The sequence below is a fragment of the Ammospiza caudacuta genome, chromosome 5 (genome assembly GCF_027887145.1).
Source record: "Ammospiza caudacuta isolate bAmmCau1 chromosome 5, bAmmCau1.pri, whole genome shotgun sequence".
Lineage (NCBI taxonomy): Eukaryota > Metazoa > Chordata > Aves > Passeriformes > Passerellidae > Ammospiza > Ammospiza caudacuta.
Genome location: NC_080597.1, coordinates 36,178,679 through 36,245,250, shown reverse-complemented (window position 1 = coordinate 36,245,250; position 66,572 = coordinate 36,178,679). Strand labels below are relative to the sequence as shown.

General features: G+C 36.9%; 1 long non-coding RNA gene across 1 annotated transcript; it reads left to right on the top strand.

Annotated features, from left to right (window-relative positions):
• The first annotated feature begins 18,228 nt into the window (after positions 1 to 18,228).
• On the top strand, positions 18,229 to 44,775 carry LOC131558370 (uncharacterized). The gene is made up of 3 exons (XR_009274803.1): positions 18,229 to 18,340; positions 44,075 to 44,255; positions 44,642 to 44,775. It is a non-coding gene; the product is annotated as an uncharacterized LOC131558370 (long non-coding RNA).
• The last annotated feature ends 21,797 nt before the right edge of the window (positions 44,776 to 66,572 follow it).

The window sequence follows — 66,572 nt, the reverse complement described above, 5'->3', positions numbered from 1 at the left end:
CATAAGGAAAAGGCATTTAATATTTTTACATCTAATTTTCTTTTAAATGTTGGGTTGTTTCTTTCTTTCTTTCTTTGGTTGGTGTTGGGGTTTTTTTGTTGTTTTTAGGGGGGTTGGGGTTGTTTTTTTGTGCATCTAGCAACTGTTACTACAGGTTTGCTTTGTATGCAGAAGTTTGGGGTATAAAGGTGGACTCTTGATTGGAGACTGGCCTCAGTATGCAGAAGGGCTATGTTCTAAGGCAATCTTCTCATACCCTCTGCCTGCGAATATTCCATTGAGAGAAATAGGGATTTAGTTTAGTTCTTTATCAGGACAAAAGCTGTTAGGAGTCAGGAATTCCCCTAACACTGGACCTATTCACATTACATCTGAATTCTTGCACCATCTTTCATACTGCTTTATCTCATCTTTATTGGAAATGACAAGTTTGGGGTTGTTTCTTTTATTTAATTCTCTCCTGTTTTCAGAAAGAAGATCTTGTTTGTGTGGATATTTTTTTTTTCTAGCCAGAATGACCTATTTTGTAAAGGAAAGGGAAAATATCTAAAAAATTAGATATTTTTTAAATATCTAATTGAAAACTATAAGAATTTTGCTTTTTAAATGTCTCTGAGTTCTAACCTACAACAAAGTGCTTAATTATTCTGCTTTGTACTCAGACCCCAGATTTGTCTCCTACATGAAAAGAATCTTGATTAGATTTTTCCCCAATCTGGGATAAATGAGGCTAGTTATGGGAAAAAATGTTTCCTCCTCCTCCTCCTGTCACTTCTATTCCAGAGTAGTTTCTTTTGGTTTTTTGTTCTGTACTATGACTCTGGTGAAGAAAAATTGTTTTGCTTTAATTTTCTTTTCAGAAAAATGTCTGTTTAAATCAATGCTTGTAAGTTATATCATAATGTAGGAGACATATTCAATTAATCTAGGAAAAAAACGGATTCAATTTGTGAAGAAGATCTTGCCTTCTTCTGTAATTATAGAAAAACATATGAATCAGAGAGAGAGATGGATAGGATATGGGCAGCCATAATCACTGACCACATTTTATTAAGCTTAGCATCAATAGGAAATGTTAAAGGTAATACAAGGATAATAATGATAATAGGGCAAATAAGTCTCAGGCAAAAGCAGCTCTCATTAATCTATTGAGTAAGTTTTACTTCCAAAATATAATTGGAGTGTAATTCAAAAGGAATATGTTGAAAAAACCCATGGGAGTAAGGAAGAGGGGAAATTATGCATGTATATTATATATATATATATATATGCAATATTTGTATGCACCTACATGTACTATTACATATTGGTATATAATTCTGTCTACTAAAGATTATATATTATATAATTTTAAATGTACTTAAAAGTTTTCTGGCTGTTTTACCACATTCATACATTTTAATGAATTTCTTAGGAGAGGCTATGCTTGCCTGTATGTTATTTTTCATAGCTTTGTATCCTTTTCTGTGTCCTTTTTTTTAAGGCATAAAGCACATTTGATCAGATCCTGTGGGGTAGGTGGTTGAAATTTTCAGAAAGATTTGTATTGGCCACATGGATAAGCTATTGTATGACTGAAGTAGGAAATCTAGTGTGACTGAAGAAATTTTTGCAGTGTACTCACCCCATCCTAATTGATTGTGCCCATGCCTTGTTTCCACAGTAAATGAAAGGAATGTAACACTAGGCTTAAGGTGGAAGTTTCCAATCAACTGATGCATTACAGATTCATAGGCTGCCTTTTTCTCACAATAAGGGAGTGAGAGCCAAAACAGTTTTGGTTATAGTGATGTCCTGAGTTTTTTTGCTTTCATGTTTTCCAGATTCTGTGCTGCATATAGTATATAACACTGAACTTCATAGAGTGTTAACAAGTTCTCTTTACAGTTTAGTTAGACAAAACAATCCTTTTCCAGCCCAAGAACCAAGGACAGCATTGCAGCTTCAGGCCCAAGAAATGTAAACAACAGCAAATTGAGGAGAGCAATCTGGGAGGATGGGACTTCAACAGTGTTGTCAGCCTGCCATATCACTCAAATTAGTAAGCAAATAAACTACAAAAAATGTTGTCCTAATATTTCAGTAGATGTGTTGTGCAAGATATTACTTTGATTAAGTGGAATTTTGTATAATGAATGTGGAGTTGTCATTGTATTCCCTATTAAAATAGTATTTCCAGAAAGATTTTTTAAGTCATTATCACAGCTATTCTCACAGATGTTTTTACTATGTAAACACATTGAAAACATTCAAAATTGAAGCTTCTACTTACAATTTGGTTGCTCTTTTATTCCTCTTGATTAATTAAGTTTGGAAATAATGCTATCCAAATAGAAGGACTCCTTTCATAATAGAAATTTTTTCATACATTTTCGGGTAACCTGTGTAAGTACCTTGCACAGAGAGATAAGTGAAATCAGATGTGGAAGAAAACTGTGTGGGATCTAGAACAAGAGGACTTGAAAGAAAAGGAGATCCTGGGGTTAAATCTTCTCTTTCATAACTCTCACAGGCTTATAAACTGTTCTGCTCGTAAACCATAGTGTTTGTTTGGATTTTTTAATCTCTATTGAATTAAATACATGAAAAAACACATTAACTCCAAAGAAATTTGTGTGGGTTTAGTATACTCTGACTATGCAGGTACCTGAGTATTAGAGTTAGCAATGAATTAATTTAACTTTGATGTAAAATCCTGTTATTAAAGATTAAATTTGTCATGAGATTTTAAAAATATAAGTAATGTGGTGGAGGGAATATAATTTTGAAAGACTAATCACAAATACTGTAGACCTGTACTTCAGGATGGGGGATCCTTGATGACAGCAATATTTTAAAAGGAGAAGCCTTTAACAATAATACATACATTTTTCTGTGTATTAGAAGTTACATATCAGAAGTCAAACCTAACAGACTGAGAATATGAGAAATAGTTTTCAAAGTGACCTGAAAGATGAATGCTGAAAATCTGTTGGTTAATAATTTGTTGCAGTTAGCCTGTTAATAATTAATGCTGCTAATAGTAGGCATTTAACAGTATGCAAAATGTTAAACTCCTCAGAGTATCTCAATAATCCCTATGTTTATTTGACATTACTGGAGATTTAGCTTTTATTTTACATTTACATTTTACATTTATTTACATTTTACATGTAGACGTCAGCACTTCTGCTTGCATACCAGACCATTTCTAGTAGGTCTGTAAGATCTCATGCTGTTGGAATAAACTCTAGGCTTTTTTTTTTTTTTGAGTGATCAGAAGAAAACAGTGAAGATGTGACCTTTGGTTTTCTTTCTTTTTGCATTTTTATACGACTAAAATAAAAATTATTATCTTTTAAGGTCAAAAATATATTAAAAATTAGTATGAAATACTGCCCTCTATGAAAATTTTGGTGGAATATTTTCCAGTACACTTCTCCTTGAAATGCTGGGTAGTGAACTGAATGAAGTCCATATTATTTATATATTCTGAGCAGAAATGGATTCCATGCACTTATTGTGCATGTAACTTGCATTGAACACTTCAAAACTTGTACAAAAAATGAAGTTGTTTTGACTTTTGCTTCAATGAATTTTCAGAGATAAAACTTCTCAACTCACAATGGAACTAAGGATCAAATAATTAAATTCCAAAGAAATCTCTGTGGTGTCAGCTACCACTGGTCTTTCTTTCTTGGTGATAGTGATGTATGTTTCTATCTCGCAGGACAGATGCTATGCATGTATTCTAAAGTCCGGTTTTAAAATACTCTGTTTCAAACCCAGGACACCAACATCATTACTGGACCACTGCCATCATAAAAGAGCTGGCGGATAAACTTAGGAAAGAATCATTTAGGAAAAGCAGTAAATAATAATAAATAATCTAAATTGTAATAAATACTCCCATTTACAAGATATATTTGTATATAAATTGTTTAGTCATTACTCCCATGCTTTAGAAAATTTATTATTAAAACAGGAGTTAATAATATCAAGGGTCATAGGAAAATCATTTATGCTATTCCTAAGAGTCATATTTGAGTGGTTCAACAGTATAATGGGTAATAAATATTCTTAAGTAAATCATCGTTTAAAAAGGAAATTTATAGAGCTTCATTGTGTATTGCTCAAATGAACTTTTGAGGATTCAATAAATTCTGGGCAATGTTGACACAGCAGTCTCTTTGGGATAGGGAAAATCTGCCAGGATGTTTGGTGGATGAGCAGCAGGTTGAGAAAAGCTGCATTGCTGGAAGCAGAGTGGCCACCAATCTTGTAATGACCTGGTAATTGACCTTGTGAGCAATCTTGTAAATGACTTTGTGAATTGGGTCTTCTTAAGGAGATTTGCTAATTCTCTTAGCAGTGAGATAGCCAAGAACATAGGGGGAGAGTCAGAGCCAAAATCTTCCAATTTACTGGAAAGTACTTTCAAAAAGTAAACAAATTCTGTCAAAGCAGAATCCTAGTCTTCAGGGGCATTGTATGTTTACTAGAAATACCATGTGTGAATATTTTTTGCCTTCTCTGAGAGATAGCCCTTAGTTACAAACCTGAATGCTGAAGGTACTTAGACTGAAGTGTAGTTTGAAGGCACAGGTGCTTCTCAGTGCACAAAGGTTCTTGGTGAAGGCACACAGGTTCTCGCTGCTGTGCAGTAAAACATCCATGACTGAAGTATTTTACATGATATCTTGGTAATGTCCAGCCCACCTTCTGCTTGCAAATGAAAATACTTGCTGTCCTTTTAAAAGGTTCATTAATTTGGATTACATTCTACCTTCTTCTTCTAAAGCCTGTTAGTCTGAAAAATCCCAAAAGCAGTAAGTTGAGTTACACTGAATTGGGCCATTGGCAAGGTTTACCTAGTAGTCAGTATTAAGTATGCTATGAATATATATATAAAAGTACAGTCATGTGACCCAAATCTGGGAAAAAAATTAAAAAATAAAAGAAGTAAAAAAATATCAACTGTGTAGCTAGTAAGGATTAAGAAATATTTGGGAAATATTTCCATTTCAGAAGCTAGGGTTAAATAGATAAACAAATTCCTGTCTGTGAATGTAGGTAACAAACTAATGCATCACTTCTCTTGTTCTGTTTATGATGTTTTGATTTCAGTAGTCATAAGAAATTATGGCCCAGTTTCTTCTGAAATAAACCCATAATACCCTGAAATGCTATGTAAGTACTGACTCAAAGACCATGGCACTTACCAGTATTTGATTATCTCTCCAAATCAATGCTATTATATTTATTTACAAGTATTTAAATGTAAAACTTTGTGTAATGCAAGCCTGATAGCTCTTTTATGTGAAAACTGGTGGTTGATGTGCAAATATAGGGAGATACTTAGGTACTCTAATTAATTATCACTAAGAAAAAGATAAAGAAAGACTTACATTTTTTTACAATAAAATATATTTATTTCTTGGTCCAAAGAAAAATTTTATTAGTATTACCTCCCAAAAGAATTACAAGAACACCAATGAAACAAATATAGCTAGAACATTAATATTAAGGATAATTTAACAAAACAAAACAACAAAAAAAAACCAATGAAGTAGAGGATTTTGCATTAAGAAAACTGGAGTCAAGAATACACAAAAGCTTATTCTGATTACAGTTTTGAAAACTGAAAAACATTGAAGGCTATTAGCTGTGTACAACTAAGTCGAGAAGCCTCCTCCATCTTTGGTGTGACCTTAGAGAAATATGAATAATTAATCTGGGTTTGCTTCCTGATTTCCAGTTTTCTCTACTGCACAATTTTTTCTCATGTGCTCTTTCAGCACTGGAATCAGTCATTGTTAGCAAACTATAAACAATAGCAAAACAACAGAAAGGAAGAAAGAAGCCATGGTACAGTACCAAAAATAAACATTTAGTTTAATGGAGCATCTGGAACATACTAAATTTACTGAGGCTTACTTATTAGTGATACAATGTTCAGCTTCGTGTTGTTACAGAAATACTAATTTTAATTTTTCTATCAATAATTGTTAAACAAGCCTGCAGTTAGCTTTTAATGCTCAAACCTTTCAATTGCTGCCCTTAGGTACGACCTGCTATGGGTTATGGAGAAATAAACTTTGCTCTTTTCTCTTTTGTAGGAGATCAGATTAATTATTGTTCTAACGTCTTGAAACTGTAATATCTGTTGATCTCTTTGAATTGTAAAATCAGAAATTATCATAGAAGCGATAACTCAGAATTCAGGAAGTTTTTTTCTATTTTCCAATTTTATTGCATTTATTTAGATTGTTTCATTTTTTTAAATTATTTTTATGAGTAAGGTAGCTACTTTTAAGAGGTGTGTGTAGCTTACTTGTCTTTGTGCTGCCTCTCTTAAGTCAGAGTAGGTGAGGAGCGTAAACTCCCTGATCTGCTCCAAGTAGTTCCAACTCCCAAACTATTTTCAGGAAATATTTGGATGGCCTGCCTTTTCTTTTCCTGTAGGCCATGTATTGGTCCTAATTTGGGAGACAAAATTACCTGGTGCTTATCAGCAAAAAATCTCTTTTTGCAGCACTTTCTGATAAGTGACTGATGAGGCAGACCTGAGAAGAAGCTGTAGCCATGGATCGCATGTAGTGATGACATTTGTAAGAGAGAACCTGGCTCATACTCCACTTTTACAGGAAACACTCAGAGCATGACTGAATTTGTTTTGATTCATCTCCCAACAGATGTGAAAGTTTTGCAGATGAAGTTCTTTTCTTTTTTTGATAAATATTTATATTTTGAGTCACTTTAGGCCATGTATTTCTACCCTCTTTCAGTAGAAATTCAGAAATTATAGAACTTCTGTTTAATTCTTCAAAAGATTTTGTTATATGAATTTGAAAAATGTCCATATTTGGCTGTTCTTATCCTATCTCAGCTTCTGGATAGAGTAACCTTTCTTTTAACTAACTATAATTTAATAATTTTTTTAATGAGAATCCTGTGTCTTAGTTGAGCAAATAGATGATTTTGTTTTCAGATCTTGCTTTTTCTACCAATTCTGCATGTGGTATATTTAATTTAATTCTACTTCTGTCTTAAATGTCCTAGTCTGTTTTAATTTCTAGAAGTACTTTTCAGTATCTTTAAACTTTTATTTATTTTAATGTATTTGGGTTTTGGGCTCTGAACAAACTAAGTATACCAAACATCAGAGGTCATCCATCTGGATTTCTGTTCTGTTCTCTGTGTTCTGTACAGCTTTAATTGTGTACAGTTTTTAAACTTTTGCAACATATATTGGGCCTATTGATTATTATTGACTGAAGCCAATAATTTCTACTTCAAATAGACAGTGGTTTGATAGACTTTTGAGATAAGGTGACCTTGCTGCACAGTCCATTAAATCAAACTCTGTCGTTTATATTGATGCTAAACAGAATCAGAATGTAGTATTTACATTTATTACAAAGGATTTCCTAATGTTCTGTTGGCAGAGTTTGTGCTCTGACTGAAATATGGATCAGAAGTTCTAACTGAAAACCCTTAAGTTTATACCAATAGCAGTAATTATGCATTTCATCCACTTACTTTTTGTGATTTGTATGTACTTCAAATCTGTCTTATTGATCTAAAAAGTGCAGGTAGATGCCATGTACTGTATACCTAGTCCTGCAAGAAATCTAAATTGCCTGAGTTTTCCTGGCAGCATTTCATTGTGCTCTTAACCACGATAAATATTTTTTGCAAGATGATTATTTTTCTAGGGAAACAAAGTACTTCCTCTGCAAAATCTAAATTAATGATGTGAGTCCAGCAGGCATAATTTTCCGATATCAGAAGATAATATTCAAAATAAAAATAGATGAAATAAGTTGATGAGTTCAGTGTTCCACATTCATCTGGGATGAAGGAGGCAAAAAAAAATTCTCAGTCAAGTATCAAACAATATTAAATATTGTGCAGATACTAGTTCAAGATCCTCACTTTGATGGCATATTCCAAGGAGTGTGTCTGTGTACAAGGGATAAAGAGGAGGAAATATCCAATTTCCTCCAGTCTTAGAGCCAGTACAGAGCCAGGTTCTTTTGATGGCTTGCTCTGCTCTAGTGCTATGGCCAACATGAGGACATCCTCACTTCAGCTAGATTTGAATCTGTCAAAGCCTTTTCCCCTTTCACCAACCAACCTAAATTTTAGCCCTGGCATATTTAAAACACTAAGGCCTGCAAGCTGAGGGAATAGATAGAATAGGAAAAGAAAATCTGTATTTCTTGCATTGTGTGTCCTGTGTGAAAGTATTAGTTGAATCATGGTGATTCAGCTGGTCAGTACATTCACTTACCATAAACCAGACCAGTGCTTGCTTCTAGGAAATGCTTCAGTATTTCACCATAAGCAATCAGTGGAAAGGGGATTGGAAATCACCTTTCACAATCAGCTCTCAATAGGGGGTCCATTAATGCAGCGCATTACCAAATTGTGTCAAGACTCTTAAGTTAGTTTCAAGGAAATTTTAAAGAAAAGCAGTATTACAAAACTACCCAAATCCTCTAAATTTTATATTCTAAAGGAATCAGAAATTTATCTGCTTCTTAGAAAGGTCATTAAAGAGTGCTTAATTTACTGAACAATTAATTAGGCCTGAATTAAAAAAAAAAAAAAAGAATAATAATCTGCTATATAGTTCTAATGAGAGCTACTTCCTATAGGCCACAGAAGGTGCAGAAAACCCTCACTAACTAAGCATAAACTGGGACAGGATGGCACTGTGGCTGCATAACGAACAATATTTCAGATTTATAATTTTGTTCACTAAGAAAATGTGGGAACCTCAGTACTTCCAGCAGACTGTAGTGGGCTTGCACACAACGACCTCCCAGAGATGAGCAGATTGACAACAGAGCTGAGACTGCTTTGCATTACATGTTAATTATGCAGTTTGATGATCGTTCCTTATTCTTAGAAAATAAAAGATAAATTTTGCTTTTCCATGCTTTGAAATAAAAATGGAGTTTGTATTTCTGACCTTAAGCACTGTACTGTATTAAATACAATGACACAATTTCCTATTTTAGGGTCCTGCATTTTATTTCTCCTTTTATTTTCTATCTATTTTATCTTATTCTTGCCTACTGCTCTTCTCTGTAAACACTGATGACTTGATGTGTTGGAAAAAGAAGAGATCATGTGAAATATAATGGATTTAATCAAAATTGTATCTTGTTAAAAAATCTTATGCTGTAAATTAAGAAGACATTTAAAAAATAGAATATGTGTTTTTCTGAACAGTATTCTGAATTCATTTAAAATGTTAGGACTGCTTATCACATAAACTCCATTCTCCTGAACACAGAGAAGATATATGACTTTTTGAGAAAAGCTGCACTCTGACACACTCATTTATTGACAAAAGAAAAATCAGAGGTAGCTGTGCAGATGAGAGGAAGCACAAGACTTTAAATTACCTTTTCACATTCAAGTTCTGGCTTAATGAATATTATGACAACAGAGTAAATGGAAATAAGATGGGAAGAGATGTGAGAAAATATTCTTGTCAAGATTTTCACTAATTATTACCAAAAGGAAATAATTTGAAAATCCTTTAAAAACCCATTCCTGCTCTACTTATTATTAGTTCATTTTTTAAGGAAAGACATTAATTGCTGTTTATGGCACGGCTAAATTCTTGTCTCTTGCACTCAGAGGTCTTTATTAGGCTTTTTAGTAAAACATGCACTTTCCTTTATAATAGCAAAAGTTTCTGCATGAAGACATATTACAGTTCTTTTGTTTGTTTGTATGTTTTCCAGGAAAAGAAAAATTAAGACTTTGTTTCAAAAAAACAAGACTTAAGAATTAATGAAACAATATGGTTCTATGAAATTAATAATTTGTAAACTTAAAGATTCATCACTGTTTTTCATGTAGGTGTTTCTGTGAAAGATTTTAGAGGTTTAGATGGATGAAGATGCACTGCCATGACTGAGTCAAAGGCAGAGTGCATTAGCCCTGCTAATGAGAGCTTTATCTCCTTCAAAATATTTGACTTTTAAATGACCTTTGCCTAAGAATTACAATTTGATCCTCTTCTTAGAAAACCTTAATGAGGTTAAATTAAATTAATATTAAATTAAATTAATATTTAATTAAATAAATGTCAATTTAATACTTGCATTAACCTGTATTATTTGTTGTACTGGTTTTTAATTTGGTTACTGGGTCAGTCTTTAAACAAAATTAAGTCTCTGTTTCACTCAGAAAAAAACCAAACAAACAAAACGAAACTTAATATGACAGCCAGGTTTTTAGAGTAGTTTTAGTAGTAAGTAGTGGAACTACAATTAGTGATCAGTAGGTCAAGGCAGGTAATTCTCCTCTTCTCTGCTCTTATGCATCCCTGCCTGGAACAGTGTGTCCAGCTCTGGGGCCTGCAGCATAAGGAGGGCATGGACCTGCTCAGGCAGGTGCAAAGCAGGGCCATGGAGCTGGTCAAGGGTTGGAGCACCTCTCCTGTGCAGGCAGGCTGTCCAGGTTTAGAGCAAATTTGGGGAAGAATCCCCCAAAGGAGCTCCGGTGGGAAAAGCAGATCCAATTGGCCCCTCCCCACAACTGGTCCAGGAGGAAAAAATACCTCCTTGGAGAAAGGTGGAAAAAAAAACTGTTTATTAAACAATAAAACCAAAACAATATCAAACAATGAGACCCCTTGCCACTCCAAAAGAGAAGACAAACTGAGAAAGTCCCTCCCTGGGCTGCAGTTCAGCTCACTCAGTCTCTGGTGAGTCCCTCCGGTGCTGGAATTGTCGCAGGCCAGGCCTGGCCCGGTGGGCCTCAGGTCCAGCTGCCGGTGCTCCCCTGGGTGTTCAGTCCAGAGCAGGTTTCAAGAGGTCCAAAGAAAAGAGAAAAAAACCACAGTCCAGGGAACTTCTTTGCCTCAGCTAACTAACACTAACTAAAAAGCAAAAGAAGAGCTCTGTCCCGCTGTCGGTCCACAGACAACACAGTCAGGAGCAGGAATGTGGAGGAGTGGAGTACAGTGTCTGAAAGCAAGCTGCGCGTTTCTTCTCTCCCCCCCTTCACTCTCTGGAACACTCTTAAAGGTGGAAAACTTATTATTCAACATAAACAGAATGAGACGATTTGGGATAAAAGCATCATATAGTCAACCCAGGACACAGGCCAAGAGAGTTGGGGTTCCTCAGTCTGGAGAAGCCGTGGGTGCTTCGTTCTCTGCAGCATTCAAGGCCAGGTTGGATGGGGCTTTGAGTAACCTGGTCTGGTGGAAGGTGTCCCTGCCCATGACAGAGGGGCTGGAAATAGATTATATTCAAGGTCTTTTTCAATCCAAGTCATTCTAGGATTCTGTGAATCTTTGAGTGTTACTGTTTTTTTTATGGGAAGCTGGTATGAGAAGTGGATGGTAGATCTGATATGTTTTGAACATAAGAAGCAATGTGCAGGTGAGATGTGTCAAAGCATTTAAATCTTCTAGTCTAAAGTGTATCAGACAGGTGTCATTTGAGAAGCGGTCAAAGCCTGCAGTTCGCCTGAATGAGGCAAAATTTGGTGGCTAAACTTTGCTGTCCAGTGTTTCTTTTTGAGTTTTAGAATCAACAGTTGTCTAAATTTCACTTCAAGAAAAGTAATTTTTCTCTCAGTATTCTGTGCTAAGAAAGGACATACAACTACAAGCTGCCGTGTTTGTAACCTGTCAAGTCATCAAGTCACACAGACCATTTAATGATTCATCATTCTTTGATTACATCAAATATAACACTAATTTTCTTTCACATATTTGTCCAGAAGCTGTGTTAGCATGCTGTAAACAGGAAAGGACATCTTTTTAGAGAATGGAGAATAGACTAATTGTAGAAATTGAAGCATTTCTAATGGTTTCCCCTTTAAAGAAAAAATTTCTATTTATGGGATAACTGAAAAACAAGTGTAGCTCTCATGTGAAAATTAATCCAAATAATTGAGATGGTAGGATTTCTCTTTTGAAATTACATGCAAATATTCCATGGCTACATAACTTATGAAGAGGCAGTTACACAGGCAAGTATATATATGTGAATATATTTCTTAGGAGTAATAGCAGACCAACAGGCAAATTAAAAATATCTGAATTAAATGCAGGTTTTGTTATTTCCAGAAGTTAATTAAAATCTTGGCAAGAATTTTTTCTTTGATGTCCTATATATTATTGTTGTTCTTTAAAAATGGATACTTTTGATAAACTTCCTAGAATTGTGTGATATCTTTAAAGACGCAGTTAGTGTAGTCAGTACCTTGTCCTCTGTTCTAAAAGTTAACATTGCCTTTGTTCTTTCAACACAAAACACGTCCCTATTGTCACTTCCAATTTCAATTTAAGCTGGTCAGAGAATTAAAACAGTTTGAATTCTGGGGCAAGTAGACCTTTCATGTCTAACTGCATCAAAGAGGTGTCTTTACCTTATATTTCATCAACCTATGTGCAGCTTCACTCATATATCATCATTAGGTTGCAAAGAGATGCTCTTAAAATTTAGGAAACACGGAATAAATTTGCCTTTGCAATATTATGTCAATGCCGGTTTTGTACCTTGCAGTTTTAATTCTATCTTTAGCCTTTAAGATGTGCTTACAATTAACTTTACAAATACTTCTTTACCTTTTCCATAATCATTCACTCAGGCAAAAAAAAGATGGAGCTGAAACAGAAGGTGCAATAGAAGATAATTGACTGAGAATTTGTCTGGGGTGTTTGAGTTAATTCACACACATTTCATACTTTAACCATATACTTAACTCTTATTTTAAAACATGTTCAATTTCTAAAGAGCTTAAGGCTAAGCAAGAACTAATTCAGCATATGGATGTGTATATATATATATATATATATATGTATATATATGTATATATTTTTATATATATATATTATAATTCTCTTGAGTAAAAGCTTTTAAGCTTTTCCCCTAGGGAAGTATAATCTAGTTATAGAGAAAATACTTATGTGTATATATTTGTGTGTGTATGAATGTTTGTGAACTGTGAAAATAGATACAGAAACTTTTTTAAGAACAAAGAAGGAATAATTTATATGAATCATGGCATACTGAGACTTAAATATCAACACTGATTTTACTGGAGGTTGTAAGAGATGTCCAGCAGATCATGGCTGGCCAGCTGAAAAAGGCAGCTTTATTTTTGACTGTCATGTAACCCTGACTCAGTTCTCAAAGTTTTAGTTAATTCAGTAGAAGACACTAATGATTTGAGTATGCTAGATTTGGCAAAACCAAGGAGTACTCACCAAGGCTTATGGAAGACAAAATTATGACTTGCATCTGACTGAGTACAAATACATTCAAGGTAGGACCCTCAGTTTGTGAATTAACAGGCCATACCCCAGCTGAGATTTGAAGTGGCTGGACATGCAAGTGCTGGATCATGCCAAAATGTATTGGCTTTATGTGACAAGGTTGTGATGGTGAAGGAGCTGCAAGGGTGGCATCTGTGAGAAGATGTCAGAAGCTCCCACACTAGACAGAGCCAGATTCAGCCAGCTGTCCAAAGCTGATCCTGTCAGTGATGCAGGGAACATCTTCATGATAGTGTTCCAAAGAGGGAGTAAAAGCACACTGCACAACAGCAGATGAGAGAAAGAAGTAAAATGTTTGAGAGAAACAGCCCTGCAGACAGCGAAGTCACTGCGGATGGAGGAGGAGGAGGAGGTGCTCCGGGTGCCTGCAGAGATTCCTGTGGTGAGGCAGCTGCAGCCCATGGAGATCCACTGTGGAGTAGATATTCATCCACCACACCTTTATATAGACAATCTCTCCCAGAGAGTCTTAGTTTCTCCTGTTTTTGTTTTTTTTTGGCAGCTGGCACTGTAGACAAATTTAGAGGGGAGGATTGCTGCAAGACTTGGAACTAACTCCTAAAATAAAAAAAATGAATGAGTACAGCAGCTTGAGTTATTGGTATATTTAAAGATTAAAACAATAGAAGCTGAAATATGCACATTCCTCCTGAAGGAACATGTGAAATATGTACATTGGTGAATAACACATTTAAAGAGATATATTGTAGTACAAAGAAAAATAGCTGCTGGCTCCCATTGGACTGGCCAAGCAGCAAGGTCTATGCTATTGTCAGAAGGATATCCTCACTGTGGGTTCAGGGGTTCAGGACAATTAAGTAGTTAAAAAATGTCTCCCAGAGAACAGAGAAACCCTTAATAAAGACAAAAGGGAGCTGAAAGGAATTTAGACAGAACATGTACTCATAGATCACAGCATAGCCGAGATCACCACCAATGTGTCTGCCTTTACTGGTGAGGAAAGTGTCCATGAAACAGGTTATCCTTGAAAATTTTTATTCAGTTTTGTTACTTAACCTGGTGTCTTGCAAATGCTGTTGAGCAATGTTTCTCCACAGACATGCAGTGAAGATAAAAGACTGAAAAAATTAAATTTTCAAAGGTTCAAATTCCCAATATGACAGAACTATGAAATTTAGTTCCCCACCAGTACTTGCAAAGAATTAGGAGCTAATGTAGAGATTTAGGAATTTTGAGCACTAATAGCAATTGAAACTGTAATTCATCCTAAGGTATTTAATTTTGTATTTTGAAACCTCCACTGAAATGCTTCTATCTGTGCTGAACAAGATGGCCTTTGAGAAAATGGAAAAGGACAGGCATGATTATGCTTCTTTATTTATTGTTTATTAGGATTTGGTCATATTACACCTACTTTAAGTACCTCCAAATATATATATATATATATATATATTAAATTGTTTTGAACAGATGACTCAATGCACATGAGAAAGTTTCATGTCTTTAACTAAGTCTGTATGAATCAGATTATAAACCAATGTTGTTTAAAACTGGATAGAAAATAAATGCATGTCACAGACACAATCTCTAAAAACTTGCAAAAATGCAATTAAACAAAGTACAAAGGTAATTTTTACAGCAGCATGTTGGATAATGGAGGTGGACACTCCATAGCCTTGTGGGAATGGGGCCTACAGCCACGTGATAAGCTGTGAGATATGTGGTGATAGGACTGCCATGGACATGGTGGCCTGAGGGGTTACCAGGTGGAGGCTGGACAGCCCTTGTGGTGCAACCAGCCAGCTGGACAAGGCAGTGATACTAAGATGCCACAGTTCTGTTCCACCCTTGCACAAGACCCACAGCCTTTGTCATCTTCATTTTTCTAATCTTTCCAACATTTATGATGGCAGTAACAGAACATTTGACTACAGTCTCACCCTCACTCTCCCAAAAGTGTAAATTGGAATTTGAAATCCTCAGGGGCAGAGGATGAGAATATGACCACTCATGGGCAAGTTGGTGGGCTTTCTCATCTCTCCCCCCCAAATCAAGGACACCTCTTTGGCAATATTTGCACCTCCAACCACATCAGACTATGCTCAGGAATACTTGTACACAGAACTATACATTTATGTTTTGCAAGTTTAGTGAATTTATCACCATTATCCTAAAAGAATCTATAATATTTTGCTCCTACGATCTGTGTATCTCTGCTCATGAAAGTTCCTGTTGAACTCAACCAGACTGAAAGTCTTGAATTGGTAAACTACACTCCTTGTGAACCTGTGATAATGAATGAGAACAACCACACACTTTTTGGTGCATCTGGGATCTTACTGACTGTGATTGGATTTTTGGCATTGAATGGATTATAATGTGCATCCCACCAGGCTCAATGGACTTAAGGATGTGCTGTTTGTTTAAGCACCCTCTGAAACTGTTGGTAGTTCACCAAGGGTCTTTGTTCCTAATTTTCTCACTTGTCTCAGGAAATTTGGATTACTGAAGGTTGGTCTAACTGGTAAAGACCAAGCCAAAGAAAACATTGCACACCTCAGCCTATTCCATGTTATTTGTCACCAGGTGTCCCACCCACGTCAGCTGAAGGTCTGTTTTCTCTTGTCTTGCTGTACTGCTTCAGTGTCTGTAGAAGCCTTTCAAGTTGTCCTTCATGACCCTTACCAGATTCAGCTTCTGCTGGGTATTTTCTAGCACCATTCCTGCACAGCTGGACAGTGGTTTTGTATTCCTCTTGTGTGATGTGGTCCTGCTTCCATTTCTTGTGTGTCTGCTTTTCAAGTTGGGATTTTTAAAGGTTACTTGGCTATCTATGAAGGCCTCCTGCCACCTTTGCCTGATTTCTTACTTGTCAAGATGGATCTTGGTCCTGTAGGAGATGATCCCTGAAAATTGCCAGGTCTCCTAGAACTCTGTTCTCTTGCAGGACAGTCTTCCAGAAGAGTTTTCCAAATAGGCCCCTGTGCAGGACAGAAGAAGGCAAATGTTCACTGGAGTGGTTTGCTTGACAGCTTCAAGATCACAACTCTTTAGTTACTAGAAAATCTGGCCTTCCCTGCACACATGTTAATAGACAGCCCTAAGCATTCTTGGTTGGTGGGAAAGAGAGATTGCAAGCTTTTATAGTCTCTCTGCCATGTTCTTTTTTTTTATCCCATCTTTCAATGCTGTATTCATCCCTAAAACCAGAAATGTTGAGGGAACTTTGTCTTTTATATATACACCAAACTGTGAGTAAATAAAATAAATATATATAAACAGGTCTGAATTCACTAAATTATTCATTTACTTTAATTATTTTCCTTCTATTAGATGAGCACTAGATAATGTTTTTCAGTTTTTGTTGTTTTTAGTCATGCTATATTCACAGGGGTCTACTTTTTGAGAGTTGTGGGCATGATTTAGGCAGTTCACAATGAAATATGGATTTAGATATGTAACTGCTGGTGCTTATAACCCAGTGTCAGAGGTTGACAGAAAGAAAATACTCAGACTGATAAAATGCATACTGAAAAAGAATACAGTCAGACACAGATCCATATTTAGCATGGTTGCCATGGAAGAGCACAGATTAACATGCTATTAGCCACTGACATAATACTCAAGAACTGGGAATTAAAGGAAAAAAAATGGACAGATTAGACTTCAAAATTACTTATATAATATTGTATTTCAGAAGAAAAGTGCAGATGCTAGAGATGGTAGGAGTCAATGATTGCCAGACATTGAAACATTAAGGGTGCTGTTATACATCCACCCTAGTTAGACTCATAATGGAAAGGATTTACAGCCATGTTTCCTATATTCAGTTGGTGAGGAAAAAGAAGATTTATTTTGCACTTTTTCCTGGAAAGAAACATCAATTTAAGACATGTAAATAGCAGAACATGGCACTGTTAGAAGAAACTGCTTTTTCCATCTCCCAGCAATACTTAGAACAAGAAGTTTTCCAAATCCAAAAGGCAGAATAAGGTATGTCAGAGGCTAACTGAATAATTTCAGAAGGCCTTGAAGCTCTGCATTACATAAGAGCTATTGTTGGTGCTGTGCTGGTCTGGCAAGTGAAGATGTGCTGTTACAAACCATGATTATAACAACTTCACTTTGAAGACAGGATGTCTGGGACAAACGGTATTGCAGACACTGGTGTTTTATTAAAACAGCTCTCAGGAGATAAACGAAACAGAACTGTGTCATATTTAATTAAGCCTCTCCCCTTATGCTAGATCTTTGGGTTTGATTACAGGCGTGCTACAGTGGGCCAGCCCTGCCATTCAAACAGCAACTGCTGGTACTAGGAGACTTTCTCAGCAATGTGTTTTTATCAATAAATATGGATTTCTGTATCGTTCATATTAAAACTGACTTTCTGGTATAGAAAAAATAAAGGCATATGTTATTTTATTCATTAGGAAAAAGATTTGCCTGACAATTGTTTCTTTTTAAGTAGGTGTTCCATAAGGTAAAGGAAATATCATAAGAATGTGGTGGCTGCATAATCTGAGCAATATTGTTGATGTCTTGGTCCTATTGGTTGTTTTTGTTCACATATTGCCTATTACTTGCAAAATTCATATAAGCTGTATTTCAGTTGTTCACTTGGAGAGAAGAGGTCAGCTTTTGTACTGTTAGTTCTTTGTATGCTATTCTTTTCACTTTTGCCTTAAATATATGCATATAATGCATAAACTAGAAACTCTGAAACTCCTTGGACATCTTAGACACCTTATACATTAGGAATGTCGTGTGACATTGCCCTCCTTCCCCCCACCCTAAAACCTGTAACATGGCCACTTGAATTTGTCACTCAGTAATTTGTAGGAAAAATAATCATAGAAAAAAAAGCCGCAGTTACGTAACTTTTCAAAGTATACTAAAGAGGAATGATTTTATAAATGTTCATTCAAACTGGTTTTGGTATGATGCTGCTCTTCTTATCTCTTCCCTTACAGAGAAGCAGGAAGAGACTCCTGTTGCATTCATGTCAGGAAACAATGAATAGAGGAAGTCCTCAACAACAGAGGTCTATTTTAGTTCAGAAAAGTCAGCCATAACAGCAAGGTATGCATGTATATGACACTTCAGAACATATTTCTTACTACATAATACTTTTCTTGCAGTGTATACCCTCAGGGTTCATCTGTTAGAGTTTAGTTTTTAGTCAGAAATAGCTATTTTCAATTCCCATAATAACATCTTCCATCTACATGAGTTTTTCTCCTGCTTTGTAACAAGTCTTAGGGATAAATTGTACATTGTGAACCTGGAATGATCAGTATGACCAAGTAGCTACTTTGAAATGATGAATGCTGAAATTTAGTTAGCAAGATTTGCAATAAATATCTTTAAGTAGTTAATAAAAAAACATTCCAAAGACAAATGAATCATGATACATGAAACATTTCATTGCTTCTTATATTTATGGGTTTGATATTCCCTTTGAATTCGTTTGGATTTCTTAGAAATATTTGTATTTTTTGTTGGGTGAACAAACAGTCCTGTTGACAGATTATGAGAGGACAAATGTTGTACTGACAGCACAGTTTTCAGTCAATCTACATTGTCTGAGTGGTATCTAGATGATCTCTTGTCAAAGATGCTATCTCAGAATGGTTTCAAAGGATTTTAATAGTGTAAGGTTTAGATAGCATTAGCAGTAATGAATTTTTCTGTACTAATTCTAGTTTACAAAAAGAGTTTACTGCCTTCCCAAGCTACCCAATCTGAAAGTTATAAACATTTATTTCTGGCAGAAAAACATGTCAGTGCTAAATACGCGCTACTAGTCATTTAGCTTCAATTTTGGAGAGTAGCTAGATCTTTAGCTAGAAATTCTACTACTTTTCAATAAATCAGGGGAACAGAAAATTCTGATAATTTCATTTGCAAGATTCCTGTCAAAGTATAAAAGGGAAAAGTCAACAAACTAAAGAATATATATGTATCTAATATGTACACAATATTATTCCACATACAAATATATTTATGTTCAATACCCATAATAAATTGCCTGTGTTGACTGCACATTTGCATACATATATTTTAAAATGTTATATATATAATATATATATCACATACACATAATACGCACACACACACACACACACACACACATATATATATAATGACTAATGGTTTCTTTGAAAATAAATAAATGCAAGGCATGAACTGCAATCTTGCCTTAATTAAACTTGTTAATTTCTCCTTTTGGCTAAAAATGAAGGTTTAATTTAAAACAATTGGATGTATGCAGAGGCCCAGATATTCAGTAAGCTGTAGCTCATTATGAGTCCTGGATGGAAAGAGAAATGAAAGCAATGGGTGCTTCCCCAGTGCAGCAGTTCCACAAGTAATGCCAGATTATGGGCTTCCTTCCTTTCCTTGTCTCAGGCTATTTATTTCTGCTCCTGCAAGACAGTTCAATTTCTCTATTACCTCCTGAGACACTAATCTGTTTTATATTAACTGAGAGAAAGCCATTGCACAAGATATGAGGCAAACCATGAATATCATTGCCCTACTTGTGCCTGGTTGCCTTTTCCTGTGTGTTAGGAGGATCTACTGTCTCCAGAAATCCCATACTTTGGTATCACCACAGATTCCAAGCCATTCTTGCTTAATATGAGCAAGAATAAAGACTCATGAGACAACAGCTATTGTCTATCTTTCAGACTACTGGAAAAGTGGGCTGTTATTCACAGCAATATTTCTTGTAATGTGCAGCTCAGTACTCTGCATTTCACCATTATCTCTCTGAGTGTAAATGACAGGAGCTGGGTGTCGTGCACAGCCTGCAGCAGTGGTTCTGTACCATGCTGGCACTTACCTGACAGAATACTTCTGGTATTTTGTGTAATACTTTTTTGGTTTTTGTTTATTTGCTGTTTTTTTTTTTTTTTTTTTGTAAATCTTTCCTCTCTTGTCCATATTCTGGAAAGGAGTGTCTTTGGAAGGGAGTAACAGAAGCATGTCTTACTGTCCCAACATACCGAATGCTTCTTTACCCTGGAGAGTGTAAATAAGAGAAAGACAAGGTAATATATTAAGAGGGGTATCAGATTACTTTATAGACCTGACTGAAGAGTATGGAAAACATACTGACAAACTGTTTTCACTGCCAGGGTTACTCTCTTGTGAGTGAGCCTGAAAGGGAGAAGTCAGATCCCTTGGAGATTCCAAAACAATAAACAAAAAGTGAAGAACAGCTTCAAAAACTATTTATTTTATGTCTGCATGTAATTAGTGGTTCTAGATAGTCATTATTTTGTTTCATCAAAGCCCTGAACCATGGCAGCACATCAGATGTAGAAAGAAGAATTTAAATCCAGAGTTCTCATTAGGCAGGTGCAATATATGTGGTCCCACCAAATGCCATTGATGATGTGCTCAACAGAGATGAGGTAGAACAGGTGAAGTTGAAAGGCTGATGTGCTTTCACAGCAGGCGGAGGAGGGGTGCATTGGAAGCTAAGGATTAGCGTCTTTGGAGCCAGTAACAGATTTTAGGGAAGAGAAACTGAGGGTCAGGACTGGCTGTGCATCTTTTTTACACTATATATGATACCTTCTATTTGTTATTTTAGGAACAGTATTTACCTTTGATTATGACACATTGGAATCACACTCAAAATTTGGACACACCAACCCACCATAATTCAAGTGAACATAAAAAATCCCTAATTACAGCACTTACGTATGGTAACTGATCATTATTGTTTTCTGATATGTTTGATTTTAGATTGTCACACTTTCTTCCACTGAAGTTTTAAGGTTTTTTGGTCTATCTGATTAATCAGGTCAGGAGATAGACAGGACGTTTCAACTCTGACAGAAGATAGAAATTTTAGATATAATACTTGTAGGCCTACATATTTGTTAAAGAATTAAAAATTTGTAAAAATGTAGATGTAAAAATAGTAGATGTAAATGTTCACAGTTGCACTTGAATGCATGCATGATTACTTTAGCAACGGAAAAGTTCTGTGAGCTTATACAATGAGAAAGCACTGGAAAATAACAGACCTCATGGGAATGGAAGATAAGACCCTGGGACTTGTCTCCCATACCATCAGTAGCACTTGGCTGTGTCTGTGCTCTGAGAGCACCAACAGAAGCTGTGTGATGAATATGGCAGGGCTGAAGAATCCAAGTGTCATACTTGCAAGCTATTTTCTGCCTGAAACCTCTTGAGCTTTATCTCTGCCAGTGCAATTCTACCTGTCAGGTGCTTTTGCAATTAGGGATGTCCCACAGTAGTGGGCATTATGAATCCTTTTAACCAGATGTTGGAATCTGAATTCTTCATTCACGGGGATAAATAGGGTTGGGAATTCTGCTGTGGTTATAGGAAACAAAAACTGCTTTCTAATGTTTTTTTAAATGCTTTTTCTTTCCCAAGGAACTTATTTTTCTTTCTTTTTTTTTTTTTTTTTTTTTTTAAGTTAGTCATCTGAAAGGTCTTAGCCCAGTGGTGCTTTCTTGCTTTTCTTCTTGTTTGTAGATAAATATCAGCACAACCCCATCCAACCATACCTTATTCCAAAGCAGTCACATTCCTATTATTCTACAGTTCCTTTGTTTAAAAGAAGACATGACAGGGATTTCTATTCAAGTTAGGAATTATCAACTTACAGTATACTCATAAAACACAGCAAAAACTTGAACACTTCAGTTACTTCTGTGGTATTTAATCAACATAGAAAGAATTATCTCTTCAAATATATTTTAAAATGGTGGTTTGAGCCCACACCTTGTAGTCAGCTCTGCAAGGGACAGCATCCCATGTAAAAATCTAGTGATTTCAAGGGATTGACAGACAGCATCTGCAAATAAAAAAAAAATTCTTTGACTATTAAATATTACAACTGTTTGTATTTCAGTTTAGGAAAACTAATAAGAAAAACAGAAAATCCTACTGAGTTTTGACAGCACGCTAAGTTCACATAAAGCTCAGAACATGCTGTTGTTCAGAACTTGGAATGGCCTCTGTATTTCATTTTGAGGACTTAATCAGACATTTTATAAGGAAAGAAAATGACTAATAGAGGAAGAAGCACTTTGAGTGATGAGTGGAAAGTGATTATTTATCATGCAGTAATTTGATACCTCTTGTTCAGGTTGAAAGATATTTTAATGTGAGAAAGGTAAGATAATATTTACCAGCAGTTACTCATATACTTGCTCCTCCCTTTACTGAAAGTAGAGTGCAAGCTATAATGAATCTTCCCTATACTTCCTTTCTCAGTGGATCTTCAAAACAACCTAGTGAAAATCAGTATAATTCATGACTTGTAGACAGGGCCTCTGACATTTAAGGCAGTAATTTAATTTTGAGAAGCATGTCAAGAAATAAAACTGAAAGAAAGTTTTGGCTTTTCTGTCTGTAATGCCACCAGTATTCAGAATTTCTCAGAGAAATTCAGATGGTCAGAGAGCGGGAAAGGATATTATCATTTCTATCAGGATAGCATCCCAGGGACATCCAAGAACAGAGCTCCATTGTGCTAAATAGTATAAAAATGCAGTAGCTGACATCATGTGCCCTGACAAGGATGCCAGGAATTCCTGATCAGACCTAAGTGTTACTCAAAGTTGTAGGGTGTGTCCTCCTGAAAGGCAGGCAGTAGGCAGTTTAAGTCCCAGAAGTGATAGTGTATCTGTGGATAGCAGGATTATCCCCAGGAAAAACCTGAACCTTGATCTATGTCTCATTAAATATTTCAACCCATTGTTGCAGCAGGGTTCTGGGCCAAAAATGGTACCAAGTTGTATGGTTTTGAGAACAGAATATGAAATGCACAGTCTCGATTAGTGAAATAACATGAAGGATTTAAAAGAAGATTCAGGGAAAACTACTGAAAACACTATGAAAAGGTTTTCTCATCAAAGAGCATGGGAACAAAGTCATTCCATGACAAAAGACTTCCCTGAGCTAAGGAGACAATTCCATTTTCTCAGGAGCCTTTCTATGATGTCCAATTCTTATGAATCACAATACTATATTCATGTAAAGTTTTCCCCCTTGTACTCTTCATTTCTAGGATATAGTTAGGAGCCATTCCAGCTATGTTAGAGTAAGAAACATCTGCTGTAACAGTGTGACAGTGACACCTGGGTTGGCTCTCCAAGTGAATTTTTATTAGGCATTACCTTAGCAAACATACTGTGCTTGTCAGCATTATGTAAAAAGGTAATCATCTCAGGTCGTTCTGTAATAGATCAATCCTTTGGTTTGAGAAAATTTTAAAAAAATTTCCTAAGTGAATATTCTTGCAAAAGCAACCCTATGTTTTTACAAGCATTTTCAATAATAGGTAGTAAATAGAAAGAGGCATGCTGTGTGTTACCTATTTTATAAGAAACCTACTTGATCTTTCATCTCTTCATTTAAATCCTGCTAAAATCGATTAATCAATTATATTTTATGCTACAATTTTTTAAAACTGATTTAATTTTTTTTTCCTAATATAGCCTATTTTTTTCCCAGTGTATTTCATTTGGCAGATATAATTTCAGTTACATGATGGAGATGGCATATATATCTCTTGTTGATACTTTCTCAATAGCTTTTGAACTAGCTGTGTAATTGCAACCAAATTTATCAGAGCAGTAGAGCTATCAAAATTATACCAGACTGTGTAAACTTTGTAAAAAAATGAAGTTGGGTAGAGGAGAGATTTATTTTTCTTTCCTTTTTAGGATAGGTTTCTGAAGAAGAGCCAAAGAAGAGTTTTACTGTGCTCTGATGTGCTCTGGCACGCAAGGAAAAAAGAAATCAGTGCAGCACACCGCCCTTCTTACAGTAACAGTGGAATGGGACGTGCGTGGCCAGTGGTCACATCCCATAATCCAAAGCTAACAGGGAAACACAGTGGAGGAGTTGGGGCTCCTGCAGAATGGCTCATGTGCAGGGCTGGCTACTCCTAGTGTTGGGGACAGCACTGGCATGTGTGTCATAAATCACAGAGCAATATGGCTTTGTAGGTCAGTAACCCACTGGAGCAGGGTTCAGTTTACAAATCCTTGTCTCCTACTTGTCCCTATACTTGATAAAGTACAATATTTCCTGCAATTGCCACTACTGCTATTGCAAAAATAAGTGAGCAAATAAGCAAAACCCATGGACTTTCCACTGGAACCAGCATGACCAATCTATCACTGTATTTCTGAGTGGTAAAGTGCAATGTGATCTGAAGTTCTGCTGTTCCTCTAACATGTGGATCCCAGTCGTTGAGTTGCTGCATTTGCATTGCTGCTGGTCATTAAAAGCGTAGGATCAATGCACATTGGAGCTAACAGGGAGTTAGCATCTATAGCTGTCAAATCCTTATGCTTAAAGAAGAAATCTTTCATATCAATGATATCCACATTACTTTTTTTTCAATTTAAGTCATAATCAGTACCTTGTAACAACAGCAAGAGAAAAAAAATCTAGTAACTTTGTGTCCAGGATAAGAATTGACCCTTAACTTTTATATTTTAATTGGCTTTGTTTTTGGCATTAAAGGACTGAACAAAAAATGTTATGATCTCAGATGTTTTTAACCAAAGGGTTTTATGCAGAAATTTATTTAAATTATTTATGTATTTTTACTAACAAGCATTTTAGAGCAAATTTCTTATCTTCAAATTTCTCATTATGTGTTTTCTAGCTTATGTATACCTTTCTCTCTAGCCAACTTCCATTTTTATTTCTGACTTGAAATTTATTTCAATAAATGCAGAGATGCGCTGTTTGTTTCTGTGATTTTTGGATGCATTATTTTCATTAGAGGTTCTACCTATTGATCTTAACTTTTTTTTTTGGTGCAGTAAAAACGTTTTCTATCTGTACTGTAAAAATATTTGCTGCAAGTTAAAAGATGTAGTTTGTTCAGATGATCATTGTTGTTTCCATGGAGTTTTAAAACTCACTCATCCCATGAAAGACCAGAAAGTTATGACAAAGCAATCATACTTTTATTCAGATAAATAAAAGAAAGATTCCCTTGAAATCTCTAGGAAAAAAAAAAAAGTCTGAATTTAGAGATTTAGAGCGAAGTCAGAAGTCAGTACTGCTCTACTGCTCTTATTTTATTTTCAAGATCAGGTAGGAGAAATCCTATTCTTTAATATAAAGGCATTGTCTGTAAACATTGATTACAATATTTTCAAAAATAATTTATTTGCTAAGCCCATTTTGTAAAAAATCTCTGCTCATCTCAGTCACAATAAGATTGCACAAAGTAAATGGAAATTCTATCCCAGATTTTTCTTTTTCTTACAATGACTGTGGTTTGTCTTTGTGCATTTTCAGTTGCTATTTATATGGGGCTTTCCTTATGATTTTATAGGCTTTGAATTACTAGTTACAGTCAGCACTTCTCAAAAGTAGCTTTTTGCAAACAGGCTTATATATATCGCAGGCACTTCTCTTTCTAATTAAAGCATCTTCTAGTTCTTCAAACTCAGAGATAACATTTAGATTTAATTTCTATTATATAATGATCTATTGTATCCACCTGGAGATTAATGAAGAAGTGATGGCTTTCATAAATGTTGCATTTGAGACGGAACAATTTAACTACATGGAGTCTCCTTCCATGACATTTGCATAAATTGATGGCATTAAGCTCCCAGTGGTGCTCTTCCCATCCTACACAAGATCAAAGAGCCATTATGCTCTGAGTCTGTCTGCAGCTGTTAAATGCTTTCAAGGACTGTTTTCAGTCTCTCAGTTTTTCAGGAGAATTTGCCATAGGGGAGCATCGGCATCTCCACTGTACTCCACTGTAATTTACCCAAAGCAGCGCTGTGTTGGGGCGGCTGCCATGTCCAATTTCCTTGGATTCAGCTGTGGAGCCATGTAACAAACACATAGCATGCCGTGGTGGTGAAAACCCCGCGGTCTCTTTTTCTCAGGAACCAGAGCTCCCTCGGGAGCTGCCTCCTGCTGATGCTGCTAGCACCTCCCCACTGTGCTGCATGTGGAAATAATGACTTGGGCAGCCACCACAGCGAGAAAACAGGATGCACAGACGTGCGTGCGTGCATGGGAGTGTAAGGGAGAGGGACTAAGATGAGGAAGAGGCACATGGATGAGACTCAAGTTTAAATGTTTTTTGCTCTTTTTTTTACGGCACCAGAAACTTAACTCTCAGTGCAAGGGTAGTTGTGCTTTGAAACGTTGTAACTAGCATTTATGTTGTAATAAACTGGTTTTTTCTTATTGTCCCATTTCCTGTAAAGACAATTGTTCATCTTACAGGCACCAGATATTAAGTTTAGAATTTTCATAACTCATCACACAACATTAGGCTGCTTATATCCACAAATTACAATCTCCCATAAATTCAATCACCTTGCAAATAGCTGATAACATGAAAGACTTACAGATGAATTATCAAAGAAGGAATTCACTTTTGAATGACAAAAGTAGTTAATAGAAGAAAGTACCTTAAGTGATACAAAATCTTCCTTGGTATTTCAGAATGTTTTTAATACTGCAGCCTCTTTAATTACCAAGAATTCTCAGAGGGCTTGTTGTGGACCATTCTTGAAGCAGATGCCTGTTATACAAAGAAAAGCTTTCTCTGGACAGACCTGCAAATGATGCATAATAGGATTATATAAGTTAGCACTGCTTGTTCATCCCAACATTTGCATTTTAAGTTTATTTTTTACCCAGATCTCAGGCAAACAAACTTATGTTTCTTACAGACCTGCAACAGAAACATTGAGCATAAAAATCACCTGTGAAAAGTTTTAGTCAAACATAGTGGCAGTGGCTGAGAACATATGCTCATATGCATGGCAAGCTCTAGATGATGCCTCTATGCTAGAGTGTTTCTTCCCACTCTCCTCCTCGTGCTTATGTCATGGAAGTATTTTCTTAAATGTGACTACAAGACTACAGCAGGTGTACCAGCCCCTTGCAGCACTGAGAGTCAAAACCAGCCTGCTAGGGAAAGACTGGATGTCAAGCCTTGACATTGGCCAGATCCATCAGAAACGTCATGAGCTCCTTTTTTAAATCAGAACAGATTGACAGAAGTCCTCACAAAACCTCTGTGTCAAAAAACCCCCAAACAAACCCAAATCAAACCCAAGAGACTGAAACCAGCTTTGAAACTTTTCCCAAATTACTGCTAGCACAGAACCTGGGACACACTGGTGTGTGGCACTGGTTTGATGGCACTGACAGAGGGACTGCCCAAGGGTCCTTCCTTGGAGAATGCTTCCTTGAGGAAATGCTCTGAGCACCAGAGCTGGAGCTGGGGGGCTGACAGCCTGGCAGCACAGGCACTGCATATATAAATTCACACTGGCAAATAAAATGTGCCTGGGCCTCTAGGCCAGCTGCTCCCTTTGGGATGAGGGGTGGAAAGAGCAGGGGGTTGACACGGAGCATCCAGGGATCATGTCTGAACATGAATGGCAGCCAGGACTGACCTCCAGTCCAGATCAGGGTACAGTGAGGGAGTAGGTCTGAAGTCAAGCCTGGAATTCAATCTGTAGATCAGGATCAGGTCCAAAAGACGCCCGGTGGGCACATAGTGATGAGGCAAGGCTCAGTAAAACCAGGGAGTCACCTGCAAGTTGGTGCTGGGTCAACATGGTCCCCACCAGCTATGCCTTCACTAAACCACCCACCAGTACTGCTCTAGCTCAGGTCCAGGTCTCTTCTGGGTCCATGGCTGTGGGTATTGCCCCAGGTGAGGCAGCTTCAGCATTCTGGATTGTTTCAGCACAACAGAGGCCAGAAAGAGAAAACCAGCTTGCTGGGGATAGTGAGGAGAAGAACCATGGGACAGGCATCACTTTTCCTAAAACCTCATAAATTCGGGCTATTGGAAAGCTGGTTTGTTTTCTAACCAGTTGTGCCATCAAATGTCGTCTTATTCTGTTCTTGCTGTAGACCAACAAGTTCCCTTATGCCTTGACACCAGCTGAACTAGTGGCAAGTTTATAGAGATGTGCACGTTGAGGGTATCTGGTAGTGGTAGTTCACCTGCAGGCAGCCTTCATAAACCTGCAGGCAGAGAACACTCTTTGTGGAAACAACCTATCTCCACAGATCACTCTTTGCCTTGCTGGTTCATAGCATTCTGTAAGACAACAGAATAGTTTAATATATCACCTGCCCTTCACAGTTTGCGTGGCCAAGTGCAAATGGAACAGTCTGCCTGGATGCTGTAGTCAGTGTCTTTGCCTCATCTTGTAATTTTTCCATGTGATTGTAAATAATTATGGTCATAGTATCCTTTTCCTTATGGGCTGTTGCCCCCCAAAGATGAGTATGGGCTCTGAGAGAAGGAAGACTTCTGATCTGAATCATTCCTGTATGGGGTGTTTGTGTTAGGCCGTCTGCTTTCCTTTAAAGGATACTAGAAATACACTTTTCACACCTCCACTTTTAGAATACATCTGCTGCATGAAACAGTTTGTAGGGACTTTGTCTGTTGAAAGATTTAGTACTTATTCCCAGCTCCATCTCATCTAACTGCTTTTCAGGACAAGAATTAGCCTTTTTATTTAGCTGTATTATACTTAAACCCTGAAGTCCAGTGTAATTCTGTGTAGCCTACCTGTGGGCGTGCCCAGAAAAATGACTGCATTTGCCAAACTCCTAGTAATGAGGTCAATTTGATATAAACTGGACACTTTCTTCCTTTTTTTTTTTTTCTTTTTTTGGTGTGTGGAGGAACTTCTGAGAGCTACTGTAAGATGCTAATATAAGATGCTAATGTTAGATGCATCTGTTCACAGCCAAGCACAACAAAAGGTACCCACAGATGGAGTTTGCAATAAATATTATGTGCTTGAGAACTACTATAAAATCTAATAAATAGTTATCTACATTGGACACATTTCCACAAAACAGAATGTAAACTACCACTGGCATCAAAAATATTTTTTTAACTCAGCAGAACAAATTTAGTTCTGCGTGAATGCTCAGAAATTACCCCATTTTAGGGTATTCAATTACAAAGAGAATTGTAATTGAACCCTCAAGCTGGTCAAGTACAATGATAACTGCCTTATTCCTCCTTATTTTATAGTTAAAATGTGAAAAATTAAAGAGATTGACATTGTGAATTCTTGGTATATATTTTCCTTTTGTTCTGTCTTTATCAGAAGCAAAAATTTTGGATAAGTCCAATTTACTTTTCACTGAACTGAAGTAGTTTTCTCCTAAAGCCTCAGTCTGTTTTTTTCATATTTCAGTAAATTTTAATGAGCTTCATTGTTACTTGAGAAATTCAGCCTCTAGAGAGAAGTTTTGGTCACATGATGAATAATAAACTAGTGTTTGATTCCTTGACACCACAAACTCATTTAACATCCCAGAATCCACTCAATATTCTAGTCTTTCAGTACCAGTTCTGTAAAACACTCTGTGTAATTCTCATGTAGATGATGACGTTGGCCAATTTGCAGGTAAAGCTGGTACATGAAAGCAGAACTGTTATAAATTATGGCATACATTGTGCAGTTTCTATTTCTGAAGAACTACCATAAAGTATTTTATACCCTTCCCTATTGTGTACAGAGTAAAGCAATATATTTTGAAATTTCAGTAGGGCCTTTCTACCACTGTTGCTACTAAAAATGCTCTTCAAGAAAAACAAAATTTCCTCTCCCTTCTCTGTTACTCTGCTGTGTTTGAATTCAGTCTTGTTTCTGGTGATATCTCAAGTCATGTGTACATTTTTTTTTTGCAGTCGTGACTGCTTTTACACTCTGACTTTATCTTTTTTTGATTAATTCATGTTCTTAGAGTATTGTATGGGCAAATATGAGAAAAAGAATATTCATCATTTTTTTTCTTTGGATTAGCACTGAAAAGTATAAAACTGTAGACCAAAACCAGACTATCAATAGAAATCTGGTATTTCAGTGTACTTCCTTATCATATCTCAAGCAGTTTAATTTCTGTTGCCTAAGTTTAAGAATTACAGATTAGGGGGAAAGTCATCCCAAGTTTGTATAAGTTTTTTAAATTTTCTTTTGATATTATATCTAAAAACTAGAACTTTAATAGTTACAATTATAGAGTAGTTTCTTGGAGGTGTCTTATTAGGCAATGTCTGATTCAGATGATGTGCCGTTGACTTAACACTACTATACAGCAATAATAATACACTGATGATCCTAAATCAGGAACAAAAGAGTTTTTAAAAAATCACAGGCAAATTCAGGTTGGAAGGCAACTCAAGAGGTCCTTCTTAGAGCAGGGTCAAACCATATTGTTGAGTGCTTTAACCAGCCTAGGTTGAAAATCTCAAAGAATGAGACTACACAACGTTCTCTGAGAAAACTGTTCCAATGCTTGACTGTCCTTATGGTAAAAAGATTTGGCCTGATACCTATTTGGAGCCTTTTTTTGTTTCAAGACTTGATCAAAAACTGATTTGAGCCTTTGGATAGATGGCAGCATTAGATATAAACTATCACACTGTTATTTATTCATATGAAAGGATTTAAGTTACTACCTCAATGTAAGTAATCAAGCTGTGACAGATGTCATCAAGTTTTATTATAAAATGTGGATTTCCACTTCTTAACTGAATAACTTAGCAGAAACAGCAGTTTCCAAAAATCTGTAATGAGCTATGAGCATACCCTACAGTTCTACTGAGCACATCTGCCATAACAAACCTGCCAAAAATTCAAGAAATCAATGGATCTGTCAAGAATGGAGAACTGCTTTTCCAATCCTTTATTTATAACCAAGTAAAACATTTGACTACAGCCTCCTCCCTGCTGGGATCTTCTTCTGTCACTAGAAAAAACCTGCAGCGGACCTTTAAGCCTCTGTCTGATGAAAAGGCTGTATTATGCCCTACTGATATGCTAACAGATCAGCCCATTGAAAAATGCTTGAGCTGAAGGACATCTCTGCTTTTTGAGAGCTATCACAGAGCAAAATGAGGAATTTTCATATGAGATACAGATTTGTTATGCCATTCAATCAAACATTTCTTTCCCACTTAACAATATGGACAGATAATGTCAAATACAGGATATTTTCCAGAACTATTGAATTTAACTTCCCTAAATCATTATGCAGCCAGAATGAAACACAAAACCAGAAACTTGAAGACTGAGTTTTCCCATATTCTGAAATACAACATTTTGGAATATCTACAATTAAAGGACAAACTAGTGTATTTGATCCAAATACAAATGTTACTTGCAGCAAAGATCAGCATTGCTAATCCCTACTTATTTCTGTCAATTCATTTAGCCTTAAAAAACCTGTAGAAACATGGTCTTGTAAAAAATTGGTCTTTTTATTCTATCAAAGTAAGGATAAAACAATATGGTACAGAGCCCCCTTCAGCTATCCATAAAGAAAGATGAAATCTCTTAGTACAGAAATTTTTATTTTTATTTTTTAAATAACGAAATTATAAGAGATCTAGCTGAAGATGAAGTGAGGACATAGTTAAATAGTAAATCTAAATGACTAATATACAAATAAAATAAAATGAAAGGGCAGTTGTCCAGATATTTCACAAGTTTCATATGTGACTAAGAAGTTTGGGAAAAAAAACCCTCAAATATGGGATACATACCCATATTTCCTGTTGGTTGTTTTATTCTCTGTAAAAATTATTGCATAAACACATGATTGAAAGCCTTGTAAAATATTTTTATGAATGTTATTCTGAAGCTTTCATCCAAGGCAGAAAACCGCTGGCTGATGAAACAGCAATTGTATCCAGAAAAGTTTATAAAAAGAAGAATTTATTATTCATGCCTTTTATAAGAACTACTCCAAATCATATCAGGCTTAAATAAGATTGAACTTTCTCAGGCAGAGACAGGGCTTAGATAGAATCACTTAATATGACCAAATATTTTTTTATTTCTAACCTATGGACACAAGAAGCAATATGTGTATATATATATATATACATATATATGTATATATATGTACACTTTGAGGCATGGAATGCTTTGAGTTATGGCAACAATATCTGAAGAACATGAAGAATAGCAGGTAAAACGAACAAGTTACATCTAAAGCCATGCAATGGCAAAAGTTGTTTCTGACATCTAAAACATTTTAGCACTTTCTTGACATTTCTGTCCTAGCTCAAAAGACAGCTGAGAATTCAAATCAGTAAAATATGACATAGAATAGTAATTTAATGTAACAATCTTTGCAAAAGAAAAATTAGAAATAGTCAGACCTCTGGATCATGTAAAAAATGTGTGGTTTAGCTTCATGTGAAATGTTTGATTTCGAAATTTGCATATTGAAAAAAATGGGCTTTTAAGAAGCCATCATTTTCACATTTAAATATTGCGACAGGCTACTACATGTTATCCTTGTATTAGGTAGGACTAATGAGAAGAAAATATTCCACTTTTACCATAACAGGAGGTAAGACAAATTAAATCAGAGCAGACAAAGAAAACTTCAGTTTCAAAACTCGTGTGTCAGATGGGGCAGATTTTGAAGTGAAGATGTGCAGAAAATAATACCTAATATGCCAGAGGTTAGACAACATGTGGTAGTTGTGGTTTGAGGATTGCTGATGGATGTTGTGACACATATTTCACCAGCCTGTGCTACTCCTAATAAGAATGCAGCAAGGTTTGCTGCATGAGGTTTCCTTGTATTTACCATCAGTTGGCATGCTATGCCAGAGTTCTTTTGCAGTACCATGCAAAATGTTTAGTACTTTAGACAGTTTAAGTAATGCAATTTAAGTATCATCTGGTTTATATAAATATATATATATATATTTATGTTCACATTGCTTTGTAATGGGATGGTGGGTGTTCATCAGTGTTTTCATTTATTTTCTATGACAGGTTATGTGTCTCTTCCAGAAGCTTGAAGTCTGACTAACCTCTTAAGAAATTCCTCATAAATCCACCTTTTATTTTTGTTCAGGCAGATGGATCTGTCCTAAAATCATATTAGGATTTTAGAAAAAGTAACATTAGTTATCCTGTTGCCTGTGTAACTGGTCCAACTTCAGGATGATCAGCTTTGGTGGATGTTCTCATGCTTGTTTAAAAGCTTGTCTATATGCAGTTAAGCACCACAGACATGGCATGTATTCACTGATGTGGGCTTTATACAGGAATAGGCTCCACAGTTTGGAAAATGTGTGATTTTATTTTATGGGGATTGCCAGCAAGAAAGCATACATGTCTTTTAGCTCAGCCCTTTTCAGAATTATGGAAGAGATTAATCCACTCTTCTCTAGTCCTCCAATAGGCTGAATATTTCAGACCCTGATTTCAGCTGTCAGGACTAAAGGAAACACTTTTATTTTGGGGATTATAAAATCCTCCTGAAGGCTGGATGTTAACTTGGCAATAGAAGTTGTCACACCTTCATCAGCTGAACCATTTTGCATCTGAGAAAATGCTGATGTCTCTAAGCCTTAAAAAAATTTCTGCTGCAATAGTAACTGAAATTACAAATTTGCCTAATCTAGGGAAGAAGGAATTGGTGTTTTGCTTAAGGTGTAGAATTTTTCATTCTGTATATTTGAGCATGGTTGCAGATGTGTTTGTTCTCAGGTATGGAATGTAGTTTTAACAGTCCTTTAAAGAAAGCATAGATTTCTTGCAAAAAACCAATAAAATTTGAACCATGCCAGAGTTCTATTTACATGCAGACAAGCAACATTCAAATTAACATTTCTCAGAGCTCAGACCATCCTGCCTCGTCCTATAGAAGCCAGTGAAATGTTGCTTCATTAATTTTTAAAGATTTATGATTAAAATAGCCTTCTGGAAATAAATTTTGAATTCTCTTCAAATTCTGCAGGGCTGTTCTGATTCAGGCTGGGATGGAGTTACTTTTCCCTACAGCAGCCCTCATTTTGCTATGGAGTGTATTGGTGCTGAAAAAGTGTCGATAACACACCAGTGTTTGGCTACTGCTGAGCACCAAAGCTGTCCTTCCAAACTGTCCCCCTTTCAAAGGAAAGTAGGCTGAGGCATGGGCAAGAGTTTGTGAAGGAGCACGCAGAAAACAGCTGATCCAAGCTTAGCAAAGGGTTATTCCATACCATATGGTACCTGTTTAGCAATAAAAGCTGCGTTTGTCTTCTGGAGTGCTAAAGCTACTTGCCAGGAAGTGGCTGGTCATGGCCTGCTGATGGGAAGTAGTGATTAAAATCACTTTGGTTACCTTTGCTTCCATGCATGACCTTTGCTGTTTCTTTTTTAAACTACTTCCACCTTGACCCACAAGTTCTTTTATTCATCTTATTTTCTGCTGCTGAAAAGGGGAGTGATAAAGTGGCTTGGTGGGCACTTGGTGTCAGCCAAGGTCAACTACCACAGGGATGAAGGAGGATCTCATATGTGCCAGCTGGAATGACGTCATCACAATCAAGATATTAGAGAAAGTGAACTAAAAAGAGGATGCTTTTCCTTTCTTTGTGCCCCCCCCAAAAACTGTCCTTTTGGAAATCACAGAAAGCAGAACCCTATATTTTTCAAGGTACCTATTAGAAAAAGCTACTTCCCAAAACGTAACCTCTTCCCCTCCCACCCGCATAGCCCAGTCCCAGTTCAAAACACATTTTATCTTTTAGCACCTTGGTTAGACAGAATAAATGAACTCTTCCCTCGTCTTACATTTTCTTGGGATATCCTCTTTATCCACACCTCAGTTTTTGCAGCTCTTTAGGACTTCTACACAATTTGTGTGATTTTAAGTCCTTTAAGTCTTTGCCAAGAAGAAATGTACCTATGTCATATCTCTATACAAACTTGGGGTTTAAAAGCTGGTGTAAACTATTTCTTTTATCTGGTTTTCTATTCCTATAACATAAGTTAAGGAAAAAAACTTCAATGATTTTTAAAGCATGCTACCAGTCTTATGTAACAATTGACCCTAGTAGTCATTCTAGGATAGTTTTCAACCTGAGTAGTTCAGTCAGCAGCCCTTAAAGGGTGGAGTCCTCTTCTGTAAAACAAATTTATGATAGATCAACTATTTGGTAATGATTATTATTTTTTACCCATCTTCAAATTGTGTAAGCACATAATTTCTCTGTTAAAATGTAGTTAGATCAAATAATGGAAATAAACCTTTTGCTCAGCTTTTTACCTCGCCATATTAATTATCTCTTAATCCCATGTTAGAGGCTCTCAAATTCATCTGCACATTTCTATTTACTTTCTCATATATAAATTTAATATTCATGATATACTCAGGATTGTGTTGTCATAAAACCAGCTCTGAGAATGCTCTGGCATTCTCCTTCTCTTTGTGACCTTGGGGCTGTCAAGTTCTGCATTTTCAGAGTTGCATGATTAAAGACCTTACTAATTTATGTTACACCTGTGAATTATCATGTTCTATGAAATATCTAACAGTGGACCAAATCTCCAAAATTCACCTTATATGTTAATCTATGCAGCAAAGTGGAGTATCACGGTGATACCAGGCTACTGCAAAGCTGTCTCATTCAGTCAGTGCTAGAGAGCTGTGCATCTCTCCACAGAATTAGACCTAAAGAAACTAGTTTTCTGAGAAATTAATCACCACAGCCAAGGCAGAATAACACCGTAGAATCACTATCCCATTTTCTCTTAGTGACAATGTATTTTTAGAATTAACTCAAATGTCCTCATGGAGTTTTGTCCTTTAGTTCTGTCTTGCAGTACTTCACCATATCCTCTAATAAACAACTTCAAAAATTATTTTTGTTTTTTGCATACTTCTGTTATCTTGTGATATGCAGTATTTTAGCTGTAGAACCTGCAAAAGCCCTAAAGCTAATAAGATTGTGAATGTAAATATTAACCCTTCTGATTCAGGAGATAGATTTCTTAAATCTTCATGCAAGTCTGTATCAAAGTACTTTGTGTAGTAAGGCAGGGAAGATATATATTCACTAAAAATGGCTCTGTATTATAAAATATAGACATCTGTGGAGTTAGACATATGGGAAAACACTGTAGTAACAATTTCATGAAGAGAAAAAGCCTGAACACTTTTCTTGATATTCTTCTGATTGTCAGTTATTTCTTTGGAAATAGTACCATTAGTACTACCAGTACTATAATACCTCTGAAAAGTAGAATGCATAATTCACCCTGTCACTTTGAAAATGTGGGAACCCTCGGCAACGTGGACTGTATATTTAGGAAACAAGAAAAAAAGTACTATCACTACTTTCATCAGTATCAGCTATTAGTATAAGACTGCTATGAAAGAAAACAAATTTCCTTCTACTTCATTGTAATCTGCATATGGAAAGTTAAAACATCTTATTAGTTTTGATTCTGACATGTCCTTTCCCCTTACCTCTGAGTACTGCTTCAGCTTTACATTTTCAGAGGGCTTGCTCTGAAGGTACAACTTTGTCATCAGCAGTGCTAAGTAACATCATCCTACTAACAAAGAAATGCTTTGATCCACAGAGATGACAACAGGCTTTACTCTTCTAGGCCATAAATTCAATAAGTTCCAAGTCTACAAGTAGTCATAAATTAGGTGCACATTTTAGTGTTTATATAGGGAAGCTATTGTGTTTAGAGAATGAGATTAAGCAGAGTGGTCACAGAAAACTGAATAGTAAATCCCATGCTCCCAGTAAAGCCCTAGATCTCTAAGACATGAAAACACTGATCTGCCCAAAGCAGGACTGTATTGAACGTAAGAAATAATACTGCATGGGTTTTTTTGGTAAAATATAATGTATATAACAGTAAATTGCCCTAGTGAGCTACTCAGTAGATTCTCCCTTTAAGTTCACATTTTCATTTTTACATAGTACTCAAAATTTATATATGCAAATAGATAAACCTAACTGCTTTCTTGTAAACAGAAAGAATATGTCAAGGCAGGGACATATAATCGGACATATTTAACAAAGTAGAACTGTATTTATATGCAAATCCAACATTTTAAAATATGAGATGTTCCTATAAAAGTGAGAATGCATTAAAAGAGTTAAACTTATAGTTTATATTGTCAGGATTTACTTCTTAAGAATTTGATATGAAAAAAGATATACAGGACCCCTACTCTATTGAAAAAAAGATAATGTATCGCAAATCTATTTATAAAACAGATTTCAGGAGCACAGAAGAACAGATGTCCCTAATTGCTTAGTTACTGTTAGTTGTCAGCTTAGATATTCTGGCCAGAAAATTTTTATAATACAGCAAAAGTAATTGCTATACTGATAGACCCAATTTAAATGATTGTTCCTAGTTTTGAACATAATCTTATTACCTGCAGGTCACGTGAAAAGTTTTTATACAAAATCATAGATTGATTTGGATTGTTGAACTTAATTACAACTACATTATTTGACAAATGAAATGGAATAATTTTAGAAAAATGTTAAAAAGTTAAATGGTAAATAGCCAACATGCTACTTAAGAATCTCCTACTTATATGAAGAACAGTTTTGTTGGGCTTTTTTCCTTGCCTAAAATTGTTCCTCACTCAGGATATTATCATGTTCTATCTGAGACAGAAGTGGACAATACAGCATAGAATCATAGAACATCCTGAGTTGGAAGGGATCCACAGGGATCATCAAAGCCCAATTCCTGTCCCTGCACAGGACACCCCAAGAGTCACACCACGTGCCTGAGGCTGTTGTCTAAACCCTTCTGGAGCTCTGTCAGTGTTCTGCTGTGATCTCTTCCCTGGGGAGCCTGTTCCAGCGCCCAAACACCCTCGGGAGGAAGAACCTTTTTCCTGTTATCCAACCTAAACCAACCCTGACACAACTTCATGCTGCTCCTGCAGGTCCTGCCACTGGGCACCACAGAGCAGAGATCAGAGCCTGCCCCTCCTCTTCCCCTCACAAGGAAGCTGCAGACTGCAGTGAGGTCTCCATCAGTCTCCTCTTCTCCAGGCCATACAGACCAAGTGATCTCAGTGATTGCTCGTATGGCTTCTGCTCAAGACCCTTCATTATCCTCACGTCCCTCCTTTGGAAGCTCTTTAGTAGCTTAATATCTTTTTTATATTTTGGCACCCAGAACTGCCCCCAGCACTCGAGTGAGGCCGCCCCAGTGCAGAGCAGAGGGGACAATGCCCTCCCTTGCCTGGCTGGTGATGCTGTGCCTGATTCCCCCAGGACACCCCAGGCTGTCTGGTGCCTCCTGGCTGCCAGGGCACTGCTGGCTCATGTACAGCTTGCTGTCAAACACAACCCCCAGGTCCCTCCCCACAGCTCTGCTATCCAGCCTCTGATTCTCCAGTCTGTCTGTTCATCCAAAGATGCCCTATCCCAGGTAAGGAATTCAGCCATAGGAAAAGCCAAATGAAAGTGATATTAACTGTGCTTGTTTTCAGTTTCTCAAATAAATATGAACCACAGCAAAAGATGTAATCTTAGGTTATTTTTACCATAAGAATTTTACATTTCTTAACAACTAGAAAAAAATAGCTGCTTACAGCAACTTAGAGGGTCTGACCCTGGCTCCTAGCTGGTTCCACAGTTAATTTGATCATGTTTCTGGCAACCTAACACGGTCAAGTGCAAACAGATGTTCCACAGCAGTGAGATGCAGTTCAAAACTTGGACACGTCAGTATGGGTTCTGCCCAAGCTAATTAGCTGTGGTGAGAAAAAAAAGCAGTATTTTATTAAAGCCACATGTTTTTAATTCTTGTGTCAAGAATTAGAAAGAATAAACTGATTGTCGTAAGCAGTGAACAAGGTATAGTAAAGAGCTTTATGAGAATATGATCCATGACATTTCACTACCTTGAATGGGAAATGCTGTGGGTCATTTATGCAGCCACAGATAAATACTTTTTCTGTTAAGTGTACTTATCTGTGTTTAGGTTCTGAGCCCTCACTTAAGACAAAATTGATCTGGAGTGAAACGCAAGAATCCTCCCACCAATCATTAGCTCATAAATTAATCTGTAAACCAGTTGCTGTAATTTCTTTTCATTTGCTTTTGTTTTCTAATAATTGAAGAATAAAACATTTCCAAGCGTTTATGAAAAGGATATTTTGATTGCATGAACATAATTGTTTTCCTTTTTTAATATATTTTAACTATAAGTAACTAAGATATTTGATGTTGATGGGACTAATTGTATGCAGCTTTACTTTGGGGTATAAACCTTGACAGGGTTTGCCCCTTACTGTCTTAGATAATCAGACCCATAAATTACAGAAATAAAAGGCTAGAAGGAAACAGCATTCTTGTAGCAATCTCTGTCATCAACCCTTTATCCATATTTGCTGTTCCTTTCACTGGATATTACAACATATCATGTTAAGCTGCACACCATCTCCCTGATCAAATCCTGTCTCCAAATCTCTAGAACTAGACTAATAACGTTATTATTGATTACTTTTAATAGCATGTGGCTTTAATAGCATATGTTCATATATGAACACTACTGGCAGAGCAGTACCGACTGTTTAAATACTCTATAGATACAGAGAAAAATGTTGGCAGCTTCTGAAGGCGGTTGTCCATAAACAGAAGAGTAGAGATATGAGATCAGCACTGACAAATGAGTGGTGATGTAGACATAAATGTAAAGGAGAGTTTTAAAGAGGAATTTAAAGAGAAAAAAGAAATTGGTTTTGTGAGTAGTTACGGAGATCCCAGACTGGCCTTACTGTGCGGAATGAATGACGGTAAGAACTGATCTTCTGAGAATAAAGAAGATAAAATACGAGGAAAGGTAAAGGCAGTCATGGTCTTGATGGAAGCTTTTATATAGTCATGCAAGTAGGTACTTCTCATGAGAAAAAAGAGAAGGAGAAGGTGGAACGATGCTGAGTTGCAAAAAGAACCGAGAAACAGTCTAAGGAAATTATCTTTGAATTAGCATTTTGTTTCCTTCCTTTTGATCATCACAAGCTGTTTGTCATAACAAAAGGCCATTGAGATGATTAAAAAGTTATTCTTAACCCAACTATATCCTCTGAGTTGATGTCTCTGAATTCCTTGGAATTTTGCTAACATTCCTACTAAAATCTCTGGATATACTCTTTTGATACTCATCAAAAAGGGGTCTCTCTAAGACGGTATTTGCTTAATCACATTTGTTCTAGACCTCTTCTTAAGTAAACTATCCTTTCACATGATCAACACTATAAAGGCACATGAATGTAAAAGGAAACTGAGAGTTTTAAAATATTTAAAATATTTTAAATATATCTTCTTGCTTTAGACAGCATATATAAGAAAATACAGGAAAGATAAAATGCACTTTCATACCTCATTTTTCTAAACACTACTGAACCATGCCCTATTCAAGCTACCCTGAAAACAGTACTTCATACCTAGTATGAGACTTCTTAATAGAAACTTCCACTTCTACCTCTGAGCTTACATCCCAGTGGCTTTGACACGAGGCCCTTTGTAACAGGATTCCTAATTTCCCTTTTCACGTACACAATTGATTTTTTATACTAAAAATTTATTTTGTATATCAAATATTTAATTCTGTCATCGACTATTAGAAGCATGCCCTCAGATTCTAATTTCCCTTTTCCATAACTTAGTCAGTTAGCCTTCCTGTCTTCCTAACAAACTCTCCTGTTGTTGTTCAAAGAAGTCAGTGCTTTTTAAGTTTTACGTAGTTCTTTGTAGAAGACTTTCTAAGAAAATAGGCTGTCATGTGAGGCACTTTCCTCAAAATATTTACTGGACCATAATTTCTCACTATGAGTGTTAACACCACTACATCCTTCAGATATAGTAAAAGTAAAATCATCCACCCACTAAAAACACCTAAATTCATAATAGCCATCTCTCACTGGCTAACTTCCCAGACAGCAGCAAGGTCTTACAGGCTGAAGCAATTTTTTGCCTTTCCTCTAGACATATGCTCTGTGTGCCTTGAGATAATCCATTGATTTTAGGCAGGTATTTCAAAAACTGAGACAGGGAAAAAGAAACTTGAGTTTCCATTGGATTGGTGTTTTCAAAGAGCCACCTTCCCACAATCATTGAAGAAGGAAGAACAGTTACTGAGGTGCATCCTGTAAATTACTTCCAGCTTTACTTTAGAAAAAAGAGTATAAGAAAACTCAGCATCATCCTATAATTTTATTAGGAGTGACTAATGGCATAAATGCAGTAATGATGGGCATTACTATTGAGAAACCCTTGCAATATACAGTGGCTCATCTGAGCAGCGCTTTGAACTCACATATGCTACCTCTTGATCACAGGAGTCAGTACTGCTGGTAGCTTTAAGTAATAAATCTCACATCTAATCAATTCAGTCCTGTTTTCTGTTTGGGACTAACTAGCTTTATTCACGAGAGAATTTACATTAAATTTTCTTGATACTAGAAAGTACAGTTTTAAATCTGATCAGCAAGGGTCAGGATTTACCCCAAAACTTAGTTTAGATTCTTCCAGATACTTGCAGACTCTTCTGGCATCAATGAAGCTGCCAGCTGCAAAATTGCCTTGATATAGTTTCTATTCATTGTTTATTTGCTTCCTTCGTTTGTTGACAGTGGAAAACTACTGACACAACTTTTGTGAACCTACTGCAACAGGTATATACATAAGACAAGTACACAATCAAAGGTATTATATTATTATCAAATACCACAGGGATATTGCAAGAGATATCCATCAGTCTAATCCCCATAGGTATCATTGCTTGAGGCATTTCAAAAGGACAAAACCTAGCAATTAGGTAATTTACATTTGATATTAGAATCTGCTGCATAAAATGCTATAAATCTTATTTATTAATTTTGTGTTTCCATTGTTTTCTTGTTATTCTTTTTAATTTATACTGTTTTCTACTATTTCTATCTTGTAAAAAAGAAATAAGGAGATAAAATTATATTCAAAGATACTTTCACAACATTTGAATATAATGAACTCTTTTAGATGTTAAATGTTCTAATGCCTGGTTCTTAAGTAATTACTATGATGAGACTCTGTGTTAATGAGACTCATTTGACAGATTAATTAAAAAGGGATTTCTTTGTTATATAATCTCCATTTCATCAGAGCTTGAACACTGGCAGAAATGTAACCCTATAAAGTACAATGAAGACTGAATATGAAAATGTTGATAATAATTTGGTTTAAGTCCTTGTGCAAATTTTAGCTAACATCTTTTCTTTTATACTGTTATGAAATTTTAGCACATATTTCACACACCCTTGAAGCAAAAAGGAAAACTCCCAGAAGAGTAACCTTCACTTAGCACTGTTAGCTGCCACAGAGTCCAAATTTAAGTACTTTTTCCCCTGATAGTTAAGTTTTCCCTAATGTCACTTTGTAGCTGAAAACAATAGCTGGAATGCTTAAAAATATCATTTAATCAACAATTGGTCAATACTTGCTTCATATAGACTGTGTCATTTCAACTTTTGGTTAAACTGAACAGAATGGAAATGTGATTTTGTAGAATTATGGATAAAAATAGCCAAATTTAACCAAATTCCAGTACACCATCATACAATCAGAAAGGAGAAATGATGCCTGACCAATATGATAGACTTCTGTGATGAGATGACTGGTTTGATAGATGAAGGGAGAGCACTGAATGTTGCTTATCTCAAATTTAGCAAGGCTTTTGACACTGTACGTTAACAAGCTCATAGAAAGCCTTATAAAATACAGGCTAGGGAAAATGGTTGGTAATGTGGGCTGAAAACTTGCTGAACTTCTGGGATTTTAGAACTGGTATCAACAACACAAAGTCCATATGGAAGACAATCACTAGTGGTATGCTTTTGGGATGAAAACTGGCACATATTGTGTTTAACACCTTCATTCATGACCTGGATGAAGGAAGATTGAGCTGTCGGCAGATCTGCAGCTGGCATAAATCTGGGAGCAGTAGCTTTTGCACTAGTGGATCATGCTGCTGTCCAGGTGGACTTGGGCAGGCTGGAGAAATGGGACAGCAGAACTCCCATGAAATTCAACAAGGGCAAGGGAAAAGTCCTGCATGTTGGTGAAGGAGGAATAACCCCAGGCACCAGTACAAACTGGGACCAATGAGGCAGAAGGCAGCTCTAAAGAGAAGACATTTGGTGTCACTGTGAGCAAGAAGCAATCCAAGAGCCAGCAGTGTTCTTGCAGAAAAGAGTGTCAAAATTATCCTGACTGCATTAGAACAGGTGTTGTCATCAGGTCAAGGCAGGTGATCCCTCTACTCAGCAGTGGTAAGGCCATGAATAGCTGGGTCCAGCACTGTTTTTTCCAGTACAAAAAACATATGGACTTCACTAGAGTGCAACTGGTGCATCTTGCATGAAGATGAGCAAGGAATTGCAGCACCTGACAGCCAAGACTGCTGGGAATGGTCAGTCTGGGGAAGAGAAAGTTCAGGGGGATCTTATCCATGTGTACAAACCTGGGAGGAGGAATGAAGAACAGTCACCAACTTCTCTCAGTTGTGCCCTTGTCACAGACATCTTTTGTGAAAAATCTTTTCTTTAAGATTTTTCTCTCTTCTTGGAAGTTGAAACCCCAGAAAGAGAATGTAAACAATAGTTATCTGCTGCTGTGGAATGCAACAGGTGCGCCTGTAATTAACCCATGTTCCACGTTTACAATTAAGAGCCAATCAGGGGCAAAGCTCTCTCTGATAGATTCATTCCTTTTCTATTCTTAGCTTAGCATGGTCCGAACTTTTCTCTCTATTCCTACTAGCTTAATCATAATGTAATATATATCTTAAAATAATAAATCCAGCCTTCTGATCATAGAGTCAAGATTCTCATCTATCTCTTCACCCCTGAGGAACCCTTGCTAGCCCAACAACATGCCCTCTGAAAAGGGCAATTGGCACAGATGAAAATACATGAAATTCTATACAAAGACAAGAAAACACTTTTTGTTTCTTTTTACAGGTGGTCAGTCACCGGATCCCGTGGTCCAGAGAGGTTATGGAGCCTCCATCCTCTGAGGTGCAGAAAACTGGAGTGGTCCTGGGAAACCTGCTGTGGCTGCCCCTGCTTGAACAGGGGGACTGGACAAGATGATCTCCAGAAGTCCTTTCCAATCTCAGTCATTCAGTGATTCTCCGATTGTGTATGTCAAACCATCTTACAGTTTGAGTTATTTTCAACATTGTTTCAAATTCTTTGAAAAATGTCTTCTAGCATATGATAGACATGAGAGAAAATTTAAAACAGGAAAAATGTTCTGGAAGTAACTTTAATTTTCTTGTTTATACTAACCGGGATTTTGTTGTTTTTTTCCCTTTTCTCTATAACTTCCAGCTTGTGAGAAAAGCTACAATTCAGTGTATTTAGAGTGCAGAAATTTACTATGATTTCCTCTGACTTTGGCATGTCTATAGAAATGCTAGAAAAAGTGATTAAAATGCATCCATTAGGACTAGATATTTCTGCTTTAAATGCTAAAGATATGTTTGTATCTTTAAATAAAGTTATTTATGGTTTCTTGTTTTGCAGGAAGGAGTTCTTCAATCTGTTCTAGAATTATTTTGAATACATAAAACATTGATGCAAACCATGTAAGAGCTTATTTTGTGCATGTATGGTGAATTCAAAGATAGAGTTGAAAAATGAAGGCCATTCATATTTGTGTACAAATCTATGTGTATGCTTCATAATAAAAACTAAGAAACTGAATAGCACTTTTAATGCCTATAAATATTAATAAATACTTAAGATTTCATTTTTCAGCACAACAAAGTTGCATCTAGGCTAGAGATGAGAAGTTCATCTTTTCATTTAAAAGAATCACTGAGAAAGTTGAAATGTAACTCTTTAAGAAGTTAAAAAATGAAAATATGATACTGGAGAATATATGATGATAGCAGTACTTAAAAGGTTAGTTTATGGTTTAAGCAAACTACAAATACCTGCAAGACACCAAGAAGCTGATAATTTTTACTGTCAGAATTTTAGAGCGTAAACAAATAATACAATTTGCAACATTTTTTGTTTTGTGTATACAAAGAAACTTGTCAGTAATTATCTATCAACAAATCTTGCAATCAATGACAGCAAACCTACAGTAATACCACTGTGAAATAATCAAAACAAGTTTCTGCCATAGATCAAAAAGGTTTTTCATGCATTCCTAACATGCATTAACATGGCAACTTCTTCATAGGAGCAAAAACATATGCACAGTACAAATAAATTCAGTTAACTAATATAATTCTAAATTTCTTTCTTGGTAAAATGCTGTGGAACAAAAGAGTCTGGAAGTGATGCAAAACCATTCAGAAATGAAGCACAATTTTTCATGCTTTAATTAAGTTTATTTATGTAGCTAAAATGTCACTATATGAATCATTGGTTTATGAGACACCTACTTTGATGGGTAAACAGCAGCTGAAGTTCCAACTGCTTCCAAAGTTAATCAAACTTTCAGTAGAGATTTTCCAGTGGGTATTTTCTTCTATCATCATCATCTATTTTCATGTTTCTGTAAGAACACGCAAAACATAGGGAAGATATTCAGCTATAATATCTTTCAGGAAGTAATTTCTTTATAGTTCACTGACTTGAGAGAAAAGCATAATCTAACTAAAGGTCATATGCAAGTTAAAACATGTTATACATTATTTATATATTTTAAAATATATTATTTATCTAAATTTTTAGTTAGTTATCCCTTTTTTAATGCAGGAATTTCTGTTTTATTCAGCCATACCAGTGTACAATAAAACTTATTTTTCAGAAAGTCATGCCATATTTTCTAATATTTTTTAATGATGCTCAAAAAAGTACAGACTAAAGCTAGAGAGAGTATCTCAGCACCTCAGTAAGAACACACACAGATGTAAAAATATACTTTAATTAGGGTGTGGTAGCATGCATGATAAAGACATATTTTCCATGAAAGTGCACTGACAGCCTTACAGGAGTTAGAGGGTAGAATATAATCATTATAATTTCAAATACACATTGACATATCCTGCTTCATTACTGATATCATATGAATACAGCAATTTTTTTTTCTACCAAACTACCTCTAAAGAATACACAAATTATTTAATATTCCTTCAAAGCAATTTAATCCACAAATTAAATCTATGTACATCACCAAGTGTAGGTCTATAGACAACAAATGGAGGAACTTTCTAGGTAGCCAATTCTTTTTCCTGCACTTCTTTGTTCCAAGTTCATTGGTTTAGGGACTTTTACGATTGTAGATCATCTGTGGGAACTAAGGAGCTGACAGCAGCACATCAACTACAGTGTTGTTTTGTGGTTGTCTGAATGCTAAATTTTACCTGGAGGCTTCACAGTTTCCTTTTAGTGCAAAAAGAACACCAAAACATGTCTCAAGACTTTGATATTCATCCCTTTTCTTCCCTCTTTGTTGCTTGTTTAGAAAAACTTACTGTCTTGTGTCTTTACTTAGCTCTAGGAGCCTGCAAGAATTCAGATGATGAATAATTACATGGGGGTGTTCTTGTATTTGGTCACCATATATGCTATGAAAAATCCTAAATTCGTCAAAACCTTGAGGGACAGCTGTCTAGTCCTTTTCCTTACTCAAGGACAGAAAAAAATATAACCAATGTCTGAAGTTTAGTACTACTACAATACAAAATACGAAGCATCCACAATGTTGTTATGTACAAAGGAAAGCCTCACATCTCCTGGTCAAAGAAGACTGAAATCAGAACTTCAAAACAAACCAGAACCCTGTCAGTTGTGGTCTTGCAAGAACACAATTTTCTTCAGCTTTGCCATTCTGTCCAGCAACCTACAGTAGCTTTCCAGGTTTCTACAAACTACACACAGCTCCTCCTGGGTATCCTGCTTTCTTTTTTTCTCAGTCTTAACTTTGAAAGTCTTCCTTCATAAAGCTCCCTTGCTCCTATTGGGAGCAAAATGTCTGTTTATGCTCATGCTTCGTGCTCCCATTCTGTCCTTGGCTGCTGTTCAAGGCCTTCTCTGCACTTCTGCTATGCTCTGCCCACCTCAGGAGAAGAACAAGCTCCACTTCCCTGTTCCTTCCCAGGAGAGGTGGCACCAAAAAGCACAATCCCAGCCAGCTCTGGCAGCCTTTCTCTCGGCTGCTCAGCCACAATCTTGTTACAAAACACACCATTTGCATTTATGTGACACAGGGTTATGTCAGTTGTCACACACAGACTGGATGATTTTCATGGTGTGATCTTGTTTCAGTCAGCCTGAAAATAAGAAGGGAGAGCATGGAAAATAGATTCTAATTGATATTGCTGAAGATTAATATAAAATGTTTGCACAGACAAAAAGAAATACAGACAAAAAGAAACACAGTCAAAAAGGCCAAGGTGCAGAATGAACAAGAGACATAAGTGTTAGTTTTGACTCAGAGAAGAAGCTTTGTTCCTGAGGCAGGACAGAGAACTATTATCTTGATTTGATAATGTGTTTTATGTTCTCTTCTTTTTCTTCTTCTTTTTTTTTTTCTTACTTAAAAACTCCGTTGTAGTCAGCCAGTTGGTACAGGTGGAGCAGCAGAGACAAAAATGGGTTTACATTGTTTCAGTAAGAGAAGAATGGATTACAAAATAGCTGCATGAGTTGCAAATATTTTGAAGATCTAACAGAATCATCCAAATTTATTTAATAAAAGCAAGGAACCAGTCATTACTAGGCTGGTCCATTTAACTTCATCTCCAAAACAAGCAAACAATATGATGAAACAAAAAAGGCATATATTTTCTAAGCAAATGGATCATAATAAGAAATTAAGTAACAATCAAGATAGACTTCTCCAAATATGATTAAAAAATAATGCTCTTCTATAAGGTAGGTATCCATTTTTTTTTTTTTTTTTTTTTTTTTGCAAGAGGGGAATTGGCAGAGATTTTGTGTCTTATCCAGTCATTCTTAAAACACAGTCCCACGATGAAGGTAGAGAAATGGCAAGTGGAAGAGGCAGCTGCACAGCTCACTGGAAATATGCATCTAGAAGAAGAGTCATTCATGCTCCAGTGTCAGACAGGCAACCAAATAAAGGAGTTTTCTGTGGGAATTTCTCCTGCACCTATGAGTGTTCAGCACTTCTGTTTGTGACTTGGAGGAATGGCTGCAAGCATTTTTAAGGCAAATTCAGAATTCAAGGTCATCTTGACAAATCAGAGAATTGGTCTGACAGAAACATGCTGCAATTCAATAGGATAAGTGAAAAATCTGTCTTTACAGAGAAATGTTTGTCTGTGCAGATATAGCTTGAGCAGGAATACACAAATACTTCAGAGCAGAACATAGTTATAGTAAATCAGATGCTGAAAATGATGTAAATCTCTCATTTTGTTTTTAAAAAAGACAAAAGCCACCCATTAGAAATAAATCAAAATGAATGAAGTAGGTCTGTGCTATCTGGTGCTGTGTGAGAAAATTTTATAAAAAAGATCTGGATTGAATTCTTGAAAGAAAATGGTATATTTAATCCAGAAAAAAATAATAAGAAGGAAGCAGTAAAAAATTAATAAAATCAAAAGATGTTCGTTTGCTTGTTTTTATATAAACTACAAGAAGTATAGACATCAAAAATTGTCTCAAATAATAAAAATAGAGTGAGGAACAGGAGAGTTCACCTCAGGTTGTTCTTTTTCCATGGCTGCAAGGTATTACAGAAATATTGGACAAATGTTTGGCAGAGCTTTTTTCTATCTGTAGAAGAAGAATTGCAGTACACAAGTACTGCAAGTAGTACACAAACTTAACTGGAAGATTGAAAGGGGAAGCAGCTCACTAAGTTCAGACTAACACCTACTCTTTGTAAGGGTTGATAGACACATAGACTGTAATCTCTAATTACAAATTTGTGATAGTAGATTCTTGCTCTCAGAACTCTGATTTGAACACTTAGAGGACATTTCAAAATAAACATGGACTAAATGGGAAACCAGTCTCATAAAAGACTATTGGACTCCAGCTAAACACTCCAGCAAATTTGATGTTGAGCAAGCAGGCAATTTTATATTATTTACTTCAATTTATTTTTTTAATATCAACATTTTTTGGCTGTTATAATTCCAATTGCCCATAACATAAATTATGTCCAGTTTATTAAATTTTTAAGTAGTTAACTAATAAGTCAACTCCAACTGGTCAACCACAAAAATGAAAATACTTTGGATTTGATTCAAAATCTCATGTCCTTTAAACTGAACATAAAATATCTAGCAACTAAAAAGGTATAAAACAACTTTACATGAGAAAACTAATCAACTTATATGAAAAAGATTTTGGAAAACAAGTTTTTTAACATTTTAAGGAGAATTAGAGTTGTATTGTTATTTGACATACATTCAGGCCTGGTTTTGCTGTCTTCCATTTATGAGTTTTAATATAATATAAATATAAATCCCTTTGTAATAGGAAATGTTTTCTGCTTAACAGTGACTCGTATTACATCAAGTTTCATATTTTATAATGTCACTTTGACCCCCTTCACAACCTATCAATTTGTTATTGCTATTTATTTTTTAAAAAATATTTTACTGGAGAATGTCATTAATTAAACCAATAAGGCATAAGTATCTTTCTTATTTCTAATTGCATCATACAGGTCTCTAGTGAATATCTTTTGATCTCATCTTTCCTTAAAAAGATTCAGTTCCATTCAAAAAATTCCCTCATGTACTAATGATTAAACTAACTTCTCTAGGGTGCAATAGGAGCTGAGAAAGTGATACTTAGCACAAATTTTATAGAACAGTTTCTTGTAACAGCAGGAAAGCAATAAAATAACATTGTGTATGAAGTAATCTATCTACCTTTCTTCTACTTAAAAGCACACATGGGGATTGTTAAATAATAATATATTATTAGGCATTCATCATACTGGATTCTCGATAGAGACAATTACCCTTTTGTTTCCATCAGAAAGAAAATTATTCTTTGTGGTGATGAGTCTTGTGCCTCAGTAATATTCCCATGTCTGATAAAATTTTTGAATAATTCAGTTTTCAGCAGAAGTTAGGAAGAGTAGGAGTGGCTTTGGCGTGAGACTACAGTCACTGATTGGGAACCAAAGATTCCCTGACCTGCTTCACTGACAGTAGTCAAAATGACCAACACTAACAGCTTTATAATATCTCACACATTACTTTTCTATTGTTTTCAATCTCTTCACCTTGTTTTTCATACAAATGTCTTCAATTAATCCCTATGTTGTATTTCTTGAAAATACAACTACTCTGGGATTTAATTTGACAGTGTTGCTGTAAACCACAGTATCCTTCAATGAGCACAACTCAGAAACCAAAAGTAAGGCACAAATTCTTGTCACCTGCTGTCTAACCCCTCAGCACCTGGAGTTATGTACAGTCCCATTAAGTGTTGCATGGGTTTTGGCCTCGTGTATCATGGGCAGTGACAGCCACAGAGGGGAACAGGGGCAGGGCTGCAGAGTCAGAGGAGCACAGAATCACAGAATGGTTGGAAGGGACCACAGTGGGTGATGTGCTCCAACCTCCCTGCTCGAGCAGGGCCATCTGGAGCGCACGGCACAGGATTGTTTCTAGATGGTTCTTGAATATCTCCAGTAAGGGAGACTCCACAACATTTTTAGTTGTAGATACTCAGAATCAACTCTCCATTTACTACTTAAGAAATGACATGACAAACCTTGGCTGAGTCTTTTCTGAGAAGTACTCTTGGCTGTGGTTTTCACAAGAGAGCTGTTTGGTCTTGCATTGAAATATTCACTGAACCAGAGGAAAATGAAGAAAAAAAAATTTAAATATTAATTCAAGCAGACTTTGGAGTCCAATTCTTTTCCTTCCTTGCTGAATTCCGTCAGGATCTCATGCTTTCTTACATTCTCTTGTTTCATTAATGCTTGATTCTACTATCTAAAGGGGAGCAGCTTAAATGGGTGATAATGAGAAACCTGATTCCTGAACATATAATAACCATGGTTTTCGTCCAAGATGGTAGGTACAACCCAAACTTCTGAAAGTGTGGAAGATGAGAATGCAAATTTTACTAGCTAAATCTACAGAGCTGTGAGGGAAGGGAGTAGGAAGCAGCCCTGATCAGGGTACAGGAAAGCATAAAGCAGAGATAGCCACTCTGAGATGATTGCAGATGGAACAAAGAGCACCAGTTTTTTAATGTGATTTTTGACTACAAAAGGCTTGAGACATGCTTGTTTGGAGATCCCTCTGTGATGTAGTGACAGTTCCACCAGTGACATTTAACAGTAGAAGGAGGAGATCTTTATCTTCCATCCCACACCATCCTGAGTTCCCTGGTGTACTTTCTGCCCTTGGGTCCATTTGGGTGCAGTATAGGAATCACAAGGGAGAAGACCTAGGTCCTGTCAGAATCCTGACTAGTTTATACATGAGACAGATGTCTAGCAGAAGGTGAGATACACCAATCCTGGTCATATCCAGAGGCTGAACTTTAAGTTTCCTATTTGCAAAATCTAAGTGTCCTTACTATTTTAATGACTTAGGAATTGGGCAATAACTGAAAAGTGATTTAGAGGGTTTTGAACAGGGTGTTTACTTTTATATTTTGCCATTTACATCTTTTATGGATATGGTCTTGGGGTTACACTGCAATGTGTTTTCCTTTGTTTCAGTTAATGAGAGACAACATCTCTATCTGTGTGCCTGTGAAATCTGTTCAAGAGGATTACCAAATGTCAACTGCTTTGAAATAGCCTGCTCATGAGTTATTTTAGTAAGTGGAATTTAATTAAATAATTTTTAAGGCAAAAATCTGATGAAAAATAGAAACATGTCGGCTTGTCAAGGAAATATTTTGCTACTATATTTACATGGTAGAAAATTCTGAAACTTGAAAATATTTCAAAGACTTTGTTATACCGAAAAGAGACATTTCATTTGCTCTGACATAGTTGTGTTCTGACATGTGCTGATCATACTGAATATCATTAACAACCATAATATTTTGCATAGCTTTGATAAGAGAGACATCACTACTCCTTTAAAAATTTCCTTTTTTCCTCCTCAAAATGCTTCTGTCATAAAGTTAAAATGATACAAAAATTTCTCATCAACTTGAAATCCTGTTGGCAACAATTTTCACTTATAACAAATCAGAAACAGAATAATGTGAAATAATTTGCTCAAATCTCTTTTTCCTTCTAGGCCTGCCTCTCACCACCAGTGGGAAAAGGGCCAGTAAAGAACTGAAGCACATCTGATCCCTGGTTTGCATAAAAGAAAAAACAGAAGAGGTTTTGGAACATCAGAACCTACAGTATTAAGTTGCTTGGTGATAGTCAGGCTCTCTCATGTTTAAATGTGGCTTAAGGGAATTTGGTTGTACTCTCTATAATTGAAACTGATGTTTCTGAAATTTCTCACACCTCCGCAAGAAGAGAAACCACTGAATAACCAAACCATTCACATAAACTATGTTATGGCCTCTCTAATTTAGAGGTAGAACTTGAAGCTGGGTCTCCCACAGTCTGAAGGAGTGGCCTTGCCACTAGTTAATGAAACTTTTTATTTTGTGTTTCTGAAACAACAAGTCATGAAAAGTGGAGAATCCAATTATCAGTTTTAATTTGTAGAAAATGCAGCTAGAACAAATGACTAAACATAGGAGCTGCGAGAGTCCAAAAGCTTTCACAGCTATGTGCTGAGCTGCTGCAGTCCCTATAGGAATGTTATAGGCGTGATCCATTCTAGCTGGACTAGTTGTCATCAGCAATCTCATCCCAGAACTGAGTAACTTCATAAAAATTTTGGCTTCAGTCAATCAGCATCTTTCAACAAATGTTATTTTACAGGAAAATTCCTGGATCAATTTTAATTATGACAGGTTACGTCTGCAAAGGTGTGATACTTGTTTTGTTGACTAAGTGAAAGAAGTCAGACTGTCTGGTAAATTTGAATTCTGCTCTGATTATCTGTAGGATAATAAATTACAGGATGTGCATGCAAGTTTGGACAAAGCTACATGACAGGCCAAGACAAAAAAGGAAGGGAGAAAAGGTGGGAGGGAGGGAGGGAGGGAGGGAGGGAGGGGAAGGAGGGGAAGGAAGGAAGTGTCGGAAGGAAGGAAGGAAGTGTTGGAAGGAAGGAAGTGTCGGAAGGAAGTGTCAGAAGGAAGGAAGTGTTGGAAGGAAGGAAGTGTCGGAAGGAAGGAAGGAAGTGTCGGAAGGAAGGAAGTGTCGGAAGGAAGGAAGGAAGGAAGGAAGGAAGGAAGGAAGGAAGGAAGGAAGGAAGGAAGTGTCGGAAGGAAGTGTCGGAAGGAAGGAAGGAAGTGTCGGAAGGAAGGAAGGAAGGAAGGAAGGAAGGAAGGAAGGAAGGAAGTGTTGGAAGGAAGTGTCGGAAGGAAGTGTCGGAAGGAAGTGTCGGAAGGAAGGAAGTGTCGGAAGGAAGGAAGTGTAGGAAGGAAGTGTCGGAAGTGTCGGAAGTGTCGGAAGTGTCGGAAGGAAGGAAGGAAGGAAGGAAGGAAGGAAGGAAGGAAGGAAGGAAGGAAGGAAGGAAGGAAGTGTCGGAAGGAAGTGTCGGAAGGAAGGAAGGAAGTGTCGGAAGGAAGGAAGGAAGGAAGGAAGGAAGGAAGGAAGGAAGGAAGGAAGGAAGGAAGGAAGTGTTGGAAGGAAGTGTCGGAAGGAAGTGTCGGAAGGAAGTGTCGGAAGGAAGGAAGTGTCGGAAGGAAGGAAGTGTCGGAAGGAAGTGTCGGAAGGAAGTGTCGGAAGGAAGGAAGGAAGGAAGGAAGGAAGGAAGGAAGGAAGGAAGGAAGGAAGGAAGGAAGGAAGTGTCGGAAGGAAGTGTCGGAAGGAAGGAAGGAAGGAAGGAAGGAAGGAAGGAAGGAAGGAAGGAAGGAAGGAAGGAAGGAAGGAAGGAAGGAAGTGTTGGAAGGAAGTGTCGGAAGGAAGTGTCGGAAGGAAGTGTTGGAAGGAAAGAAGGAAGGAAGGAAGGAAGGAAGGAAGGAAGGAAGGAAGGAAGGAAGGAAGGAAGGAAGGAAGGAAGGAAGGAAGGAAGGAAGGAAGGAAGGAAGGAAGGAAGGAAGGAAGGAAGGAAGGAAGGAAGGAAGGAAGGAAGGAAGGGTGGGTTTTTTTTCCAGGGAGAAAGAGGACAGGGCCAAAGATTTTATTTTTTATGCATTCTCCCTACAGCAAAAGAGGAGGATTCTAGAAAGAGGGTTAGAAAGAGGTTAATGGGAAGAAGATATTTCAGATGACAATTCAGAAACTCTCAGATGTTCTGAATTGCTCCTCTGGAATAGCTCATCTCTTTCCATTAACTAGACAAAGAATGTAGCATGACTTCTCTGGAACTAACCTCTGTGTACAGTCACTCAGCACTGCTGTGCAAAGCAGTAATGCATACATTTGTACACAGTGTCTCTGACTTCTGGAACCCATCACGCATTCAAAGTGATCCAAGTTTCTATAGGAAAAGGATGGGGTTTGTTTTATATTCAATTTCTAGGCAAAAAAAACCAAAAAACAAACAAACAAAAAAGCCAAAATAGAAAAACCCAAACAATTTTACACAGATATTAGACTCTTCTTGAAAGTATATGGCTCTTCCAAAATATTACCAGTTTTGCTTACAGATTGCCAAAACTGCAAGTGCATTCTTAACCTGCTATAAAATCCAATGTGGGAACCCTGCACACTTTTTCAGCCTCTCTGTTGGAGTTTGGTAGGGACAGTTGACCAGAAGCTAGTGGGCTGCTGTGGGAAGCTGGAAGACAAACGTCTTTCTCTGGCAACAGTTTTCCTCCTGGGTTGTGCTCATGGCTGGTGAAGTGAAGACACGGGTTCAATATTTTCACCACTGACCCAGCAAAAGGAAACTTAGATTTATCCAAACAAAAAGTCCTAATGGAAATATAACATCCTCATAGCATCACAAAGCGTAACATCTCTCTTTAGTCATGTTGTGGGGACAAAGTGGATACCTGCTGTTACATCCCCCTCTCAGATCAGGAAGGATGCTCCTTTGGAAGCCTCGAGGGCCTTCGCAGCACAGACTGAGAAGACTAAATGGCATTCCTACAGAATACCACCCAGCAGACGAATCTCATCCAGGTGCTTGAGCTGGAAGCCCAGCAGCTCCCTGCCACCTGGAAGGGCAGCAGGGACGGCCCACAGAGCAGCCCCCAGCACTGTGGAGAGCAGCCACAAGTGGCAGTGCCAGCACCTGCGCAGAACGGGGCTCAGCTGACCCCTGCTCGGCTGACACTGCTGCCAGGGCTGCTCTTTATGATGGTTTCATTATTTCAGGCTGGGGCCAGGAAACATTGGCTCTGTGAGCTTCCCCAGCATATTGCCTTTGTTCCCAAATACCATGTGGTGTGGTACATGGGAAAAGTCACCATTCCACCCTTCTGTGGGGAAACAATGTAGATCCTACTGCAGGGAGTGTCTGGCATCTTATTTTTCTTCCTGGAAGTGAATGTCTTTTTGTCAGTAAAATATCTTATCGTTTTTTGTATATTTCTGCTATTAATGTTGCTGTTGTTATTGTGCCTGTCTTAATCCATTGCTTTGTGCTTTTAGTAAATTGTCATCTCAACTTCTTTTTTGTCCCTCCCTTACCAAAGGGGTGAGGGAAGGGGAGTGGCTTACTTGGTGCTTAATTTCCTGCTGGTCTTAAAACCAGCCCAGTGAACTCTTGGCAGCTACCCTAATCAGCACTCCAAATAGCAGGAAACCTTCAGATCTTCTGATGTCTTTCTATGTATTATGGAAGATCTGAGTGCAGATATTTCAGAGAAGTAATGGGGATAATGATTTTTTTTTAGGTGTAGACTCCAGGCTGTTTAGTTAAAGTGTTCTTACAGTTGTGGCATTGTTCATTGGGCCACGCTTTACCTGGTGTAAAACAGATACATGCCTTAAAAACCAGTGGAACTCTGCAAAGTAATACCTAGAAAGGATGAGGTCCATTCCTTTGTAAATTCCTTCATGAAAATAATTTGTTAAAAACAAGTACCTTTTGATTCTTCCAGCTTTTACAGAAACATAACCACTTGTCTATTACTAGTATGGTTCATAGTCTTGTTAAGAGTATGCCAAAGGAATATCCAAGCATAAGGCTGTTTGGCTCCTTTCTAACAGCTGAAGATGTGTTCCTCCTTTCTACTGCATCTCACATTCATCCCTGTCCCTTCAAGTTTCTTTCCCACGTTGTAAAATATGTACCTTTACTATTATATTTTAAAATTAGCCAGTCTATTGATACACCATTTCAGAACAGTTTTATTTCAAGAAGTAACAAAATCATGATGCTGATTTGCTAAAGGCCATAGGTGTCCAAATCTTAAATTACTATCTGAAATACTCAGCAATGACCCAAACATGAAAGTAGCTAAAAAGATCATCTCGCTCCCATTTTTACTTAACAATTCTCTGGGTATATTTAATGAGTTGTTTTGTGAACATATTGCATTGTCTTTATCAAGGCAACTGAGTGGATAACTCCCAGTATGGGTTTTCAAAAGTTGTTTAGAAGGAATACAGAGAGGGATAACCTAGTAGAGTTGCTAACATGCTTGTGCTTTGTTAAAATTTGATTCTTCTCAAATTGATTTGATGCTAATGGCATCAAATCAATGTTCACCCCTCACCTCTCACCACTCTCCCATTTATATCATGGTACAAAAGAATTTGCTTCTGTGAAGCAAATGTGATTAAAATACTTACAGAGGAAGTGAGAAGTCAAAATTTAATTATTTTTCCTATTTGGGAGAAATTGTTCTCTCTGTTTTCAGGTAAACAATTTTCCTTCACTCTGTGAGCAGTCACATGTCTGTGGTTAAAAAGAAAACATGTTTGCCAGGGAATTTAAAGAAATATTTATGGTCTTCCTCAAAGAGTTTTCTTTGTAGGTGAATAGTATAAACTAGAAGGACATAATCTTGTCAATATTTCTAGTCAGAGTTTTAACTCTTACATTTCTAACTAACTGCAGAGTAATTAGACAAGATTATTAACCAGATATTCACTCTAATCAGATTAAAAGTCCTACTATTATCTTCTTTACTCTAAGAAGCCCATTAAAAAAATGAAGTAACAGCATTATCGTTCTCAGTTTGACCCACCTTCGACCCAAAATTCCCCTCACTTTTTACTTCAGTTTTGATATGATTCACTGGAAATTATTTTTAACTCCTCTGAACTGTCTAATTACTGTGAATTTCATATGTAGGCTGGTACGTGCTCCCTAATTACCATTGATAACTCTTTGGTTGGTTCCTAACATCATTATTAGGAAATATAGGATCCTTTGTCTTCTAGCTCAGCTAATCAGGCACTGTAAAGCCTCAAAATATGACATTTTTCCATATAGGGTGAGTATTCTGTTATTTTGGATAGTTTTGGTAAATATTAGTTGCACAACTGCTACATTATAACCAGTCTTTCTCAAGAGAACATCTGAAAGTTGCATTATGTATTGTTCTTCACATGATCTGAGAAACTCCAGCTGTCAGTTGTCCATAAGATTTTTTGCATGCCCAGTCAGTTGAAGAATAAAATACTATATGATATTTTAATGACTCAGATGCTCCGTACAGAAGCAAAGTAGGTGATTTTTTTTCTCTAACACATTTTGTCAAAGAACATACTTTAATGTGTTATAGAAGATTAGCCATATTCATTTGGAGCTAAGCTTATTACTAAGTCAATCTTTTAAATCCTGGCTTCTATGCATCTGATAACAACACAGACATAGCCCTTCAGTGTAAACAGTGCTCCTGTTTAAAAATAAGCATCATGATGTAGGTCTTTCGTCCTCTTTTCACAGTTTCTTACCCTATTGAAAGTATATGGATTGACCTGATCTATAAATAATTTATATAACCTTCAAATTAAAACAACACAGTCGTTCTTTTTGCCTCCCTTGACTTCAATACTTTAGACATAAAACACTGGATTGCATACAGAATTTGTCTGCAGCTTTTTGTAATGTATTATTCAAGAAGTCTGCCGTTAGCTACAGTATATATTGCAGTACCAGCTGCTGTTGCAACATAAATAGGGATCTGCCACTTCTCCACTCTGTGATCAGGAGTATATGCTGGGTTAGTTTATGTAGTGAAGAAAGCATCTGGCAACTAGCTTTGCTCAGGTCTCTTCTAGTGGAACTGTTTTAAACTCAGAATTAACTATGTGATAGGCTCCTCAGCTGCAAGGCCTTAACTTCTCCTGGGTATCACAGACCTGCAGATCCAGCTGTCTGACTCATGTAAATGCAGAGTAGCTGTGAATGTGAGAGAGAGAGACACAATACCAGACTGAGATCGCTGCCACAGCATGAAGCTTGTCAGATTAATAAGTAGCACATAAGTAGGAAGGCAGCAGACTTCTTAACTCTTGCCAATAACATCATATTTATATATCCCATTTCACAAAATCAGCCAGACACAAGTGGCTTGTGCTACTCTGATTTGTACCATGGCAGCATGGTGATGCAAAAGTATAAACTCATTGACCATTTCCACTTCCTAGCTCTTGGAATGCCTTTTGTAATATGCAAAGGGCTGAAATATCACTAAGGGTTATATATTAGCACCTCTTAGCTATTGTGGTCTCCAAAGATGCATTGGCCTCATATTATTGTGACACCAAACCAACTGGAACCCCCACCAGCCTAAACAGGAGCATTATCATCTGATAATAGCAAGATGCCTCTTTCCAAGATATATAACTTGGCATTTTCTTATGGCAGCAGCATTTCTTATGATCAGGGTAGGATAAAAACATGCCACAGTATTACAGCGACCTGATGAGGGTCTTCAGGGTGAGAGACGAGAATCTTGGTTCATGATCAGAAGGCTGGATTTATTGATATATGATATATAATACATTATTACTATACTAAAAGGAATAAAGAGAGAAGTTGCAGAGGCTTGCTAAGCTAAGAATAAAATAGAATCTAAAAACAAGAGAGTTCTCTGTCACTGTGTTCCAGAGAGCTTGCCCTGTGACTGGCCCTTAATTGTACACATGGAACATGAGCCAATCACTATGGCACTAGGTGCACCCTATTGCATTCCACAGCAGCTGATAATTATTGTTTACATTCTCTTTCTGGGGCCTCAGCTTCCCAGAAGATGAACAAATCCCAAAGAAAGGATTTCTATGAAAAATGTCTGTGACACCACAGATATGGTGAAAAAGTGACAGTCTTGTCTCACATTTTCAAAGCGCACAAGAGAGAGTTAGAGGGGTTTATGACTCCACAGGTTCCAAATGTTTGTCAATCCAGCCAGACCAGAGAAGTTCATTTCCCTACTCATAACATAGGAGGCATTTTTACGGTTTCCCTAAAGGGGAACTCCATAGATATCCATGGCCATGCTGGTCTTGGCATTCAGTCAGAACAGTAGCTGTGCTGCCAGAGGCTTCCTGACCTAAGAAATACCTTTTGTGACAGGCAGGAAGAGACAAGGGAGTGTTTGGGAACTGTGCCTGGCAGGATACATCCATAGGACAGTAAAGGCCCAATAGTTTTTTCTGTCCTCTCCCATGGACAATTTTTATTGATGGCTGTCATAGACATTCCAATTCCAGCAGAGAGGAAACAACTCTTATTTTATAAACTGCTCTTTGGCCCTGAGTTACTACTGTAGGTGAGTCTTTATTCCTTAGCTGCCTTGAAAGGCCAAGCAGTAGTGTTGCCTTTATGTGTATTCCATGACTTCCTCTGAGGAATCTCCCTACACCATAGCCTGAAGAGGGCCTCTGGGAACATAAATCTCAAATGTTTTGAGAGAGTCCAGATGGCCCTGGTAGGAAAGGGTAGTTTTCACTGATGTATTCTCATTGCACTGTGCCTAATGTGTGCTGGACAGTAGGAAGGCTGGCCAAGATGTAAATATTCTCTGTTGTTTTCTATTAGTTTTCCAAGAGGGCAGTCAGTCCTTGAAGTTAAAGTCAAGCATGGACTGGTTTCAGGGACAACACATTTTGTACTTGCCAAAAGGAAAATATTTTCATATTTGACAATAAAATATTTCTGCACTTCAAAACAGTGTGCCTGTTCTCTTGACTTCTAGGGAGAACTTTTAGCTGTCTGCCTTCCATCTCTGCTCCCCAGTTTTGGTGGAGTGCAAAAGTCACTGGCCTGCACCTTGATCTAGGCAAGGAGGATCTCTGCTCCAGCTGGAGGAGCATTTAATATGACCCTCAAGTCTTGTACTTAGGAGAATAAATACAGGGTAGAGATAATGTGAAGCTGGGCAGCGAGCACCGAGGAACAGGAGGCAAGACAGCCCCCACAGGGTTGGGTTTGGAGGTAACTTGGAGGAAAGTATATATATATAAGGTGCTTATGTTTTAGTCACTTACTCACAAACAAGAGATTTTTTTTTTAATGGAAGAGAACAGGGCACACCTGCATGGGCTGAGCCCTCTTAAAAAAATTTTAATGGCAACAGGGGAAAGCCTCCATAGGCAAATGAGACAGAGAAGGGAAAGGAAAACCTGTGCCAGAATGAGAAATCAGAGTTGTCTTGAGGAGTGTGGAGGGTTATGGGGTGTGTATGGTGCACATGTGAGTCAGAAGCTCTAGGACTGGTGTTGGATGGTACCATACTCATGGAAGCCCCAAGAAGAGCATGGTGTGAACAAGTCCATCAAAAGCTGGAGGGAGCTTGCAAGTCTGCTAAATCGCAAGGAAGGAGCAGCAGTAGAGGATGGTGGTCAAACACAGCATGTTGGACATGTAATTTGGCACTGTAAGTTAACTGCAAAACCTTATTTCAGATTTCTTTTTCATGGTATACTTTTGGATGCTCCAGCACAAGTAACTAAATATGTCTCATGAACATTAAAATGAAGGAGGGTGTGTCAGCGTTATCTCTATCTGGGATATTTTTATTTTGTTTGGGGTTAATAGCAAGGATAGTATAAAAAATTTAAGTTAAATTTGGCAGCCAAGTTTAAAATTAGAAGATGTTATTTTTAAAGCACGAGTTTAGTTAAATGTATTAATTTAATTTATCTAAAAATAAGTATTTTACTTTTGTGACACTTGTGGCATCTGTTTTTTCAGCCATGATACTTTGCAAATATTTTTAAAAGTTTATGTTTGGGACAAACTTCTTCAGATTAAGGGTGGAGGTCTTTGGGGTATGATTATTTTAATGCTGGACTGTGCCAGTCTCTGCTAGTTTCTCTTGTTTGATCTAAACCAAATCTAAAAATCATGTATGGCCTCTTTAGGCAAAGTTTGAAAGTGCTGTTTTTAACTCAGAATCAAAGTGCATTATGTTTACTGGGCAGCAGAGATGATAACTAGGCCTGTTTTAACTGAAGAGCATTCCCAGGGTGGCGCAGAAAACAACTTCCTAAAATTATTATATTATCTTGACCATATATCAGGAAAATGAGAAGCAGTAAGTTATTAATGATTATGATGATTTCAGTAACAACAATTGGAGCTTTCTTCAGCCATGTGTAATGGAAGCAAAATGTGTGGGGTTTATTTCATTAATTCTATTTATAGAAAAAAAATGGTATAGGAAAGTATGCAGTAATAAAGGGAAATTGGAATTAATTACAGTGCAAGCATCATTAGTGGCACCTTTACTATATTGCATTGACTGACTAACTTGCATTGCTACACTAATGCTGCATTCAATAATATTCAGGTTTATCACTAAAAAAACTGAGGTGTAATTAATGAAAGAAATTATTTTTTCAGTAGAAATCAAATTATATTAGCACCTCACCAGAAAAAGTACCTTTTTTTCTCAGACATCTGCATTAACACCCTTAAAACCAGCTTGCTCAGCTTACAAGGCAGCATGCTCTCGCTACTGCTCTTCAATCCTTTAGTGAAATGCACTGGAGAACTGAATGTTGCCAGCCTGGACCAGGACCTGCTTTTAAGCTCTTCATGTAAGCAAGAATGGAATGCTCTGGGGTCAGGCAACACACTTAAATCAGCCTTTATCTCAAACTGGGTTATGTAAGAACAAACAAAAGAAGTATGTATTTACCAAATGTAAATACATGATACTGTTTCTCAAATATTCAGAACTAAAAGGAAGTAACATACAGCATTTTAGCTTTTAAGGGCCATTTCACCCTTCAGAGGTCATCTAGGAAGCTGAAAGATGCTTCACAGCCTTCATGTCTGAAGTCTATTTTGCAAACAACTTAACTTAGTCTGACTACATATGTGGAAGAAAATCCTGGATTTGCTGTTCCTATTCTCAAATACAATAATTCTCCTGATGAAGTGTAACATAATTAAAGTTCCCTCTGTAAGACGCAGGAATTTTGGGCAAAGTTTCAACTTTGCTGCCACCAGAGAAGTGTCTGCTTAACCTAACCTGGAAAAGTTAATGTTTCTTGGGTATGATCCAGGGCTAACTTTATTTTTCCATAGAGCAAATGAAAGATTATTTTCAAGGTGAGCTGAGCAAGTATCTAGTCATTCATTGTAGGGTAAAAGCATTTCCTATTTCCTAAATCAATTAATTGTATCCCTTAAAATCGTCCCTACTATTTTCTAGAAATAGCATTTTCACAACATTGTTGCAAATAAAGTATGGTGATTACACCCCTAGATTTTCACAGCAAACAGCATTAGCCTAGTTTAGACTATGCCTACTGAAAAAGAAAGGATTGTATCATACAGGCAGATAACATTTGTAATCGTTCTGGTTAAGCAATAAAAGTTAACATAATTTGTTTAACTTACAAGTATCAGCTTGGGTTAGAACCCTTTCTGCCTTCACAAACAATTGATCTCCACATTCATCACAGAGTGTCTCAATACTTGGCTACAACCCTGAGTTTAGCAGCTTTTGCATAAATATGTTCCACAGAAGCGAGACGTGGCAACCTATGCAAAACTCGCATCTACTTTTCCATCTGCTTTTCTTCTATTTTGTGTCTTTCCCCCTTCCTTACAAGGGCCAAGTGGATTGTGCAGAACTTGGGGAAGAAAGCAATTTGCATACACAAGTGCAAACAGAATGACGCCGGAGAGCAAGAGAGCGGCAATTCGATTATCTCTCTTAGCTAAAAGCTGAGAAAATCTCTGATCTGAGGGGATTACTCAGAACATCTTAGGAGGCTGTAAAAACCTTACCCTGATAAAAGTCACTTTGAATATATCATGTAACCTTCTTGTGTGAAAAAGTCTTTCCCTCTCCCGTTCTCCTGCTGAATTCTGGCAAGCTCCTTGTAGTATCTAAAGCCACTAGGAATTCTGCAGCTTCAGGAGACAGTCTACAGAATACCAAGGAATCTAAATTAGCATCTCTGGGGTTTGGCTAGGCTTTGTGTTCCTTGTAGACTGCTCTGGGGATTGTATACACTTCATGGCAGTGTGTTAATGGATGTTTCGTGATGCTATATAAATATTTTCTTATTTTTGTGCTATATTAAACATTACAGGTGGAGGGTAGGTATTTCATGTCTCAGCTAGGGTGATTGTGACAGACCTTATCAGAAAGGTCAAGTTAAAATGACTCCTTACATTTTAAAGTTCACTTCCATTAAGGACACCAGAAAAATGCTAAGAATGCCACATCTATATGTGCTTATATGCTTTGTGACTATGCCACTTTCTCTAAATATTCTGTTAAGAAGGCATATGTACATATTAGAAATACATATCACACTACAGGACACATCTTTGTTCTAGCTCATTTGCTTTGTAGAGTGCCTGGTGTAGTAATTTTCAATTTAAAAAAGGCACTATGTTCTATTTCTGTAGGGCCACAAGAACAGGATTTTATAAAGAGCTATTCCCAAGGGCAAGTCTGTGGGAAAAGTTGTAATAAACTGCCTCCCACCATTGTATTGTCCAGCAGACAAAAATAAACAAATACATGTCTTCCTTTCTTTTTAAAGAAACATGTACCATTGCAATTCTTTTTTTTTAATCTCCATGTATTATGAGTAATGTACATTAATAAAAATCATTCAAATCTTATTGCAGACAGTTGCAGGATCACCAAAAATAAGACTGGTCTCTCAGAAAAGAAATAACACTCTCCCGATTAATTGTGAAAAGGTCAACAGTCTTAACACCATTAAAAATCTTTTTAAGTGGCCTTCTAGTACTTCTTTTACTATCACTTTTCTTTAGTAAAGCAGCTCTAATTCAAGATGACCACTTAATAGCACATCATTCAAAACTAATATTATTTCTTTTACTAGAAAATCATTCAGAAGAAAAAAAAAAAAAACCACTGGGTTTTTTTTCCACAGACCACATTTGTTATATCTTCTTTTATTTGTATTTTCACACTATTGTATAAAAACATCAAAAGAGCCTATAGGGCTACAAAACCTAGAAACACTTAAAGCTGCTTCTTAAGAAAGTTTGCCTGCATGGGGAGAATTTCCTAAAGGCATTAAAGCCATAGTCTATGTTGGGGAAGATAACAACAAAAAAAAACATGGCTCAAAGAGAGGCAAGGATGATCCCCTCAGTCCAAACACCATTTAATTCCTAGGGAGAAAGCACAGAACAAGATATTTAGAGGATTTCAGGCACCTGGGTGCAGCATCATGCCTCCTCCATGCAAGAATTGAGAAAGAAATCTAGTCCAAGAATATGATTTAGAGGCCCAAGCCATAAACAAAGCCAGGGCTTTCCTGAAAACCAGCAGGCTTGGAAGCCCTTGGCTTACCCACAGAAACCTTCTGGAGGTACTGAGCCAAGATTTGGTATCATGCCCTTTTGGACCAAATTTTCTTGGGCAGTACCTCCCTTACTAGGTAATAAAAGCCATTGCTAAATAAGACAACACTAAGCCTACCCAATAATTATTCATTGAAAAGAATTTTTCTATTTAAAGGAAAAACTATTTTTTGTATTTTTTTTGGGCAATCTCAGGGGACTACGCTTTATGAAAAGTTCACTCAAGCAAAGAAAACAGCAGACAGCAGAATCCTGTCTGCAAAGTTTGTTTTTTATATAAAAATATAACCCTAAAAATAGAATCATAAACAGAAACTGTGACAGATGATGCAGACTGTGTTCTGCAATGCCGGGTTTTGGTAGGTGAGCAACAGGTTCGCAGATCCTCTTTGGAATTTGGAAAAGACAGGTGTGTCCCCAGCTCAGAGCAAGCAGACGGCTGTTTGGGAGGACAAACTGCCAGTGACTTCACTCTGCTTTTTCCTCAGGCCTGATCTTGTTTGGCACATAATAAACTTGATAATTCTTTCCTAAATTCTTGTTTTGAACAAACTTGTCAGTTCTCCCTCTGTGATGGAGCCCAGGAAGTGCTTTGGTCCAGTAATGGTTTCTCAGAATTTCTTTGGACAAGGTCTGAGTCTCTCTGTTCTGTTCTGTCTTTAACAAAGCCCCAGCAGGTTCAGAGTCCTCAGCTAACTCTCCTCACCTTTACTCCATACTTCAGTGTATGGAATGTGTACCATGAGCATCCCACCATCCTGTTAGGCTCTTCAGCAATCTCAATTTGGTGCTTTCAAGGGCACAACCACAACAAAATAATACAGCTTTCAGCTGGATACTGCCTCAGCATGCATACTCACCATATCACCATGCATACTGCTTGTGTGCTTCAAAGAGCATCACCATCTGCAGTCAGAATGTGACCCCTGCTCAGCAACTTGGCCTGGGCTCCAGGGAATGCTCCCAGGGGACATTGTCACTATTATTGGCAGTGCAGATGAAGCTAGAATCCAGTAATATGTGCTTTCAGTGAAAACTACTTCTTAAAAAGCTGGGTGCTGTTTCATGGGGAGCTTCAGAGATCCAGTTGATATATGTTGGGGTTAAATGAAGGCATAAGAGTGACAGTTTTATTCAGTGAAAAACATCATGTAAACTAAGGTGAATAGATATATTTGATACTTCCTTCCCAGGCATTAATGAAATGGATTTGGGCCAGCCTGTTCCCTCATTTTCAGTACCACTGATGCGACATTTAATCATATAAAACTACGAGGGATATCTGCTTCTTAGATTTAGCTTAATATGTATGTGAATACTTGATGAGAGTTCAGAGTTTTCACAAGATTATGAGGGAATTATTTCCATCTTGCATCCTTAAAATAATAGCCAACATATTTTAACAGGAAGTACATTTTGCTTTTGAAATGCAGAATTGCTCAAGCAATGACTGAAATGCTGCTTACTTCATAGGCTGTGTTCATGGTGCTTCTGTATATTTCAATGCTGTTTCATGTAGTGAAAGATTATGTCAGTTTTGATTAGTGTGATGTGATTTTTTTAGTATTCAGGTAAGACCCCGCAAAGTATACTCTTTCTGATGAAAATTATCTGATCCAGCTTGTTAGCAGGCAATGCCTGAATAAAAAGAAGAAGCTGCTTCTATTTGAGGTCGAGTTATTTTTAGTGTGCCTTCCCTCGAATTTAAGTTTATGCAGCTTCATTCACGCAAGAGTTTTTATAGATTTTTCTGAGGGGGGATGGGAAAGGAAGGGTGGGAGCAGTGTAGTAGTGACTCCCTAGTTATTTGC